The sequence below is a fragment of the Onthophagus taurus genome, chromosome 3, assembly GCF_036711975.1.
Source record: "Onthophagus taurus isolate NC chromosome 3, IU_Otau_3.0, whole genome shotgun sequence".
Taxonomy (NCBI): Eukaryota; Metazoa; Arthropoda; class Insecta; order Coleoptera; family Scarabaeidae; genus Onthophagus; species Onthophagus taurus.
This window is the reverse complement of record NC_091968.1, coordinates 17,109,869-17,181,957: the sequence shown is the minus strand read 5'-3', so window position 1 is coordinate 17,181,957 and position 72,089 is coordinate 17,109,869. Positions and strand designations below refer to the sequence as shown.

Below are 72,089 nucleotides of genomic sequence, written 5' to 3'. Positions count from 1 at the left end.
TTATCCATAAAAAATTTCTATAAATTTCGATTTAGTTTGAAACTTTGTATTTCAAAAACTAAAAGTGATTTTGTAAAACTGATTTCATCATTGAAAATTACATACTTTTATTGATAATTGTTGGTAATTTTATAAATAATTTCCAAGAAATCGATTTTTCACAAAGCTTTAAAGTTAATACTAAGTTTTAAAAGCTAATAGAAATTTCTATAAATTTCGATTTAGTTTGAAATTTTATTGACTCCTCCATTAAAAACAGAATGCGTTTATTGATAAGTGATGGAAGTTTCATAAAGATTTTCCAATCAATCAGTTTCCCAGAGTTAATTAAATTTAATCTAAAAAACAATAAAGATTTCTATAAATTTCGATTCAGTTTGAAACTTTGTATCTCAACAATTAAAAGTAATTTTTGCAAAACTGATTTCATCACTGAAAATTAGATGCTTTTATTGATACTTGGTGGCAATTTTTAAATATTTTCCAAGAAATCGATTTCTCATAAAGTTTTAAAGTTAATGCCAAGTTTTAAAATCTAATAGAAATTTCGGTTGAGTTTAAAACGTGATATCTTAAGAACAAAAAGGGATTTTTCAAATCAGTCTCCTCCATTGAAAACTGGATGCTTTTATTGATAATTGATGGAAATTTCATAAAGATTTTCCAATCAATTTGTTTCCCCGAGTTATTTAAATTTAATCTAAAAAACAACAAAAATTTCTGTAAATTTCGATTTAGTTTGAAACTTTGTATCTCAAAAACTAAAAGTGATTTTGCAAAACTAATTTTAGCATTGAAAAATAAATGCTTTTATTGATAATTGGAGGTAATTTTATAAACAATTTCCAAGAAATCAGTTTTCCTGAGTTAATTAAATTTAATCTAAAAATCAATACAAATTTCTATAAATTTCGATTTAGTTTGAAATTTAATATCTCAAAAACTAAAAGTGATTTTGCAAAACTGATTTCATCATTAAAAATTAGATGCTTTTATTAATAATTGGTAGCAATTTTATAAATAATTTCCAAGAAATCGATTTTTCACAAAACTTTAAAGTTAATACCAAGTTTTAAAAGCTAATAGAAATTTCGGTTAAGTTTAAAACATGATATCGTTAGAACTAGAAGGAATTTTTGAAATCAGACTCCTCCATTGAATACGGGATGCTTTTATTGATAATTGATGGAAATTTCATAAAGATTTTCCAATCTATCAGTTTCCCTGGCTTATTTAAATCTAATCTAAAAAACAATAAAAATTTCTATAAATTTCGATTTACTTTGAAACTTTGTATCTCAAAAACAAAAAGTGACTTCATTGTTGAAAATTAGATGCTTTTATTAATAATTAGTTGTAATTTTATAAATATTTTCCAAGAATTGAAATGGTCGTCATTAATTGATTAAACGTCCCATTAACAGGAGAAGAATCTACAGTGTTCGGAAAAGGATTGAGTTATGCAGTTTATTAGCAGAGATGCTATTAGCGGAAGCAGCTACTCGCAGAATACATGCAGTGAAAGCGGAAGAATTCCAATAGGCAGCGAGAATACTTAAATCAGCGAAGCCACCAAAATCAAACCTGACAATTTATGAAAGAATTATGGACGGGAAAGAATATGACAACAAGATGACCAGCCGCCTACAAGGATATGAAGGAGGATCTAACCAAGAAGATACTGAGAAAAATGAAAAACATTGTGACATTTGCAGAAATTCCAGCAGTACAGTAGTGAAGTATGTTTGTACAGGCCCCAGTACCTTTATGAATGACCTAAAATCCACAAACCAGACCTCCCGTTACACTCAATTGTCTGTGCCATAAACTTTCCAACACATCTAGAGAATATTCTGCGATCAGTGCGAAGGAATGGATCATGAATCATGAGATATCACTTTTGTCATCGGTAATCGCCAATTTTTACATTGTGATGTTTCAAGAAGAAGCGTTAAAGAAGAGTCTGTTGTAACCGAAGCTGCGTGTAAGCTACGTGTCTCTTCGTTACGTGAATAACACCTTTGTGATCCGGCAACATGAAAATAAGCCTCTCCAAGAGTTCTTAGCGCACCTAAATTGTCAACACATTTAATCATATTAAATTTATCATGGAAACGGGAGCTGTAAAACAGTTGCCTTTTCTTGATGTCTTGGAAGACAGATCAAACACTTCCCAGTTGTGTTTTTGAAGCCTGACCTTCGTCTGATTTGAGCTTGTTATGAAACAACTTGATTTCTTTCGTCCACTTCCTCTTCGTTTCTGTCGATTGACTTGGTGTAGTTGATTGTCGTTTGCGGTGGTAAATCTCTATGAGCAAAATTCCCTGCGTATGCCGGAACACAATCGCCATTGCCTTTTTTGCAGACTGCTAAATTTTGTATTTTTTCAGTTAACATTTTTAGTACCCATCTTACGGAAACTGATTGATGGCCTAATTCAGATACGATTTCATGAGCAGAGCTTTTAGGAATGCCGGTTAGTAGAACAATTTCCCGTATTAACTGATTCTTATCCGTTTTCGTTGTTGATGGTTTGGTTTGGGAATCATCGTTCAGAGCTGTACATCCAGTTTTGAACTGTTTACACCAAACGCTAAATTTAAGCACACGGTTGGAAAGCTTGGTCTTTTCTATATCTTAAACCGAGTTTTCGTCCGCCGATATGTTGATAATAAGAGCAAGAAAAAATACGAAACGTCGCACTGCATTCAATTTACCTTAGAATTACCAAACTTCACGGCCTTGTGCAGCCGTTACCAGATGGAAATTCAATAAATGGTTTACATATTCGGAAAGAGCTGACCTTGGACTATCTTATTCCGAGTTTTCGTCCGTCAATATCTGTCGGCGTCTGTAAAAAAAAACGCTCCTGAAAAAGAGCCTACAGTTGGTAACAAACTTTACCTTTGTATTTCCATCTATGTACTTTTCGGACGGATATCTTTGTTATTTATAACGCTAGCGGAAAACACACGGTTGGAAAGCTTGGTCGTTTCTATATCTTAAACCATGTTTTCGTCCGCCGATATATTAATAACAAAAGCAGAAAAAATAAGAAACGACACACTACATTTAAATCACCTCAAAATTGCCCCACTTTAAGGCTTTGTGCAGCCGTTATCAGAAGAAAATTCAACAAATGGTTTACTATTACATATTCGAAAAGAGCTAACCGTCTGTTTTCGTCCGGCAATATCTGACGGCGTCTGTAAAAGAAACACACCTGAAAGACAACCTACAGGTAGCAGAACGCAATCACTTCTTATCCTAACTTTCTTATTTGATGAAGGAAAAATTGGGGCAAAGTTTTACCCGAGAGAGAATCCTAACTTCATTTCATGTTGACAGATAATTTTTCATTCACTCTTAATTTATTTAAAACCGTTTAAAAACATATACATATCTAAGCACGAAGGCTTTCACGGCCGGTGTTAATAAAATGTTTGACATGTCGGATGCCATGTTGCAACCTTCTGCAGAAAACAAGTTCGAAACGAACCCGAAAGTTTCTAGTTCTAGGTCTAGTGTTAGTTCTAGTGATAGTGCTAGTGTTAGTTCTAGTTTTAGTTTTACGTTTAGAAACATGTTAAACTGTTCAAAACGGAAAGATTATTTCATGTACACATATTTTATCAGAATCTGAAATTGTGTTTTGATGGTTTTGAATCTGGTAACGTTATCAACCTTTTACCAACAGCATTTTAAGTTATTTAGTTTGCGTCGCACACCGTTGGAAAGAGCAGAACATTTCCCATAAGATGAATATAATTCTAGAGTTTTCTCCCTGTCAAATAGGAAAGTTATTAGTGCAAGAAATATTTGCGTGTTTTCATAGGTACGGGCTTTTTCAGGTGCGCTTTTCTTACAGACTCTGATAGATATTGGCGGACGAAAACTCGGAATAAGATAGTCCAAGGTCAGCTCCTTCCGAATATGTAAGCCATTTATTGAATTTCCATCTGGTAACGGCTGCACAAGGCCGTGAAGTTTGGTAATTTTGAGGTAAATTGAATGCAGCGCGACGTTTCTTATTTTTTCTTGCTCTTATTATCAACATATCGGCGGACGAAAACTCGGTTTAGGATAGAGAAAAGACCAAGCTTTCCAACCGTGTGCTTAGTTTTTCGCTATCTTTCTAGATAACAAAGATATGGGCCCTAGCAGTAGGTGGAAATATAAAGGAAAAAGTTTGTTGCTGAGCGGTTTGTTGCTATCGTCTCGCCGGTAAGTACCTTTGCAACCAGACATCACTCGTAGATACATTTTTTTGTTCGGGTTCTTTACGATTTACAAAATGTACTAAGAATGTTTGCACTACCATTTCATTTCTTAATTGATTTAGAACTAAATATTATAAAATAAAATCTTATTAGGATTTGATAATTAATTTGAAAATGATAATTAAGATTTAAATAATTTATTAAAATACTCATACTTATTGGAAATTCCAATCAATGAAGTAAGAAAAAAATAGTTGGAAATTCCCCCGCAGTAATACAACATTATTATCCACATTAATCGTAATAAAATGACGACATTACACCGAAAAAAAGGATAACAAGTAAGCGCTACTCTCATGTTATACAAAAATCGCTCAAACACTCAAGATTTAAAAGCAGTTTTCACTGTCAAACCAAGTGTTAGCTTAATACGTATAGTTGAAATGGTTAACGATTTTTATTACAGAAAATTAATGATTTTATTCGTTTTATTTTCATGTAAGAACATTTGATTAGAAATCTAAATTAAGTAAAAGAACCCACTTTTTTATTAAATAATTTATTTTTATTTTAGGCTTAGATTTATCAACAATTCATGGTTTAAAGATTAAATCGTCATTCTGTGACGATGGAAGGCAAATTTTTTATGACAAATCTTGTGATGGCTTAGTTGATTGTATTGATGGTTCAGATGAAACCGCAGAAAAATGCTCAAAAATTCAGTTAGTTTCACCACAAAAAAAATTATTTCGTCATAAACAATACTAACTATCTTTTTAGGTGTCCATATTACTCATTTCAATGCACTTATGGTCCTTGCATAAACAGAAATAAAATATGTGATGGTGTTAAAGATTGTGCCGATAATTCCGATGAAAATGGAGAATTTTGTGTGACCACTTCGTCTTGCGGGTAAATATTTTTTTATTTTATTAAATTAGTGACAACTTTTAAAATTTTAGTCCAATGAAATTTCGATGTTCAAGCAATGAATGCATTGATGTCTTCTTGATATGTGATGGTCGAAAAGATTGTAAAGATGGATCGGATGAGATTGAAGAAACGTGTAGAACCACTTATTGTTCGTCATCATTTTTTAAATGTAAATATGGAGCTTGTGTGGCTAAAACTGCTGATTGTAATGGAGTTGAAGAATGTGCTGATGGTTCCGATGAAATTAAGTGTTCTAAAGATTGAAATATATTAAATATAATATGACAGAAATATAAAGTATATTTAAGGAAGATTTTATATAATGATTTTTAATCTAAATGTTCCTTTATTGTCATGAAACTATTTGTATATTATCTCTCTGAATCCAGTGATAGGCATGATAAATCACTTGGAAATCATTACCATTCACTTTCAACACAGTTTTTTTTTGTTCTTACTTTATTGAAATTTGACCAGACCAATTACAAAAGTTATACATGGTGCTTCATAAAGTATTATTAAATGATTATTATGCTATTCCTACATTAAATGATTTAAAATTTAGACTATTATTCAGTCTTGGATTTGAAAGATGGTTTTTGGCAAATTCCTTTAGATAAAAATAGTAAAAAATATTGCACATTTAGTACAATGTATGGAAATTGCTGTTTGAAAAGATTGCTATTTTGTTTAAAAGTTTCAGCTGAAGTCTTCCAAAAATATAATGAAGAAATGTTTGATGGTATACCTAATGAATTTATATACATAGATGATATTTTACTTTTTGGTGAAACTGTGGAAGAACATGATAGTTTGTTGCTATATTCACATTTTTAAAATAACACAGAAGTAGCTTATCCCTCATAACATCCAGTGCAGTGCTTCAATATTCGCGGATTCAACATTCGCGACGTATTTTCACAACCTGACCCTCACGAATGTTGAGGCCTTACTGTATAATCTTAATAAGTGAATATACAGTGAATTTTATAGGAGATTGCGATGCATATACGTCCTTCTTAGATGAAGATTTGTTACATTAATCGCTAGTAATCCTTTTTATGTGTGCATATTTCGCAAGCGATTGTATAATCGATATCTGGCCAACGGTGGATCGATTACTTCTAAAACCAGCGTGGTACTCGACTATGATCGTTTCTGCCACTGAAGTTAGCCGCCTACACTAAGGGAAATTATTCTTGACTCTCAAGAAAAATTTATTCTTGAATGTATTTCTTAGAAATAAGTACAAGATACTCTAGAATAGAAATATTATCGAATGAAGTATGTCTTAGCGTCGAAGAATATCAACTTTTTGTATCAAAAAATCCATTCTTGCGTCAATAATTTATAATACTCAAATGAAGAATTATACAAGATTGTTGTTACACGAATAAGTTTTTCTAAATTATCTGGATTATCTGTATGAAGACTTTGTATATAACCACCAGCAAGGTTGTATCTCTATAGTACGAGCAAATCCATTCTGAAGGAAACTTTTCTGTCTTCCATATTTTAAAACCATTCATGTATGGCACAGGTCCTCTCCTCTGGCTTGTATTAATTTTGCCGAGATTTCGTTGATTCCCAGGCCTTTGATGTGTTTCGGTTTTTTAATCGCCCCCGAATTTCTTCTACGGAAGGTTCCTCAGTTCTCATGATGTCTTTTATATCCTCGCCAGCACTACCTCCATTGCTTCGATGTAATCCGTTTCATCAAAGAGCTTCTGAAAGTATTGTGCCCATACATTGACAATTTCCCTGGTAAAGACTCATTTAAAATTGAAATTATAAATGTTAGGGGACGTTGCAGTGTGAATACAAAAGCCTTCTTACCTGTTGTAAACATCTTCCATTAAATAAAATATAACGTTTGTCAACGATGAGAATTTTATCTTTATTTTAATCTTACTTAATCATATAGTAAAAGATTTATAAGGTTCATACTTATATCTACAAATACAAATACCTTTTAAGCATGTACCCCACTTGCCACGAATAAATTTACAGTAACGATTACAATATAAATTCATATCAAAGGGGATCTCTTTAGACTCTATTCGTATCCAATCGCAATCAGCAGCTGAAAGATCCTGTTCTATAACATCAGCAAACAAGATTACTTCAAGTAACATAATCACTTCGTATTAATAATGTATAATAATATTTACCTTCTTCTGCTCCTTCGGTCAAAGTTACTAAATAACACAACGACATTATTGTCGCAAACATTGCGATTCTTTTATTTTTGATAACCATTTTAAAAATGTAACGTAATGAAGTGCGTAGTGTTATGAATCAACGCGTTTAGTTTCGTAACAATTTATAATTGATCGTAATTTGTGAATGGTTTTAGCACACAATGGTCTTATCGATAAACCAAGTAAACTAAAAAATAAAAATTACTCACAGAAAGAGTTTTAAATTTGAATTGTTTCATTAATATTGCAACGTTATCGTTGATATGAATTTTTATATAAATTTTTGTGAATAGGCTACAAATATTTGTAATGGTGAAGTAAAATAAATAATTTCCTTATCAGTTTTATGTTCGTGTAGCTTCATCATGTGAAGTTATCCGAAACGGTTCGAATCACGAGAAATACAATGATAAAAAGAGAAAATGGGAGATGACATCATTATGATTTTGTAACGGGTGACTTATTGCCGGCGATGTTCAAGGTGACGACATGGAAATTTTAGAGAATCGGTTAGAAGAGATTAGAAGAACCGATTAAAGAAGAAACTCATGAAAAAACCTACACATACTTCATAAACATACAAAAAAACACAGCGAATGTCAACTTATTGAATGCCTATGTATATCTACAAACTATGATATAATACATATTTTTAATTTAGCAACCGAAGACAATCCGAGTTGTTACTTTAGATTTTTTTTAAAATTTGATGTCAATTTAGATGCCAATTTCGATTTATTCATCTATTTACCAATGAAAAACTGTTTTAGCAGTTGTAATTTTTTAACTCTGTTGCAAAACGTTAACGAGCACTGCTTTGATGAACTAATAGTCTTGAAAAACAATATTTCTAACTTGGAGGTCATTAATCTTAGTTATCATAACTCATAACTGACCTTTCGCAATATCCCGGGCATTATGCAACATTTATTACCCTGACAAGCAAAATAAAATAGAACAAAGAATTGTAATCGAAAACCATTTTACAAGTGTTTGTAATAAGGAGAAGAAACATGTAAAGTATTTGTGCTTTTAAACTGGTCTTTAAACTTAAATTCATCCTTTTTGCAGCCAGTTTTTTGTGGATTGAATCACGCCTGCAACATTTAGACAACTAACATGATATAAGTACGAACACTTTCACGGCCGATATTAATTAAACTAAAACTAGAACTAACACTAGCACTATCACAAGAACTAACACTAGACCTAGAACTAGAATCTTTCGGGTTATGTCGTGCGTTTTTTTGAAAAAATGTTTCGAACTTCGAACTTGTTTCTGAAGAAGGTTGCAACATGGCATCCGAAACGTCAAACATTTTTTCAAAAACCGCTTGGCTTAACCTGAAAGATTCTAGTTCTAGGTCTTGTGTAGTGCTAGTCTTAGTTCTAGTTTTAGTTTAACTAACATGATGTTTACGTCGTGTGTCACCAAGGTGGTGTCGCACAGTGGTCCGAGCGGCATGAAAACCCGATCGAAAATATTATTTTGCTGTCAGCAATTAGCTAGCTTTATGAAACTTGGCATATGATTATAAGACCAAAAGGACAATGTTGTGTCAAAATTTGAATTAAATTCGTCAACTGGAAGTAGTACTACGGAAGCAGTACTTTAATTAAATTCATACTCATTTTCTTGTCATATAAATTAGGACTTTAAAGAAGAATATTACTATAAAATTTTGTGCAAAACATTAGACATATATTACTTCACATTTTTTTGTGTAATTACATGACCGCAAATTCCTATCTAAATTGTTTTATAGAGGAGTTATACAGGTGTCTCACGTAACTGGTTGGTTAGAACTTTTTTAGGTACCACTATTCGTAGCGGTTTGAAATTCTGATAACATGGGTTGTTCATTCGAAGCCTTTGATCTAAAATACTTTCAAGATGGCCGCCACATCCGGTCTACCGGATGTAGAGATGTTCATTCAAAAAAGCTCTAAATAGGCACGATTACTCTTGAAATGTTGTCAAACAGATTGTTATTTGTTGTATTAAAGTATCGTATACAGGCTGGTCAAAAATTGAATTACCGTTTCTCCATATTCAATGGTAGAAAACGGTATTTTTTTTACCCTATCAAAAAGGGAATTTGATAAAAATGTGGCAGAATTAATTGGCAGAGTTAGGGCCGATCTTACAAAACAGTTTATACCGCTATAAGTAACGGTATACGGCGCAGGATAGCTATACCGTGCAATTCAACGCGTATAGCTTATACTAGGAATAAGTCAGAGACTGTTTGACATTGATTATAATCAATCAGACGTAATAATTATTGTATGAATAACGCGTAATGCTGATTATCAACTTAAAATTTGTGAGACATCCAAAAATAAGTTATATTTGCGAAAAAAACTAAGGGTGATGAAAATTGTTCATTATTTTTTCCAGATTCAGCACCCAAAAATCAATGAAGATCGCCTTTCAGTTTCAAAAAAGGTTTTTGATCGCAGGCCTGAGTAAAACTAGAACTAACACTACACTTAGAACTAGAAACATTCGGATTTAGCCATATGTCTCTTAAGACGTCTAAACTCTAATTCTAGTTCTAGTATTAGTTCTACATTTAGTTCCATAAATATACAACAACCTAGCACTGAATAACTATAAAACTAGAACTAACAGTAGACCTAGAACTAGAAACATTCGTACGTCTAAAGACGCACGGCTAAACCCAAAACTTTCTAGTTCTAGGTCTAGTGTTAGTTCTAGTTGTACACTAGTACTATCATCAGAACTAACACTATACCTAAAACTAGAATCATTCGGGTTTAGCCATCTTTAGAGACGTGCGGCTAAACCCAAATGATTCTAGTTCTAGGTATAGTGTTAGTTCTACATGGTAACAGTGCTAGTGTAAAACTAGAATTAACACTAGACGTAGAACTAGAAACATTTGGGTTTAGCCGTCTTAAGAGACGTACAGCTTACCCAAATGTTTCTAGTTCTAGTTTTACACTAGCACTGTTACTATGTAGAACTATTAGAACCACAACTTAAATTATTTTGTTCATATTCATATTCGTAATGAAAATAAAAACAGAATAATGGTAAACACCGCTGATCAATTTGACAGTCGATAAACGTAAACAACGTAAACAAACCACATGCGCGCTGCGCGTTATACCCACAGTATTACCAACCATTGGAATAACTATTCTGGCATAAGAAAGGCTTAATAGGACGCATTCGTTAAATTAATGCCGAGAATAAATTAGTCTGGGAATAACTATTCCACTGATTATACCAACACTTGTAAGATCGGCCCAGTTGTTTAGATAGCTTAATTTTACGTAGCTTTTACTAAAAATGTTCTAAGAACAATTCGAGAATAAACTCATCGCTCTTAATTTGAAATGATGTTGGAGACCATAATTCGTAATTTCATCAATCATGCATAATTCGTAAGTTTGAAGCCTACTTATAGTAGAATTTTCCCATGATACTGACATAGTCCACATACATTTCAAATTATTCGACATAATATAAAATATTTTGTTATGTTCACCAACATATCAAAATTTATCTCAATTTGTGTGAGTCTTCTTCATTTTCTAGATCTTGTTCCTCTATATTTACTTCTTCATCATTATTGTCTTCTTCTTCACTTTCTTCATCATCATCATCTTCTTCTTTATCTTCTAGAGATTCGTCCAATATAAGTAAATTTTTCATGTCTTCATTCATATTTTTATATCTTTCTGAACATTCTTTATAAAAGTAATAAATGGATCGGAGCTCAGTAATAGTCTTTTAAATAAATCTTCATTTGTTTGAAGAAAATGAGGTAGATTTTCTTGTGTGACACTCTCTAAATCTTCGTACTTGTTTGTTTTTCGCCTCTTGAGCCTTTTCGCTATTAAAGTAATATGCTTCAAACTCATTTTATTTTATGTTATACCCACTATTTATAACACGCAGAATAACTCCAAATCGCTGGATTAATTCTGCATCAATTCCTTCAATTAAATTCGATTAATTAATTTCTATACACTTACAATATAATCTAGCAACATACCTGCAATATCTGCCGATAATTTTTTTGGAGGACTTTTTCGATCCTCCACTTTATTTCTTTGTGCTTTGGGAATCTGAACATAAAATATCTTTAGGCATGTGTTACACATAAAGCTATGTATCATAAACTATTTACCTTCCAAGTTTTAATTTCTAGTCTGTAGGCTATGTGTAAGCGTGAATGTAAGCGTGCAGAACTGACAGACCAAATTTAAAGCATTCTGGGTGTAACGGTTCTTGCACGCAAATCATTAAGATTATTCATCTCTGAGGTTTTTTTAAATTTAATTTAAAAAATTGAATGGTAAAAAAATATAAGTATTTATTGACGTCAATAGAAATGGTTGTAATTTTTTTCAACAAACACCTTTTGAAATTTGGAAAGACGTGAAATGAAGACCTTTCTGTACTTTATAAGAAACCAACGACACAACATTTTCAAGTTGTGATATACCATCAGTGTCTACTTATTAATTTAAAAGCCAACCCTTAAAATCTGGGAGATGGCGATGATCGAAGACGGTAAAAGAATTGTCAACTTCTTTTTATATTGTAAATAAAATACAAGTAACTCTAAATTATGTTAATCTTCTATTTTATATCAAAAAATTAAGTCAAAATCTGCTAATTATGTGTAAAATAGCGAATAAATAACCGCAAAAACCGGAAAAAAATCATATAGCAAATCGAATACAACTTCATTAGGTATTTTTCATTTTTTTTCTATTATGACTGTGTATTTTACATTATGCATATTACATTACGTGTAATTTCGCTAAAAAAAGCCTCGAGGAACTCTATCGTTATTCATATTAAAATAGATGGACATCAATTAAAGATGACTTTTACCAGTTCTTCTTGTACTATGTTAATTCACTAACTGGTTTTTCCATAGTTAAAAACAACTACACTTTTTCGAAACTATAAATTAATATTTTTTAGTTGATATTTTAGTCTGCTGCTAGCTTTAGTGCGGTGTGTGTGATATTTTTTTGTTTTAAATCTCGTCGTGATACTATCGTCAATATGTATAATAAAATTGCATGTGTTGTTGGTGCGAAAAAATTGAAAAATTTGGTTATTTTCTTACTATGTAAGTTATTTTTAATTTACCAACGATTTACATATATACAAATTTAAATAATAATAATAAACTACTTTAAAAAATTAACCTTAAGATTACTGTGCGACTTTTTCATATGGGACAACTTCAATACATTTATATATTTTCTGTTAATGTAAATTTTGTTTCCATCTTCCACATTAAATTTATCCTTTCTGGAATCTGCTCCTATCTGGAAAGTTCTGCCTCGGTATACACGTGATGGAAGAGAATGAAATCCGTTCTCATGTACTTCTACTAATGGTTCGAGAATCGGGACAAAAACGTCATCCATTACGACGGATACAATAAAAGTCCAACCCACCCAAATCCATTTATCAGGAAACCGACGATTTTAAATATCTTGTACCCTACATGTGCTGTAGGAGCTTCTTGGCGTTGAAAAAGTTTTGTTGTACGTTGTTGCAAAGGAATGTCCTATAAAAGACCTGGAAAAGTTTTGTCGCAAAAATTTCTGTAGGTTTCATCATTTAGTATTCATGGCAGAAAATATGGATCGATGATCTAATTCTACCGACGTACTTTATGAGGATTGTCATAGCGAGTATCATGAAGTTTATAATGAATTTCGTGTAATGTCCATCTACAAAAATGTACTATCAATAGATGATCTCCGAGATATAGCATTTGAACACGCTGTAGGTCAAACAAAGTGGACTTGGATTAACCATAACATCCTGCAGAAGCTATTCTCTTTGTTGGTATGTAGGTTTTTTTTAATCTAGATGACGGCGGATCTGAAATCGATCCGAAAAACAAAAAGACAGAAAAAGTTGTGTTTAAGTTACGGTTGAAAAGTAAGTACTCAAAAAATGTCGCACTTGGAAAAACCAAACATCTCAAAATAGAGAGTAGACGAGGGGAGAGAAACTTGAACGCAGCGACAATATACCCGTGATCTCCTCCACTGCTGACTACAAGTTGTCTAAGAACTCCTGGAGACGCCCTTTTCTATGCTACCAAATCACAAAAGTGTCATCTGCTTAACGAATGTTTCCACGAAATCTTCCTTAACACTTCTTCTTCAAATATGTCCATGTAAAAATTGGCCATTTGCAAAGGCGATCCCATGGCTCCCCGTTTGCATTTCGCACAGAATTCTCCTTTCGTACTGATATATGTCGATGATAAACAGTCCTCTCTGGACTCGTACTTCGACTTACCTGCTCAGGAACATAGTTCGGTAAGCCTTCATGAATGAGTTTCTGATGAAGGCTGGGACTCTGGTAAATAGAGATTCCACATCAAAACTAACCAAGATATCTTGTGAATCTAAATTGATATTTTTGATTGATTCCACAAAATGTATGAAATCCCTAACATATGATTTTGTTTAACCTGTAAAAGGAGATGGCAAGGTGCTTCGTTAACTGGTACGTTGAAGAATTTATGGCACTATCAATCTTGATGGTGATAAGACGTGTACAACAAACTTCTCTATTGTTCTGCAGGAATTTCTGTAGATTTCACCAATTCTTTCATTTGCTTCTTATCTTCTCGGTTGGGATCTTCTTCATTTTCTTGTAGTTAGCTAGGTCCAAAAGGCTTGTCATCTTGTCGTTGTATTCGTTCCTGTCCACAACGTTCCCAACCCAACCGATTTATCGGTAGATCTTACGTACGACTTAATCTACCGATTTTCAAAACGTCGATTATTATTTACGCATCTGAGAGCAAAAATGAAAGAGAGCAATATTGTTAAGATGAAACAATATTGTTCTTCTTAACTTACAACTTTTGTTCGAAAAGTTTTTTTATGACACCCTCCGAGTTCCAAGTGAGCCAACCATTAATAACTTGAAACAGCAACAAATTCAAAATTATATTGTTAAGAATGGAATTTGCTACAACTTTTGTCATACTTTTTTTTTGACATGCTCCGATTTATGAGTATTATCATTAATAACTTGAAACAGCAACAAATTTTCATATTTTCGTATTCTTCTGGATATTGACGCATCTAAGAACAGAAGTGCAAGAGAGCAATATTGTTAAGAATGAAACGTGTTACAACTTCCGTTCTAAAAGATTTTTTTTGTAGTATGCTTAGATTCCCCAGTGTTAACAACAACAACTATTCATAAAATTTTCATATTTTTCTCGATATTAATGGATCTTTGGGCAAAAGTACAAGAGAACAATATTGTTAAGAATAAAATTTGTTATAACTTTTGTTAATCTATCGGAGATGAGATTCAATATCAATGCTCGTAATTGTGTGGCTCTACCTCTGTGCGGTCTAATTCAATTTAACCACTGCGTTGATGTATTTCAGAATACTTCCAGATTCCAGGAACCCGTTGGTTCCTGAAGATGTTGCTCATACTTGAGTTCTCCTACAATTACCGGAAAGGTAACTTTGATTCTGTTACTATTATTAATTAATTCGGAAGCGGTGTTGTGTGTTGACTGAGTCTTTGGCTTGATTATTTATTTTATGTTCCTATTCGTATGAACGTCTTCCAAAACTCTCCCTTATTGAAAATGGCACGCACGTGCGACCATTTTCATCACATCGCAATCATCAAGCATTATGATTATTTCGTCTTGCTTTGAAGTATTGTGGACAATGTTTTATAGTTCTTAATAAAAGGTATCTCTTTGTCCGTGGTACTTAAAAGCTATCTCTTTGTTTTTTCTGTTTGGAGATCATAAGTGTGTTATGGTCTGAGTTGTTGAGATATCTCAAAGCTTCGATATTGTCTGCAGAATTCTGACACTTATTTTGTTATTTCTTTCATGTACCATTAGGTCACAGTTCTCTGTATTTTTCAATTTAAAAATCCTTTATTCCTTACTCTGGCCGCATCGTCATCATGATCAGTTCTAATGTCCGAGGCAATATTATTAGTTCTAGGAGCGATTTAGGTTTTACATTTTGCATGACCATTTCAACTCAAAAACCATAATTACTTGGTGAAAGTAATGAGACACATATTAGTATTCTCAGGACAAAGTCGTAAATTAAAAAGAACAGAAAAAGAATTTAAAAGTCTAATCTCGGCTAATATTTGCAGACTTTAAAAATGAGAATAAAATTGAGTGTTTCTGGTAAGTTTCTGAAGTTTCATTATTCTACACAAGAACAAGAAACTGTAAAGGAGAGCACATAAAATGGCAGCTAAAGTATTTTGCAAAGTCTTCGAAAAACACCCATTCAACAACTACCCCTATCAAAAATATAACTATGTATTTCTCTGTGCATGGCTATACTTTCCTGCCTTCACACTTTGTGGGTTTTTTTCAAAAAGGTCAGATATAATATCGTACTAAATAATACATTACTGCGAAATAGGTGCATTTCATTCTTTTGCATGGCCACAATAGGAGATGTGTTGAACTGAATTCTTGTATTTTTTATGACCTTTTTATGGGAGCAACGTAACATAACATTTCAAATATGTTACAAAGCAGAAATATTCTTTATCTTTGTCAGAATTGAAGTTGTCATGGCAAGTTGCTTCGCAGATTGCTCTTATTGTTATATTTGTTATTTTCGTTTTGGTACTCATAAAACTTTTATTGCAAAAGGTATGATGATCTAAACCAAGGTTCATCTGTATGTCTCCTAGACTTCAATAATGTTTTGGTTTTCTCTGCGGAAATCCTCATTATGCATTTTTTTTGTTTCGTAAAATTTTATTTATTCTAAATTATTAATTTTTATTACATCGTTTTATTTTGATAGTTGTTTCGTTTTTGGAGGCCCATAATTTTCGGAGATTTCCAAGTTATAACTCAACTTTGGAAAGAGCAAAAAGGGAAGAGTGTGGGTATGTATCTTCAACTTTTATATACTCCGTTTAAAACGTTTAAAACAAATTCACAAATCTCAAATGAACACCTGCTCGCTATAAATTAATGTAATTTCCTTTTTTAATATTAAAGATTCTCCTGCGGTGATGGAACCTGTATTCTTGTGGAAAATATCTGCGATGGCATATCTGATTGCACGGACGGTTCAGATGAAACCGAAAATCGTTGTTCTTCGTTTTTGTTAGTTAATCAATTTAAAGAAAAATGTATATTTTTAACAAAGAATTTTTCTTAGGTGTCCTCCATATTTATTTAAATGCGGTTACGGAGCTTGTATAACAAGAGAAAAAATATGTGATGGGATTAAAGATTGTGCTGATAATTCTGATGAAAATGGAGACCTTTGTTCAACTAATATTTCACCTTTCAGGTAAAAACAACTTTTAAAATTACTATAATGGTTTATTTTTTATAGCTTTTTGTTTGTCTGATGCTTCAATTCTTTTTCTTTTCAGTTTTAAATATACATTCCATTGCCAAAATAATGATTACATAAACGCTTATCTTGCATGCGATGGTCGAAAAGACTGTAAAGATGGTTCGGATGAAACAAATAAACTATGCAAAGATATCCCTTGCCCATCTTTCTTACTAAAATGCAATTACGGTGCTTGCATAGATAAAAATGCACGTTGCAATGGTACCAAAGAATGTGCCGATGGTTCCGATGAATTTGAATGTGATGGAACTACTCCATCTACAGACCCTTCTGTACCAAGGCATGAATATGTTTCTAATCTTACACAGTTATTTTTATTTAATCTTTCTTTATTTTGAACAGCGATTGTATTCCAAAATATCCACGGAATGGTCAACATTCCTTTACCAATATCAGTGGAAAGTTTCTTGGGTTTTACTTAAACACCCTTTTATTTGTATTAAATAAACAATAAAAAGAAACAAATAGACAGTGAAAAGTTATTATACTGTTACAAAACTCAGGTATCACTTCTACAAAATAAACCTTAACTTAATAAAAGCATAAAGTTAATGTATGTTTAATTTAATAAAACTTAATTTCAATCTAAATCAGTTCAATGTTTGAATCCAATTCCTTAATTGAAACTCCTTAATATTCGAGACAATGTCGTAGTTCAATATACCTGCTCATTTGATAGTAATGATACATTTACACTCAGGAAGGTTCCCTGTAAAGTAAGAATTCAAGGAGACGGATAGTCAGAGATGCAGGACTCCGAACATATGGAACAATATTCAACAACGCATTCTCGAACGACATAGATATTATAAGAAGAACAGATAACGAGGTGAAGCAGACATTTACAAGGTTGAAAACGGAGATGGAGAAGATAAACCAGGAATGAACGTTAATAGTACCAGTACCTATGGGTAGGAAACATGGATCTTAGTACAGAACGACCAAGAGGCACTAAGGAGATTTGAAGGAAAAATGCTTAGAAGAGTATATGGTGATATTAATGACAACAGTGTTTGGCGTCGCAGTTACAACCTCAAGTTGTATCTTCTATGTTACGAACCAGAGATAGCTAAATTTATTAAAGCGATGATTAATTATCTCTATTACTTTTATTAAGGTCATCTGTTACAAAAATAACAATAAACAATAATTATAACAAAGACAAAGTAACACAGTGATGGCCACCCAGCATACTGTGATATACATGACGTATTAATGTTAATTCTTCTGTCATATTTCGGGCCAGTAGGTGTAGGTGTGAGATGATCCGTAACCAAGTAAGGTATGGTATATCCAAGTCATCATGGTTCACTTATGGTTAACTATTTGTCGTAGCACTTTCGACTGAAAACGTTGTATTTTTTTGTATATGGCTCTTGCTGGTAGTCCCCCAGACGTGCACACCATACGTCCATATAGGTTTTGGGATGGAGTGGTACAGAAGCAATTTAATTCCTACATTAAGGTATGACTGCCTTGTCATATACCAATATATTTTTCGATATATGTGTCCCAATAGAAGCCTCTTGGACCAAATGTGTTTTCCCCAGGTTAAATTATGGTTGTCGAAATGGATTCATAAGAATTTAGTTTCAGTTTGAATTAGGAGAGGAATATTTTTTAGTCTTACTTGTGGACACGTCTCTCGGTTTAATGTGACCTGAGTAACTTTTTGTAGTTTTCCATTGTTTAATCCATTCTGCAAGTTTAAATGAATGCTATTGAAGATGGAAAGAAGTACTTTAGGGATCCCCATGTGACACCAAGATAGTTTGCAGTATATGAAGTATAATGTCAGACCCAAAACGCTGCTCTGTGGGACTCCTGCTTGGATAGGTGCAGACATTATCGAAATCCTGCGAGATATCCAAGAATACCGCCGTACAGTAACTTTTTTCTTTCGAATGCATCTCTCGCTGTTTTGACGAGTCTATATACCTGTTCATTAGTTCTCTAGTTTGGACAATTTCTCATAATTCCTCAGCAATTATCCATTGTAAAGCAATGGATGGCATTAAAACTGTAGGTAATGAACTTGATTACCATATCAGGTATTTGCTTCAATATTTTCCCTGTGATGAAATGATAACCAGGGACTTTTCTAGGTTTCAAACTTGTAATCACACCGAGAACATCTATCTGCGGGTGTTTTGCTATATTTTTCACCACCAAGTCACAACTCCGTCTCTTACATTGAATTGTAGATAAAGCTTTCAGGTCAAGAGACCAAACAAAATAGTTTAATGAACAATATAATGTATTTAGAAAAAATGTTAAATGTTTTTCGAATATGCCAATTTTAATTATAGATCTATGTTATTTTAATGAACACTAAAGAATTAAGTACAGTTTTTTTCTTTAAGATTTTTAAAATTTACTTAATTGTACCAGTTGTTATTAACGTCTTCTTCTTGTTCATATGGCACTACAGCATAAACTGAGCCTTGACCTCTTTTATTTTCTGCCTCTACACTTATTTATCTTCTACTGTACTTCCCCACTCTCGAATACCTCGAAGATCGTTCTATATTAAATCCTCGCATAGTTTCCAGGATCCCACTCCATTATCAGATTCTTACTGGTTTTGTCCTCTGCATTCAGCTATCCAAGATCCTCTTTGTCAACCTATTTTTCGCCCACTGTAATCATCGCATTTTTATAAATTCTGAGTGGGTTTCCAGCAGAGCTGTTACAAGTACAAAGGAAAAGTACTCCCAGTAACCAGTACAAGTAGCGCTTTAAATTATTTTTACTCCAAGTAATAAGTAACAAGTATTTTTAAAAAGTACTTGAAGTAATAAGTAATTTTACTTGAAACTAAAATTTCAAATACCCAGTACAAAGTAATTACTCGTTTAAGAACTCCAATTATTTTAGTTATTTAGAGTAAATAAATGTACTCTAAACAGCTTAAAACTACTTCCAGTACATAAATTACTTGCAGTAAATAAATGTAGTGGTACTGTAAAACCAAAAAAGTATAATTAATATACCAACCAAACTTTATGCTTCGTTGCACTGTATTAGCACGGTACTATCGAAGCATTTGAAATTGTGTCAAGTAAGGTAAGTAAACCACATAATTGTTCTATGCATTACTAACTGAAACTTCCAAAAATTTTAATTTTCAAAGAGTAAAGTGTTCTTTATAGAGTTGTTCTAGTGAAAATATTAGCTGTTCCAGATTGCGTTTGCTATAATAAGTATATATTTGTAATATGGAATTGATAATAGAAAAGCTATGGTCACAGCAATCAACTAGACATTTCGGCGGCCAAACCTATTTTTAGTTATAACTTCGTAATGCTGTATCCCATAATTTTAATTTTCTAGAACAATAACTAGAACAACCCAGAACAACAAAGAAAATTAGATTTTTCCAAAAATGGGGGGCTAGTCAAAAAACCCGTTTTTTCGGTTTTCTCGCGGAGTTTTTATTTTTTCGATTCGCCGCTTTGGAACAATGTACAACAACACTAGAACAATCTAGAACAACAATAAAACATTTAAAAATCAAAAAATGGGGGGCTAACTTCCCGCACTCATGAGCTTCACTAATTTGAAATAACCGACTCGCGTCGTCGCTGCGCCGGCCAGTCGTCAATACCTTACAAGATTAAACATGTTTATCTGACCGCAACTATCAAAACGCATTGAAACGTCAAAAATACAAACTGCGAATTATTTTACATAATTTAAATTTTGAAATAGTAAAGAGATGGGATGGGAATTAGGAATGAATCGAATGGTGAATATTGAATGGTTAATGATAAAGTATAAACTATCACTGTTAAGTATATAACTAATATACGTATGATGATAAATGTTAGGTATAAAAAAACCTTAAAAAATTGTTATTTTACTTACTATTGAAAGTACGGGAAGTAGATATACTATTTGGAGTAAACAAATAGTTCCTCAAGTACTTCTTATGCCAAGCAAGTAACAGGTATCCAGTACATTTTAAGCTAAATACTGAAAGTACAAGTATTAAGTACCTACAATTTGAAAGTACTGTCAGTAAACTACTTACAGTAAAAAAGTACTCAATACTTTACTTGCAGTACATTTTCACTGCAAGTAGCTCTAGTCTGGTCTCCAGACATTATTGAATATTAACAGTGAGAGAATACAGCCTTGCCTAACTCTACGTAATATCTTTCCTTTCTTCGTTTGATCTCCACCAAGTTTCATACACGCATTCTGGTTCCAGTAGAAGTTTGAAATTATTCTTCAATCTTAGTCATCCAAGATGGCATCTCTAGGAATACACTAGTCTACAAAAAAAATTCATAAAATGTACATTTGACGCCACTGTATTTTTCTTATGTAGTTTGGTTTGATATTTGAATTGATTAACAGTTTTGTTTAATCAAAAATTACAATCCAAAATTCACTCGCAAAAAGAGAACCGTAAAAATTCCGTTTTATTTTTTACATACAGTTTGTACTTTTACAATAGGAAGACAGTATTTACGACCAAAGCCAACATCCAGCTTTTTCTATTTCTGTAATTTTCCCAAAAAACAACAGTGATTCATTCAGTTTATTTTGATTGTAACATTTAGGTACTAATAAAATAGTATGCACAATTCTCAGAAATAACTTTGCCCTGAAATAACTTCTGTTTCTTTGAGAATCCGTCTCTCTTATGAGGAACCAGATATAGTCTCCCATCGTTCTTTCATCCCAAATTCCCTGATAACGCCGCTCAATGTTCTTCATTTGTTGGTGGAACCTTTCGCCATGTTCGTCACTTACGTCACCAAGATTCTCCGGGAAGAAATTTAAGTGTGACTGTAAAAAATGAATTTAATAATAACGTGTATTTGTAAGCTGCCTGCATCCCCGTAGCTTTTGAAATGTACATCGAAATTAAATTTAGAATAAAAAACGTGTCATTCCTTCATTGTTTTTTTATTCTGAATCTAAATGTCTATTAACTCGGAACCTGCTGGCATGCCGGTACTTTACCGGATATCCAGAATAATAATACTAATGATCCATACCCATTTTTGCATAATTCTGAAGCAAATTTTCAATAATTGTCTGGTAATTCGGGCTTTTATTGTTTCCAACAAAATCAGAAACAATTAATTGAAACGAATTCCAGGCTGCAGCTTCAACGGATGATAAATAGCTTTGAAATTTGTCATCTTTTAAAAGTTTTTTTATTTGTGGACCGTTGAAAACACCTTTCTTGATTTTTGCGAATGAAAGATTTTCAAATAAGGTTCTTAAATAAGCAAACGCTTGGCCTTCTATATCCAGCGCTTTCACAAAATTCTTAAAGAGTCCAAGTTTAATATGTAATGGTGATAGAAGGATATTTTCTTTTTTAATAAGAGGCAAGTATTTAATGTTGCCCTCGCCCAGGGTGTGGCTTTTTTTTTCAGGCCATTGCTTCCTCTTATAATGGTGTTCTCTTGCGCGACTGTCCCAAAGACAAAGGAAACAACAATATTTCGTATAGCCGCTTTGTAAACCATACAACATGCCTGTGACTTTTAAATCGGCACAAACTGTCCATTCATGGTCTTCGTAATTAAGAGATTTTAATAGTTTAACCATTGTTTCGTACGATTCTTTGTTATTTACAGCATGCGCGATCGGAATTGATGGTTTCTCATTTTCATTATGCAAGAGAACTGCTTTCAAACTACTTTTATTGCTATAAATAAATAATAACACTCGTATCCAAAACGTGATATTGCTTCATACGAGATGCATGTTATTCTGCTTTCTCCTTTGAAAGCTCCTAGTCTCTCAGAAAATCATTCAGTTCTTCCTGTGTTAGAAGATGCTGTCCTTAACGTTCAGTTAAATCACTTTAGAAATCTGACGTATCAGTACCTGAGGACTGAGATATAATGGAAGTTTGGGACTGAGATAAATCAGAGCAGTTGGGGATGGAAAGTGTATCTGAATGCGGAACTGGAAATGTGACAGACATTTGCATGAACCCATCGCATATTTTTTCCAATTCCGGTTTGTTTACTTAGGCAAAAGTGGCAGTCGGTTGTATGATAAAGTGGTTCTTTCCAAATCATTGGTACGCCAAATTTGATGTACCGAATAACGTTAAAAAAAGTTATAAACTATAAAGTATTTTTAACATGAAATACATACCCTAGCGCGCCGGAAGCCCACCCACTAAGATTTATATGGCAATTAAGACAAAAAACTTGGTGTCCATTGTTCTTGAAGATTCTCAGCTGCTATTCCAAAGTATTGGAGATAATTTTCTTGTACCGAATTAGTAAATTTACGCATGTTTTTCTTGACAACATATTCACCACACAGATAACAGAAATTAAGGGGGTCGTTTTCACACTCAAAATTTCGTTGTCTTTTACTCATTTTATAATCAAGTATACAATTAAACTACAGTATGTCCTCGGATCGAGTTACAAAGATGAAAAAAAATTTTTATTACTGATTTTTCAAACTCATCTCAACATAAATAATGCGTCGGATATGTTCAAGCCACTAAATCGCACGAACTTTATATTCTAACTATAGAAGTTAACTAATTATTCCCATTTTTATGTAAAAATTAGACTTTTCCTAAATTAAAAATTTTTCAAGTTCAATTTACGATATGTAACCACAGAAACCATAAAAGTTACAACATATGTTAGTGAAAAATATACGGACAAATCAAATTAAAATATGGCTAATTGAATAATATATTTTATCTACGACTGCTTGGATGTCATCATTACCGCACTCATTTGAGGTGATTTGAGTTACGTAATGAAGTACATTGCCCCACAGGTTTCATTACGTAACGCATTTTTAGCCTAATCAGAACAGACTTAATTTATTGAAACGAGCAACAATACAAAAGAAAACGTGCTATCTACTTACAGAGAAACAATACTATTTATTATAAACATTAATTGTTATGTTTTTACATTTCGAAACACTTATTCCAGATGAGTAAACATGTTGTTGAAACTGACAATTCAAAATTGTCAACAATCATTTCAAAATATTTTTATAAATGTCAAATAGACTTTTTTAAAGAAATTGATTTTTTAATAATTTTTAGCAGTCGTAGATAAAATGCTGTATATCACACGGGGGCTAGAGCATAATTACAGTACTCGTGTGATTACACGACTCGGTCTACGACCACGTCGTGCAATTCTTCACACTCGTACAGTAATTATGTTTCTAGCCCACTTGTAATATAAATAACTATTATCTACAACTATTGAATTATCTATTCGTTATACACTTGATTTTTGACGGGTAATGACACGCATTACTCATGACTAACAAAGTGTTGAATAATGAAGCCATTATTCCACAGTTCTGACAGGGCCTACTAATCAAAAAATAAAATATTAATAGAAATGACTTTCTTATATTGAGGTATGTCTGAAATGTTTATCAAGTTTTTTTTTCTTTTTTTAATTTTTTTTCTTCAAAATTAAATAGTTGTAGATAAAGTATAGTATGTATTCAACTTGCGTATAATGGATGTTACCCACTCATTACCTTTCATCTTCGTGGGTAATAGCCGCCATTATACGCTTGTTGATTAATATACTATTAAATGTAAGTTTAGGTAATAACACACTATGTAAGTAATAAATATTATTTGTTTGTAAGTGCACAAATCCTCATTCAAACAAATCACCTCCTAATTCGGCACACATTTAACATCTTCTATAATCATCTTCTACATCATCTTATAATGGTTCACTGTAAACAATTTGTTTCAATCGTCCCCAAAAATAAAAATCCATAATTGTAAGATCGGGACTACGTGCTGGCCATCAAATAGGACCATTTCGTCCAATCCATTTTTGACGAAATTGTAAATTTAACCATTTGGCACAATGTGTGAATGGTAAACTGGGCAACTGTCTTGCTGAAAGTAGACTGACCGTATAAAATTTAAGATTAATTGGATTTACATCACTCCAATAACGACAATGCTGGGAAGAAACAATGTCATTTCTTGAAAAGCTATTAGAGAAGCAGCGTCTTCATCATTTAGTCTCTTTGTCTGCTTCTTTATGGATAACACAGAACCCATTTCCAAAAATTTTTTTATAAGTTTGCGAGCCCCAACATGAGATTTTCTTGTGTCCGAATATTTTTGCTGGAATTTTTGTATAACTACACGAAAACATGATTCACCAGTACTATAGCACTGTACTAAATAAATTCTCTCTTTCACGGTTAATATCGCATGAAAAGACTTAATCTCACTAACATAAGCTGTAACTTTTATGGTTTCTATGGTTACATATCATAAATTGAACTTGAAAAATTTTCAATTTAGAAAAAAGTCCAATTTTTACATAAAAATGTGAATAATTAGTTAACTTTTATAGTTATATTTATGTTCAGATAAGTTTGAAAAATTACTAATAAACATTCTTTTCCTCTTTGTAACTCAATCCGGGAACATACTGTATATTACAAGATATAATTTGTGAACAACTGTTTAACGCTGAATATGGAACTCGAATAAATAACTTTAGCAATCTTACTCTCCACGAAACCTTCCCTTACAGTACAGTGCGGGTTTTGATGATGCTCACTTTTTTCTTAACATTCCGGGAAAAAACCTTTTCATTTGTCCACAAGAAATGTATTTATTTTAATATTGTTCAAGTAGGTAAAAAAAGGAAGGGACAAACCTTTATGCGAAGATCCTTTGTTCTAAAACCGATAGTTTTCCAAGAATAATAAAATGCGCTGGTACCTCAAATATCCTTTTTCAGGTAAACTTAATTCACTGAGTAAAACGACAATATACGTTTGGAATACCGAAAAATATAGAAACAGGAAAAACTTGGGCATCTTTCTATTGTAAAAGTACAAACACTATATAAAAAATAAGACGGAATTTTTGCGGCTCTCCAAGGCGTTTGAGTGAATTTTGTAATGTGATTTTTGATTAAAAAAAAACCTGTTTTTCAATTCAAATATTCAATAAAAATTGCAGCATTCCGTTTAAAATAACGAAGTTGTAGGCTACTTCCGGTACACTAGAGGTCTAAAATTATCGAAATTTGCGATATATGATCAGTTTACTATCGATAATTATAGATAGTTGTCGATAGTCAAAGAAAAATAATAAATATATTAAAAACATATTGATTTAAAAAATAAAAGTAAAGTGGTTATTTTATTATTATACATTTTTATTTGAAAATACAATCTTATTAATTTTATCCGTTTTCAACCTAGAGCGCCGTTCGGATATTAATAGCCCCGTAGAACTAGAAATTCGTTCGCTGTCCACTAAAGAAGCAGGAACGCCAAAAAACTTGGCGTTCCTGGCGTTCACGGCAAAGGGTGTAACTCGTTCCGTATTATCTATAACACAACAAATAAATGAATAGGTTATTTAATGATTATTATTTCATCATTACCTTCCAAAATTCAAGGGAATCGGTATTATCTGGGGCATTATGCCGTTCTAAATACTGTCGTTTAGTGATCATTAAATCTGTTGTTACCGACTTAATTTTTTCGTCCAACCTTTGATGTAAAAATCCAAACAGGTATGGACTGGATTGGAAATGCTGATACTCACACTGTTGGATTGGATATCGTTTATAAGTTGAGATGTAGAGTTATTTCCATCCCTTAAAGAAAGATTGCACATTTCACTCTCAAGAAGTGCAGCCGCTGCTGAAGCTTCTTTTTTAAAACGTGGGTTTAAAATTGTTGCGAATCTGCATACCGATCGCAGTTCATAAAGAGCCAATCTTTTACCAACAGATTCAGATAGGTTTCTACAAAATGTTTTCCCATCTTCCATTGCTAATACTGGCAAAGATTGTTTTAAACAATTTTGTATACCAAATGTTATTGGAATTATTGATGACACAATTACATAGCTATTTCCTGTAACAATTAATAAATTATGTAAATTTTGTTTATTTGAAACAATACCTGAAATTTTTCTCGTCAAAACAACTTAACATTTTTTTTATGTCACCCAAAATTATCAGATCATCAATTGTTAGGGGCGGAGGAGCCTTCCGTGATGTTGGTAGTACCTTTGCACCTTTAAATACTAGCTGTTCCAACGTGTCCGAACCTCTTGAATAAGTTTCAAAGGTTCTTTTTTGAAGATATCCATTGCTAATGGGCTACTTTTAAAAAATGCTACTAGCTATGTCTTTCACTTTTTTTAAAATGTCCTGGACTAATTTCAAGTTAATTTAAATAAAACAAAATTTTCCTCTTTCTTGCGATTTATTTTATTATGCTTCTAAATCGGTTTCGATTTCGTTTACAATGAAAAAACAATAGATTTCTTGATTAAAAATAATTATATTGAACTAAAAAACAATCCTTTAGAAAAGATCATTAAAAATACTAGAAATATAATTAAAGAATGTAAAGATACTTTAATTCAATATACTCCTTTTCTTAATAATTCGGAAAAAAACTTTTACAGTTTCTATTTTATGGAAATTAAACCTGAAATACCTATCTGTCCAGAAATACCTTATAGACTCTATTCTCTGCCTAAGCTTCACAAAGAAAATATGCCAATAAGACCTATTACAGCATACGGTAATGCTCCTACAAAAAAGTTATCAAGATTCATGTCAAAAATTTTCAAACACATAAATTTCGAACCTAAGTATACAGTTAAAAATTCCAGGGATTTTATTGAAAAAACTAAAAATCTAAATATTGACGACACTTTATTTGTTTCCTTTGACGTTACAAACTTGTATTCGAATGTTCCTATTGAATTTACTACTTGAGGTTGTCTCGCAACTTTTTGAGAACCACTTTACAGATCAAAATACGTCGAACAATTTAAATAAAATTCTTAAACATGTAGTTACTCAGAATTATTGTTCTTTTGAAGATAAATATTATCACATACCTGATGGTTTACCGATGGGCATGCCCTTATCAGGATTAATCTCAGATATATATCTAGATTTTATTGAGAAAAATATGATTCTTAATTATAACAGTATATTTGAAGAAAACATTAAATTTTGGTGTAGATATGTAGATGACGTGTTTTGCATTTGGAAGGGAGACATTTCTCAGTTGAAACAATTTTTAAAATATCTAAACAACATACATGAAAAATTAAAATTTACCATGGAAATAGAAAAAGATAATTCACTGGATTTTTTGGACCTTACTTTAACTAAGACAATAGAAAACAAAATTAAATACAGTATTTTCAGGAAACCTACAAACTCTTTAACTACTATCCCCTACAATTCATACCACCCACACAATCAGAAATTTGCAAATTTTAGATTCTTAATCAACAGAATACTAGATTATCCACTTGACAAAGAAACTTTAAAAAACGAAAAAGATTTCATATATAAATTAGCTAACAATAATGGTTTTCCAAGAAGTTCTATAGACAGACTTTTTTATAGAATTATAAAACAAAAAGATCCGTTAAATACTAAAATAAAGAACTCAAATTTGACATATAAACCTATAATCTACAATCGATATACTTCAACTATGCAACACCTATTCTCCAGATATGATATCTCTCTGGCATATTCTAATAATAACACAATTTTAAAATTATTATCAAATTATAACAATAAAAAAGAAATAGATATAGGAAAAGAATGTGGCGTATATTCGATTGAATGTAATAATTGCAATAGTATTTACATAGGACAGACAGGCAGGAGATTAGAAACACGTATCAGAGAACATGAAATTAAAAATAATTCTAATGTTTATAAACATAAAATGGAAACGGGACATAAAATTAAATACAAAGAAACTAAATTAATACACAAATGTAATAAAGGTCAAAGATTGGATTTGCTTGAAATTTTGGAAATTTTAAAGTATAAACACAATCAAAATTATAATTTATTAAACGATCAAATACAAATTAATACTGCACCTATTTTCACTTTATTAAAAGATTTTAAATTTAAATATAAACAGTGTTATTCAGGATGAATACCAGTTTCCTTCTTGCTTGTTCCTTTTGACCTTCAGTCATTTTTCGTATCTTTTGTCAAATGTAAACGCGTGTTTTGTTTTATATTATTTTGGATTTTGTTTTAAGTGTATTTTAACTTTTGGTTTTGAATTTGATATTCTATTATATTTGTTCAATTATTAAAGTAAGAAATTTTCAAGTTTGGATAAAAAAGATGAAGTTAAATTTGGAGGATGTGTTAAATTTGATGATTAATATATTTTTTCAACTAAACTGACAGTAAGTAAATGTATAGAAACTTTGGATTTATTTCATATTGTTTTTAAAAAATTTTTTATATAAGATTCTACTGAAGATGAGGATTGTTTCCTCGAAATCGATTTAGAAGCATAATAAAGTAAATAGCAAGAAAGAGGAAAATTTTGTTTTATTTAAATTGACTTAAACAAAGCTTGCTAATGGATAATTTAATCAATAATTTCAAGTTCTCCTGTGCTACTAAATTATGGGTGTCTGCGTAACAAGGTAAATGTTTTATTTTTAGTAGTGCACACATTTTTAACATGTTGGCTGCAGTTATTTGTAACTATGTAGGTTACTTTATGGCTTATTTGCCATTCTCCAAATACATTTCTTAACCACTTAAGGCATGCGCCCGTGTCTGACATGGGCGGTCTTGTATTTAATTATACCTAAAAAAGTCGATGATTTTTGCTCAGAAAATCGAAAAATAAGGCATGCCTTAAGTGGTTAATGTCTTTGCAAGATTTTCCGATGTGTGGTCTAAACCGTTTGTTAATGGGTTTTGTTGACAAAACTCTTGTTTTCAACTTAAAATTTTCATCCATATAGTGGCATATAACGGTTAAACTTGATTCTGTTGCTATGGATGTCCATGAATCACTGGTAATTCCAATGAAATCAACTTTACTTAATTCTGTTTTTAACTTTGTGTATTCAGATAAGTATTCTTCTTCAAGAATATTATTTAGCATGTATGGAGTTGGCAGTTTATATCTAGGATCTAATCGGGTGACTAGCTTTTTAAAACCCACATCCCTAACAATAGTGAAGGGTTGAAAATCTGAAGTAATCATCTTCAGAACAGCTCGGTCTAAATGTTTCTTCCTTTGGGAAGATTCGTCATAATATACATACTCTTCGTTTAAAAAAGTGGCTGATAGAACTCACACTTGAACGAGCAGAAGAAGACGAAGAAGTAGTAGCACTATCTGTAGCTGTACTGGTACTGGCATCGCCAGAAGTCATAAACTGTGAATTTTCATTACTACCCAGCATTGGATGAAATCTTTTCAAATGGTCATTTAAATTACTTGTATTTCCACTAGTTTTGTCCTGTAGTTTTTGTAATGGAATATTTTCTTCGCTTATTTTTTGGTTTACTATCATTATCAGTACTACCTGTAGTACCATCATTGTTGTATATACGAGGACGACACTCATCAGAGTCACGGTCATCCTCAGATAACGACATCTGAGAAGTTTGTGTCTGTGAACTTGACTCTGAAAAATACCACGTTGTAAATACAGTGGGTAACATTAATATTCGGTTTTTCATTATATTGCCACGAAAAGTTTTAATACCAAGATAAGTTAATTATATCGAGGGAATTATTGTAAGGCAATCGCTGGGAATTAGATATATTGCGACATCAGCGTCGCAAGGGAACGACGACCTGCCCGATGGCGGGGAGCGCCCGGAAGAATACATGATTGCCTGATAAGAGTAGTTGTGAATTATAAGCGGGAGTGTAAGGTAGGAACAATAAAGATCATAAAAAGTTATCGGTGGTGCGGTCTTTGATTGTCAACCCGAATATCTTCCCACCCGGAATATAAAAAAGGCGGTAAGTACATTTGATTATTATATTTAAATTAGAAGGAGCTAGGGTTGGTACCTTCGTAATAAAGGCAAAAGCGAGTAGCTAGGAGGATGTATTATGTAATAGATACAGGGGCGCACACTATCGATAGTTATTAAAAATTATCGCTATTATTCAAGAAAAAGCTGTGCTCTCACATATAGAAGATCATAATTTTTGATAATTTCTCCACCGATTCTCATCCTGCGTACCTTGTTGTCTTGTAAAAAGAGCAAACGAGTTTTCTGCGACTCTCCACGGATATTGAATGAATTTTTGGTTCACATTTTGTCTAAAAAATCCCTTTTTCACATATTATGGGCCATTGTTTTAAAACTACTGAACCGATTGGAATAAGTTTTAATACCATTTATTTACATCAGTTAGATTCTAACTGATGTTGATGTGCATGGATAAATTATAACTTATAACCGATATGAAAGAGTTTTTATATCTTCAATCGTTTAATATGTAATCGATTTGGTTTCTGATGATATTTCCTGGTTTATCCACTGGCGATTTCCGTGTGTATACTCTCCTTGGTGGTAATTTATAGAATGTGTTCAAGACTATTAAATGTTGTTCTTTTGCTTTTTGTTAAAAATCATTGTTTTGTAATTAACGACTTTGATGAGATATTGTTTATCAAAATTGGATAGTAGAATATTGGGAAATGAGGAATCTTTGAAAGTGATATTTATTCATTGATTTTTACAAATTCATCAAACGCAAACAATCGCCATCTTTTAAAGAATAGCTTAATCAAACCGCGTATAAGTTGACAACTAGAATCACATTCTAGAGTTTTCTCAAAAAGAGGTAAACATTCGTTATAACCGAAACTATTTCAACAAAAATTGGTAGAAAATATAGCGATTTTATTTTTGCAAATACGCTAAATATAGCCAATTTTATATAATAGATAACGTCTTAGATAGTAAACAGTACTTAAATCAGCCAGAAAGAAGAAGTATTTAAAAGATATACAACTAAAGGCCTAGAAACTGACTACGATAATTATCAAAAGAGTACTAAAATCTTTTTGGTGTCAATGTCATTTAATTGATTTTAAGTTTTACCCAAAAAAAGTACTAATTAATATTTCAACCAAATAATCTTTTTAACATAAGCTTTTTCTACTTAAGATAATTAATTTTATCTCAAAAACATTTTTTTAACCAAATGACGTATAAGTATTAAGTTTAAAACAATAAAATTTCAAAACTCTGGGGATTTTATCAGTATCAGCGACCTTTTACTGACCCAACTCGAATTCCGAGAACGAAGTCGTCCGGTAATCTCCTCCGATTATACCGTTTTCGTTCGTTTCTACTGGTTGAAGACCTTGAGCAACCTTCGTCGTAGCGGCGGACTGGCATCGCTGATCGAGTTTTATTGTTGTTTATCTTTTAGTAGTTGCTTTGCTTCGTCGGTTTTTACACTAAAACACCAACCGATTGAAGAAGACGATAACCAGTTCTTGTTATGTTTTGTGTCAAGTCAGCAACTGGTTTTCGCTACGAAGCGAACGTGCCAAATACAAAAGTTTTCGCGAAATATTAAAATTTTTGTGATTACTTTGATTTTGTGAAGTGTTACTTATTTTAGTGTGGTGATATTTTTTTGTAGTTTTTCATTCGTGATATTATTGTTATTAATATGGATAATAAGTTTGAGAGCGTTTTTGGTGATAACAAGTTAAAAATTTTGGTTATTTTCTTATTATGTAAGTTATTTTTTATTTTATTAATGATTTATTAATGAATGGGAATACCCACTTTCCTTCTTTTTACGCTTATAGGAATTCCCAATTCCCAAGCTACGTCTGTAGTTTTATCTTTTTCTATATAAGAGATAACTTTTTTCTTTTAATTTAATCGTCTTAAAGGATTTTTAATGAAGGTTAAGAATATTGAAAAATTAAAGTTGGCATTTAAACCGAAAGTAGCTCACATCTCGTTTATTTTTAAAGATAAATGTATCGAGTATGATATAAATAATGTATTGATGTTAAAAGATTGGGTGTCCCAGAAAATCAGTTTTGCTAACATAGTATTATCTGGCAATAAATTCGATCAAATCGTCCTTATCCAAAGGGCTTTCTCGTACCATTTCATCGCTGTCAAACATTTGTTAGAGTTATAATTTAAGAACACATAGCTGATTTTTGTACTACAAAACTTCCACATTTGATGCTACAAAAACAACATCTATAACAGCGGTTTTTTTTTTACAAAAGGTTCACGACCCCCTTATATTAGGTTCATATTAGAATTATTAGATAAAAAAAAAATAGTAAAGTATAGAAATAAAATAAAGTAAAAAAGTACATAGGTAGTATATTTTACGGTTGTGAAGTTAGCCATAGATTCTAGCCATAGATTTTAAAATCGAAAAATGACCGATTTCTGCAACTCGAAACGCAAATTAAAGTTCATATTTGAGATTAGCACTCTTAGAATAACCCGTATACAAAAATTTACGGGGGGGTTTTTTCATTTAAGGGAGTAAAAAAATCCCAAAGTTGTGAACATCGCGTGCGCGTGTATACGTTTCGACCAAAATCGAAAAATCACCAATTTCTGCAACTCGAAACGCAAATTAAAATTAATATTTGAGTTTAGCGGTTTTAGAGTAACCCGTATACAAATATTTACGGGGGTGTGTTTTCATTTAAGGGAGTAAAAAAAATCCCAAAGTTGTGTACATCGCGTGCGCGCGTATACTGTTCGACCAAAATCGAAAAATCACCAATTTCTGCAACTCGAAACGCAAATTAAAATTAATATTTGAGTTTAGCGGTTTTAGAGTAACCCGTATACAAATATTTACGGGGGGGTGTTTTCATTTAAGGAAGTAAAAAAATCACAAGGTTCTGAACATCGCGTGCGCGCTTGGAAATTTAGAGTTTTTGATTATTAGGTTGAAAATATGTAAGAACGGATGTGAGAGTGTAGGGGCGCAATCGTTGACTAAAAATGTAGGAATCTCATCTGGGCCAATTGTAGCCTTTGTCTTGAATTTTTTGAAAGATTCAACCATTTCGTCGTAACTGACTTCGGAGATACCAAAGGTGACAGAATTAGTATCATAAACAGCGTGATCGTTACCAGTAGGTTACCAAATGATGCAGGACAGTACATAGCCTCAAAATGATCGACAAATAAGTTAACTACTGTTGGCAAATCGGACACACTTAAGAGAGCCTGGAGATCTTATATTGTTTCTGCTTATATTAACAAAACGCCAAACGTTTTTTGGTTCTTTTCTTATGTCCCTCAGAGATTTGACATAAACTTGTGCGATGATATCTGCAATGAGTTTTTCTATACAATTTATGGTGGTGTTTTTTTAATCTAAGCATTCTTATTAGGTTAATTGAATGCCATACAGGATATTTCGAGCTTGCATGCTTGCCCTCAGATTTAAGTACGTGAGCGTCCAGGTCGTTGTACAATGCTTCATAAAAAACATTACAGTATTGTTCAACCGATGATAACGTAAATAGATGAGTCCAGTCGATGTTAAGCAGTACCTCGTACATGTCAGGCAGATAAGATAACATCTCGAGCTATCAAATGTGTAGGCACCGTTACCGAAATAGTAAGTAGTAATGCCGATTGGTAATTATCTTCTCGTACCAATGTAAAGTCTCACTGTTTAATTTGAAACTCAAGTTTGAGGAAGCAAGTATCAAATCAAGAGTTCTATCAATGATATTCATTACATTATTTAATTGCAGAAAGTCATTATTACTTCAATATTAAAATCACCCATGACTATGGTATCCAAAGACATATCCAACATTGATTCAATGTAATCGAAGGTGTAACTATACATACATTCCTCCAGGTGTAACAGGTGGGAAATAGCAGACAACAATGTTAAAGGCCGATTTCGTCTTTTTAAAGTCAATCCGTACAGCTTTCAAGTCAATTGATTCAATAGGACAGGAGACAATCATGATATTCGAAGTAGCAACTCCGGAATTAACAGCCAGTAACATCTCTCCACCCTTATGGAAAGATCGATCACATCTAAAAACGTCATACCTGTCTGGAAAGATCTCGTAGTCTAGGACGCTCTTCTTGACTCAAGTTTCACTGAGAGCAATAATATCAAAGTCTGATGCATCGACCGAAGTAAAAAATTTGTTTTGATAGTATATGTTGTACTCTTTCCGTTGGGAAGTTACTAGTTTTTCTTAACAATTCTCGGACATCCATTAATGAACTGTATTCTTAAATCATTTTCACCGTATTCAAAATCCGCATCTAACAAGGGAAATGAACAATCAAAGAAAATTTTGCGTAAACTTGTGGATGGGGCTCATTGGAAATAATTTAATTGGTCCTTATTTTTTACCGGATGATTTAACTAGCGCAGCATACAATGAATTTTTACATAACAATTTAATAGGCCTGCTTGACCATGTACCTTTAGAAAACAGATGTAATGTGGCTTTCCAGATGAATGCCTTGCACACTATTCCCAAAATGTTGAAAATTCATTAAATGAAATGTTTCCTAATGGTTGGATTGGGAGAGGAGATCTAATTCCATAGCCTGCAAGGAGTCTTGATTTGACGCCCCTTGATTTTTATGTGTGGGGCCACATGAAAGAACATACACCTAACATACACCCTATGTTTACACAAGTCAACTCTAAGGATGAATTAATAGAAAAAATCAAAAACGAAGCATATGTTTTAAAAACGTTAATTACAATTACCCCCCATAAATTTTTGTATAGGGGTTGTTCTAAGATCGCTAAACTCAAATATGAATTTTAATTTGGGTTTCGAGTTGCAGAAATTAGTCATTTTTCGATTTTGGTCGAACAGTATACGCGCGCACGCAATGTTCACAACTTTGGGATTTTTTTACTCCCTTAAATGAAAACACCCCCCCGTAAATTTTTGTATACGGGTTATTCTAAGACCGCTAAACTCAAATATGAATTTTAATTTGCGTTTCGAGTTGCAGAAATTAGTCATTTTTCGATTTTGGTCGAACAGTATACGCGCGCACGCAATGTTCACAACTTTGGGATTTTTTTACTCCCTTAAATGAAAACACCCCCCCGTAAATTTTTGTATACGGGTTATTCTAAAACCGTTAAACTCAAATATGAATTTTAATTTGCGTTTCGAGTTGCAGAAATTAGTCATTTTTCGATTTTGGTCGAACAGTATACGCGCGCACGCAATGTTCACAACTTTGGGATTTTTTTACTCCCTTAAATGAAAACACCCCCCGTAAATTTTTGTATATGGGTTATTCTAAGAGTAAAATCAAATATGAATTTTAATTTGCGTTTCGAGTTGCAAAAATCGGTCATTTTTCGATTTTTAAATCTATGGCTAGAATCTATGGCTAACTTCACAACCGTGTATATTTTCTATCTATTATTTAACAAAACAGAATTTTAGAGATACAGGTAGATATTAACTAAAACCTAAGGTAAATCAGTGCGATGATTGCGCCTGCATTTGTCCAACAAGTTTTAAAATCCTTGGTTTTGTTGTTGTTAAGGCCAATCTCATATCATCCTCAATTTCAAGTTTATTTCTGGATTTTGATTTTATTTGTAACAGGGACAAAAATCCACTTTCACACAGGTATGTGGACCCAAATGAAATTAATATTATAAGCATTTTATTGTTTTTTAATATTTACAATTTTCCCTTCTACTATACATTCTACTATACAGGGTGATTCATAAGTAATGGGCCAAATTGTAAATGTACGTTCAGGAGGCCAAAATAATAATATTTTCATTAACAATAATGGGTCTTAGTCTGCTCCTTACTGAGATACAGGATGTTAAAGCGAAAAAAATAAAATAGATTTTTGTTAATAGATCAGCTACTTTTCTACATAATGACTCATAGTTGACTTATAGTTTTTGTAAGGGTAAACAATAATGTGTTAGAGGATTTGAGTTAACTCGTAGATGTCGCCACATGCGCCATATGAATTATGAAACGTCAATGAGCTTTTACGTTTAATGAATAGTTTAAAACATTTTATTGTTAAGTAAACTGATTCATTCTTGTCCTAACATAAATCAAAATGCCGAGACATAATCACTTTTCAAACGAAGAAATGAGAGACATGTTATGCGTTTATGCACAAGAACGTTTTTCTGGGCAAGCAGCATCCAGAAAATATCGTGAAATGTACCCTTACAGAAGGCAGCCAAACCGGAAGATATTTCAAAATATTTATAATCGATTGGGTGAAACAGGTTCATTTCGTCCAAAATATCATACAGGACGTCCTAAGATTATCACTCCGCAGCAAGAAGATGAAATTTTGGTAAGAATTGCGCAAAATTCTGAAATAAGCACTCGTCGATTGTCTGCAGCAACTGGAATAAGCCAACCATCCGTGACTAGAATTTTACACAAGGAAAATTTATATCCCTATCATTATATACCTGTGCAAAATTTACTTCCAATAGATTATCGAATCAGAGTTCAATTTTGTCAGTGGCTAAAAGGAAAATTGAATAATAATCCAACATTCCTAAATAACATTCTTTTCACGGATGAAGCAACCTTTACCAGACGCGGAGTTTTTAATTGGCGAAATAGTCATGCCTGGGAAACCGAAAACCCTCGTTTAAAAAAAGATAGACATTTCCAGCACGAGTTTAAAATAAATGTGTGGTGCGGTGTAATAGGCAATACATTACTGGGCCCAGTTGAATTACCTCCTAATTTAAATGGAGAGTCATATTTAATTTTTTTAAATAATGACTTAGTCGACTTCTTGGGAGATCTTCCATTACAACTAAGAAGAAATATGTGGTTCATGCAAGACGGTGCTCCTCCACATTTTTCACGTGCTGTGCGCGAACATCTGAATGAAACATTCCCTCACCGTTGGATTGGACGTGGTAGTGAATTTCAGTGGCCACCTCGCAGTCCCGATTTTAATCCACTTGATTTTTATGTGTGGGGTTACATGAAATCAATGGTCTATGCTGAACCTACTATAAATACACGAGACGAGTTATGGAATAGAATTCAAGATGCAGCCAATTCAATACGAAATAATCCTGCTACATTTTTTAAAGTCAGACAATCCTTAACCAAACGGTTAAATGCGTGTATAAATGCTGGTGGTGGTCATGTTGAAAACCTTTTGCAGTAGCTCATAATTAAGCTTAAATTTAATTTAAATTCGCACAACATTAACATGTAGGTTTTGATAACAGTTGTCGTAAGTGGTCTTAGTTCAAGTCTGTTCTAATGTTGTATTTCGTTTTATTAACTGGCGTACAATAAATTGTTTTATTACGTAATTTTTTTATGGTTTCAGTTTAATATTGTTATCAATTATCAATTACGGTTAGGTAAATGTCAACATTCCATGCCATGCTTGTGTCTTAACAGATTAATGCTACGTCGACCACCGTGAAATGTAGTGTAGTGAATTAGTAAAATTCAAATATCTCGAAAATCGTTAATATTTTCAAGATCAAAGAAGTATAGCTTTTTTCTACAGAAATGATGGGGCTATCCAAATTAAACAAGTATGTTGTAAAATAATGAGCGATAAAAAATTTGTAGCTGATTTCATCTAATTCATATGGCGCATGTGGCGACATCTACGAGTTAACTCGAATCCTCTCACACATTATTGTTTACCCTTACAAAAACTATAAGTCAACTATGAGTCATTATGTAGAAAAGTAGCTGATCTATTAACAAAAATCTATTTTATTTTTTTCGCTTTAACATCCTGTATCTCAGTAAGGAGCAGACTAAGACCCATTAGTGTTAATGAAAATATTATTATTTTGGCCTCCTGAACGTACATTTACAATTTGGCCCATTACTTATGAATCACCCTGTATATACAGGATGATTCAAAAAACCGCTGACATACTTCTAGAGTAGATGATACATCAAAAATTAAGATGAATACTCTTAATTTACTATTTGAGGTCGCAAATGCCTTCTTAACGAGATATAGCTGGTCAAAGTTTCTTTAAAATTATACATTATATGCAATAAAAAGTCCTTTTTTAAAAATATTGACTACTCCATTGCTAATTTTGTCAAACGAGCAGTATTTTCGTTTAAAGTGATCAATTATCTATCAATTGGCCTCTTATAAAATTTTGATCAACGCAATCCCCATGTAATTAACCCAACCCATGTATATTAATTGATTAACTGTGTATATTAAGACTTTTCATCTTAATTTTTGATGTACATATTACCTGCCCTAGAAATTTGTCAGCGGTTTTTTGAATCATCCTGTATATACACCTCCAGATGTTCCTTTTGCCATCGCCCTCACGTGCGCCCCGATCTTATTACATTCCGGGAAACCATATCCCAGGTACGTGTACTCTTTCACTTGCCCTATCTCTCTTCCCTGCCACCTCCATTCCTCCTTCTTTCTTCTTCTCCCTTTGCAGAACTTCATTATCTTTGTTTTCTCGACGTTTACCTCCAACACCTTCGCTTTAAAATATCTTTCCAGGCACCTCATCATCTCCTTCATCTCCACCGCCTCTCTAGCCACGACCACCAAATCGTCCGCGTACGCCAAGGCGTGCACCTTTGTTCCTCTTATCACCACCCCACCAATTTGCCCCTTCGCAAGTCTCTTTTCCAAGTCCGCCGTATATATTGCAAATAGTGTGGGACTAAGCGGGCACCCCTGTCTCAATCGCTTTGTCGTCCAGAATACCTCACTTAACTCTTCCCCCACTTTAACCTTGGCCATCGCCTCCCTGTACATCTCCTTCACCCTCCCTATCAGTTGTTCTGTTATACCACTCTTCCTCATTTCCTCCCACAACTTCTCTCTATCCACGTTATCGAATGCAGCCTTCAGGTCAATAAACAATGTATACAGCTTTCCCCCCTTCTTGTTCAACTCCCTATCTACCAGGTGTTTCAGAATGTATATATTGTCAACATCCGGCAATAATTCTCCCCTCGCCATTTCCTCTTCCAACCTCCCCAGCAGTATCTTTGCATAAATTTTGAAAGTTGTGTCCAACAGGGTGATCCCTCTATAATTACTCACCACCCCTTTATTTCCCTTTTTATACAGTGGGCATATTATTCCCATCCTCCACGTTTATTACCTTCCATAGCTTCTTCATCACCGTTTCCGTCGCCTCCAACCATGCCTCAGTTTGGATCTCATCCTCTCTTGGAGCCCTTCTCCTTTTCAGTCCCCTCAACACTGCCTCCATTTCTTCCAGTGTTATCTCTTTTCCTGCTTGCACCCCTCGCTCTCCATCCCCCAGTCTTCTCTCTTCCACCCCTCCCAACAATCCCATGAAGTAGGTTCTCCATTCAGTTATTTGTATATCTCTGCCGACTTCCTCTCTTCCCTTCCTCATCCTCTTTAAGTATCTCCATACCTCATTTTCCTCTTTCAACTCCATCTTCGAATCTTCTCAGCCTCCCTTTCCTTCAGCTCCCTCTTTGCATTTTCTCCTGGCCTTTATATATCTATCTATCTCTACCTCCCCTCTCTGCTACTGTCTCAATTTCGGTTATATCGATGAAAGCATGAAAAGGCTTTCGCACAAATGCAGCTTCTTGCTCAGAGAATTCTGGAAAATAACGCTGGATTTCACACTCAAGTGCTTGAAGGTTGTTTAGCTGATCTAAAATATCGGATAAATACGCTACCCTTGGATTCAATTCTTGTTATTAAAATGAATCACAAGGTCATGTTTGTCTTTTAATTCTAAAAACTTTCTTTTTCCAATGCATATACGCGGCCAACAACATTTCCTTTTGACAACCAACGCACAGCAGTATAAAAGAGAAGAACTTCATGATCTGTGTTCATATTTTTGCAAAATTCCTTGAACAAACGCGTATTTAGAGCACTACTTTTTATGTAATTGACAATTGTTACCAAAGAGTTGAGGACTTCTTGCAGATGCTTGAGGAGTGTCTTACTGGCAAGGGTATATCGGTGAATCATATAATGTATTCCCTTTGCTTGCGGTGCAATTAATTTTTGATTGAAAGCCAGACTACATCCAAGCATTGCTGGTGCTCCGTCAGTGCATATTCCACGTAATTTTTTCCACTGTAAATCATTACTTTCAAAAAGCGAACTTATCATATCCATGACATTTTGACCTTTCGTAGTTGTTTTTAGGGGTTTGCAAAACAGAAACTCTTCTTTGATACGGTCCGAGTGAATATATCTTACGAAAACTAATAATTGGGAACATGAACTAACGTCAGTGGACTCGTCAAGTTGAATTGAAAACACAGGAGACGCCTTTATTTCAGATAAAATTTGTTCCAACACGTCTTTGGACATGTCTGAAATGCGCCTTTGAATTGTGTTGTTGAATAAGAATATATTACGCATTTTAGTCTCACTCGTATCATCAAGAATTAGCTTAACGGACTTTAATAAGGGTTTCTGCAATTGTATGGGTTTTTTTTATTTTTTGCAACTTCCAATGCAATTTCATATGATGCTTGAACTACAGCTTGGTTTTGTTGTTGAAACGACCTAGTAAAATCCAATTTTTGTTGTTTTAAGGCACTCTCATGCCGTTTAAAAAAGTCCAAGTCTTTAGTAATATATTCGGAATGTTTTGTTTCTAAGTGGCGTTTAAGTTTTGAAGGTTTCATAGACTCAGAACTCAAAACAGCATTGCATAAAACACACTGTGGCGCTTCTGTCCCGTTATTAATAACGACCGTAAATCCAAACTTTAAATAATTCTCAGAATATTTTCTTTTTCTCCATGATTTTAATTTTAAAATAAAATCTTCACTGAAAATTTAAAAGAATAGTAGTGTTTAAATATTTGGAATTAATAATATTTTATATTGTTACTTACCAAAACAGTAAATAATAGAACAGACGGTTTTAGACGTAATCTAAGAACACTATAAACAAACACTTATACTTGTGCGATATATTATAAAACTAGATTCGAAGCTAGGTTCGTTTGCTCATTTGTTGCAAAGAAGAAAAATAATAAGCAACAGTTTCGTTGAGTCAAACTTATTTAAGTAAAATATGACACCCTTGTGGGTCGCGACCCACCGGTTGGGAATCGCTGATCTATAATAATACAGATAATTACGAAACTGAAAACAAACGAGACGGCGAGAAGAAAGATTTGAGAATAACTAACCGAGAAAAACCTAGGAAACGCATAGATTGTGATTGCCCAAAAGTGCAGATACTGTTGAAAATTTCCTCTGCTACTCTATCTGTATCAACAGTGTGTAAATTATAAATTCCTGCAGTGTTTTATTAATAATTGTAGTTAATTATTATGATTACTACGTTGTTCATATCAAGCATCTATTGCATTTAATATCCAGGACTTCCTGGTAAATTATGTTGGGTTAGGTTATGTGTATTGCACAATATCCATTTGAGATATTGTGCAAAGTCATCTTTGTTCAATAGGGTAAATAACTTTAAGTATGGCCATATGGAATGTTCTATCAGATCAAGATTCTTTGCTAGATCAGGGATTCCAGATATAGTGTGTTGGGTAACGTTATTCCAGGTACAATATATTGAGTATTTATATATTGAGTCTATTCTTGAAATCGTGGTAGTTTTATATTTTGTAATGGAGAGTTTCACAGCCAGATTTTTTGTAAAGATTAATACATTCAATATTGGCAGACCTAAGAGGTGAATGAAAGCCTTTTTATATTATTTTTCCTCTTTTTCAAGGTACAACCAACATAGGATGATCTGGTTATAATCCAACGCAAGTTGACGTTTTTTTGTTTCTTTGCAGTTCTCTACATTCACTATTGATGCACTGTAAATGATATAGCTAACAGATCTTTCTTATCATTCCACAAACTTTTCCTTTTCGAAAAGCAATTGTTTCTCCAATTTTTAATTCTTTAGATTTAGGGCAGATCTAGGTCTTTGTTTTGAACCTTAGTATTATTCCAAAGTCTTGTTCCTTTATGTCAGTAGGTATCAAGCAAACATTTCCGAAAGTTTTGTATCACAAGGAATATGTTCAGTAGTCTCTGACTTGTCGTTGCAAAGTCGATAAATTTGATCCTCAGCTCAGGTCAGGAAATCTGAGAGCGACCTTAAGTCCTCTTTGTTGAGGTAAAAAACCTCTTTGGTTTTCTTTTGCGACAGAGTTATCATACTCTTCGCCTGCATGTGCCCTGGAAATTCTTTCCAGCGCAAGGCTTCTTTTAAGTTCTCCCATGTGTTAATCACCTGCTTTAAGTGGCTTTTTTGTAGTTTACAGCCGGGTTGGAGTCCAATAAAGAGCATATTCGCTGCCTCTTTGATCTGAAACCTACCATAGAGTAACTTAATTATCCCTAGCGAGTTTTCTTAGGTTATCGGTACATTCCTTGACTATTGCGGATTCTCACGTGTAGACCTGAATTGCCTTTAGGGCAACCCAACTCTCCGCAAAGACGATTATCGGTGCCCCTTCCTAACTCTTTTCTTGGTTCAAAACGGTGTAGAAGTTTCTGACAAAAACTTCAGCATGAAAAATGATTGTATCCCAGCTTTAGGGCATTTAATCTCTTTTGAGTTGAGGTTCACCCTTCGTCCATCAAACATGAGGATGACTAAATGGTCTCAAACATAAATTTTAGTCTATATGGTTGATAGAAATTATATTTCTTGGGTATAAGATCTGTTTTAATTTGAATCAAGTGGTTTAGGTATGGGTTCGCGTGAAGAGCATGGCTTTAGTGACAAAGCTAGCTGCTTCTTTTTGTATATACAAGTGAAGTGATGTAAGACCGAGTAGATCTTCAAGGGTAGCCATCGGGCAAGATCTCATTGCACCCGTTATATTAAGACATGCAAGCCGCTCGATTTGTGTCAACTATTGTTGTGCTGCCTTGTGATTTATTTTTGACCACCAAACTAATGAAGCAGAGGCGACCATGGATCTGATTATTGCCACATAGGCCCAGTGAGCCAGTCGTGGTTTAAGACCCCACTTCCTTTTAAGGAGCCTATGGCAGATCTGTATAATCACTCAATTAAGTTCTTCAATGGAACTTTTAATTAAAGCTTCGTTCTCCAACTGAATGGACTATTTCTACTTTGTTCGGATTAATAGTGAGCTCATTATTCCTACACCATATCGTAACCCATATTTTCATGTATATGGGCTTGGTCTCGATAACAACATTATTAAGTTTTTCCATTATAGCTGGGTTTCTGCACTAACTTGGTAGGTGATGGATTTGCAAGTTTCTTAAATGGTCTTTCAGACATTTGAATTAGTCTTCGGACCATCGTTAGTCATATGAACTTGCTTAGTTAGATGTAAATGGAGGAAATCGATCGTTTTCTTTGTGCTTAGGACGATTATTAGTGATTTTTCATCACTGGCGATCGAAATAGCAATCCTCGTAGCTTCCAGGTGAACTAAGTCAGATTGACTTGGTGATTGACTAAAATCTTGATCATTTTGATACTTCAATCTGCAATAAAGCAATCTTGATGCTTAAAAAATTTCCAAAACTTTACTTTTGAATACATTAAATTTTTTAATATTTATATTACGCATTGTTTTTTAAATTTCTAGGTATTTCATTTTCGGAAGCCCACAATTTTTGGAAATTTCCTAGTTATAATTCCACATTAAGCAGAGTAAAAAGACAAAACTGTGGGTAAAGTATCATTAACCTTTATAAGTATTATAAAAATGGTTGACATAAATTTACAACTCCAAATCAACGCCGAAATGATATCAAAAAAATAATTGTAATTTTCTTAATTTGAAGATTTAATTGTGAGAATGGAGACTGCATCTCTACGGATAATGTTTGCGATGGCACTGTTGAGTGTAAGGATGGTTCCGATGAAACTGAGAAAATGTGCTCTGCTCTTCCGTTAGTTAACTAATGAGTCAAGCAAAAAATAATTTTTTTAATTAACCGAATTATTTTATTTACTTAGATGTCCTTCATTTTTATTTAAATGCAATTATGGAGCTTGTATAAACAAAGAAAAACTCTGTAATGGTATTAAAGATTGTGCTGATAATTCGGATGAAACTGGGCAAGGTTGTACAACCGGTTCTTCAGCTTGCAGGTAATAAAACAAAATCAACATAATATATTTGTTTTAAATCATACATATTCATTTCAGCCCAACTGAATTTCGTTGCCAAAATGATGAGTGTATAAACGCATTTTTAGTATGCGATGGTCGAAAAGACTGTAGTGATGGTTCGGATGAAACAGTGGATTCGTGCAGAGGAAACGTATGCGCTTCTTTCTTGATCAAATGTAATTATGGCGCTTGCGTGGATAAAAACTCACGATGCAATGGTATCAAAGAATGTGCAGACGGTTCCGATGAATTTGGATGTGACTCAACACCTCCGGTTACATCAGTTGTAGTGCCGGTTACAACGGTTGTAGTGCCAGTTACACCATCTACAGGCGGTGATGTACCTGAGTATGAAAATGTTTTTAATCTTACACAGATGTTTTTTTATTTATCGTTTTTTTCTTTTTAATTTTTTAGTGGCGGTTGTCGTCTGTTAAATCATCCACCAAATGGTCAACGTTACTTTCCCACCGGCCGCAAATATGTTCCTAATGATCCAGTAGATAAAGGGACAAGTATTACGGTTAAATGTAACCCTGGATATAGACCTACCAATTTAATAGGAGGCGGCGTTGCTTATTGTATAAATGGAAAATGGCTTGGAGACACTTCTGACAATGTTTGCTATAGTAATAACATTTCTTTTCATTCACCTTTCTTTAATACAGAGTGGAACAAAACTCTTTGAAACGCCTAATTTACTATCTTACTAAATAAGTAGCCAGAGTCGTACAAAATTTGGGATACAAAGATTCCAGATTATACATTCGTAGCGTTGCCAGATTTACTGTTTTTCTGGTATCATAAGTCACTTTGCGATTTTTAAACCTTTTCAATACGAGGTCAATCATCTGTATTATTAAGGGTTTGACTAAATATCGTTATAATCGACAACAAAAGTTTAGATGCCATGCAAAGCTTTATTGTAGATCTACAAGCATCCTAATAGCACCATCTTCGAAAGTAGAACATATCCGGGGAAATCCAGATGGGTGCAACCCTATCTTTTGATATGAAACTGCACGCGATTTAGTGATTTAGACTAACCATGACCAAAGGAAGAGATTTAAGGAAAGCAATCTAAGAGGGGAGCTGTAACTACACTCACTTCATAGAAGATAAAGAGAACTTTGACATGAATCACTTAAGTGAAAGAATGCTAAAAAGGGCAACCACAGCTATTCTTACTAACAAAACTACTAAACAAAAGCTTCTAGTCTTAGAATGGATGAACAACTAGAAAAGGCAGCTGAAATATTTAACAAGACCAAGAAACTTAGAAAAGAAATTCTGAAGACTCAGGAAAGTTTGAACAAGAATCCATGAGATCAAGAAACCTATTCTTCCTATTGGAAACAATAATGAACTATGGGCCAGACACAAAGTAACGCTGTTTGCTGAAAATTGGATTAAGAAATGACCAATATTGAAAACCAAAGATCGGATCATATCACATCAGTTAGTTAGAAAGAAGTAGCAGATAAGACAAGAACTAACCTGAATCCAAAGAAAACTCCAAAATTCGATCTTATTACTGGGAAATCCCTAAGCACCTACCTAAAAAAAGCTATAGTCATGCTGACCTACCTATTCAATGCAGCCTTTATATTAAAACATATACAGGGGTGTTAAAAAGTTGCAGAGGTTATCATGAAACAACTTAACGACGTCAAATCATACAAATTGATTTAACTATTACCCATAGTCTCAAAGTTCTTCAAGATGCTACTGCGCAAAAACTGAGGCCAATTAATAACCAAATCCCTGATTATTAATTTGAGCAAAAGCCATCAACAATAGACTACTATCCCTGCAAAAAGTCAAGGCATCTCACTTTAGAGATCAATATCTTCATAACCGCTCGATGGAAATCTTAATTTGGGAATTTTCGGGTCCGTGGTTTTTCTTTTATCGCCAGTTAAATGAAAAAAGTACCCGATTTTTGAGAGTGCCAGCAACTTTGTCTACTTTGCGATCTTTTTTCTCCAAAACTATTTGACGAAAAAATTTCAAATTTGAACTGGTGGTAAACCGATGTGTTCTTAATGGATAAAATATGGATGGTGCTTATTTTATTTTTTCGATATTCCATATAGTTTCGCGGAAAATCGCGGTTTAGTAAGATGCGGTTATTTCGAAAACGACCTGGCGGATTTCAACGCGGTTTTTACCAAAATATGTCAAATAATGTCGGTTGTCGGATTCCGTTATCATATCAAATTTAAGGCTCCCTAATTTTTTAAGAGCGATTTAATGGAATTACAAATTAAAGAGAAACAGAAATAAGCTATGCGGGGAAAGGAGGGTTTCGTTCAATCGGAACAGATGGTGCGTCCCAGACAGTACGTCGCGCCTTTATCTTACCTACATAAAGAAATAAGACGCGACGTCCTGTCTGGCACGCACCATCTGTTCCGATTGGACGGAACCCCCGTCACCCCGCAGACCTTATTTCTATTTCTCTTTAATTTAAATTTATTCCATTAAATCGCACTTAAAAAATTATGGAGATCTAATTTTGAAAAACTGGTAACGGACTCTGACAACCGACATTATTTGACATGGTTTGGTCAAATCCGCGAGGAAATCCACCCAGCCGTTTTCGACATAACGGCGTCTTACTAAACCGCGATTTTCTTAGATGTTGTTAAGAAGGCTTGATACCTAAACTAAGCAAAGCGTTCCCAAAACATTACATAGAGATATTAGCATCGTACGACTCGGACGGACTCTTCAGACTTAGAAGGATAAACTCCGTGGTTTTCTATTTATCGCGACAAAAAAAGTACCCCATTTTTTAGTATACCGGCAAATTTGTCCACCTTTTCTTTCTTCGATTCTCTCTTCTCTCGATGTCTGTTCCAAAAGACAACGTAGACAAGGATATTACGGCGATCTTCGTACATAGCGGTATCGATAAGATTATGTTTTTCTATGTATTTATCCTCAACTGAAGCAATTGCATCTCGACACAAGTTGAGAAAGTTATTGTAAAGGTGTTGTTGTTCCTTGCCATTTTACTTTTAACATAGGCCCATATTACTTCAATTACGTTAAATTTGCAGTGAGCTACTGGTAACCAAAGCAATTCTACCTTGCCGAACCTAATTTGTTGTACCAAAGAATCCAACAGATAACATATCTGACAATGATGAGGGAGTGAAAGTTGTAAAAGCTGTGGTCTGGTGATTGATCAAATAATTTTCGGGTACCGGCACATTCCTTTACTGAAGCCATGCAGTAATATACCCTTTTTTCCACACGGTAGTTGGATTTCTAGAATTAGGATCCAACATAATATGGGGCTTGGTCTATCAGAATAACAGATTTCGCAGGAATTATGGCCAACACATGCCTGAACCACTCTTCGTAATGTCATCATTTCTTGATGATGGTAGCCTTGTTTTTCTCACCAATAAAACATTTTTCTAGAAATCAGAAGAAGACTATCAGGCGCCATTAGGTCTGATGGGTGCTGGCACCTTCAAAAAAAACCGCGTAGCCGAAAATTTTCAAATTCACGCAAATGTTCATTGATGACAAACTTTACTGCTATTTCTATCATAAAACTGTTGCGAAGATATCGATCTCTAAATTGAGGGGCCTTGACTTTTGGCGCGGCTACTAGAGGTGGAGGGGACTACGGTGGGCAGATATGCAGATGACACCGCACTACTTGCAGTGTAAAAAGATCAGGAATTATTCACTGGAAAACTACAAACCGCCAAAAATGCAATACTCGAGAAACCAAAAAGTGAAGAATAAAGTTAACCGAACCGATATGTATCCATACCAATTTTATAAACACACTTCAAAAACATCCACCGCCTCTGGATATAAATAGCACCATTATCCCATATGAGAATTAAGCATGACACTGGACACCAAAAAAATTAATTATAACTGTTCTGTTACCAGTGATTGCACCTGTTGAAAACTGACACGAGGTTGATCTGTAGAGTTATCAAAAGATCGAGCACTTGAAATAGTAGTAAAACGTGGATGATATTCTATAACACCCATTTGCAGCAATGGGGAATATTTTGAAAGTCATCTGACAATGATAAAAAGAAACATCTGATCGGAGTTTGAACCATTTTGTACACATATTTTTTCTCTCTTTCTCTTTGATCTAATTTGCGGGGTTGCAGATAGTTCTGAATTGCCATTATTATTTGTCTCAGTCTCAGGCGAATCTAGTATACTGGATTCTGCGTTGTTGCTTCCCAATGTAGGTGTCAGAAATTTTTATTTCTTCATCTGATGCTACGAAGCTGAGGGTGCTTGTGTCCGAGGCGTTGCCTCCATCGCGCATTATCCTTAACAGTATAGATTGTAGCGCCGTGGCCTCTATCTTTCAGAGCCTTTTGCCTTAACGTATGTATAATACTTATTTGTATGATAAGGTCACGAAGAATTGATGTCACTAGTTGAAAGAAAGAAGCCGGGGTCGCTACATTACATCAATCGCGTTTTATCGTTAATCCTTTAAGGACCAAGACCGTATATATACGCAAAATAAAAACTGCTTTGTATACCAAAGCAGTATCTACACGCAGTATTGGAGGCACGTGTAGGGATAAATTCGCACGATAAAATTGCCGTATACAATTTGTCTAATTGTAGGCTGCGAAACTTACTACATTTTAGACTTCATAATTTGTAGCGGAGTATTAACAGAAGTAAAAGATTTTGATAAAGCTGACGCTATAAATTCTGTAAGAAAATCTGTCAAGTTATTCTCAATTTATAAGCCTTATACAAAATGAAATGTACGAATAATATCAATTTGCTAGATTTTCAAGTCAAATCACTTATACGCAAATATATAGAGGTGGTGCTGAGAAATGTATGTATAAAAAGCTGGAGATCTGATGAATCGCACTCTCCCTTTTAACTGCCAGGCACTTTCTATCGGTAAATCGCAAAAATTAAACAACAAATAAAACTGTAGTCAAGTGATGTGTTGTTTATACAAAAAATAAAATACGTAAAGAAACCTCGTATAATTGTCAATCTTATATCTATTATTATATATGGCTCGGCCCTGAAAGAGAAAAGGTCTAGAATGTAGCTCCTCAGCTACAAGGTGCCTCGACATCTATTTTTCAGATCCTGTAAAGATGTATCTTCGCTGCCGTAATATACAATAATACTTACTTATACGAAAAGGTGGTATTGTGGTGAAAAGTTGAAAGAATGTCTAGAGCCGTTGCTCTCTTTGAAAAGAGTCCCTAATATTTTTCAATTTTTTTGAAGACTTAAATATCCTAAATATAATAATAATAATTATTATTTTCGAATTATTTCTCTCTAAATCAAACGCAATTAGAGTTACATAATCGACGAAGGGCGAGGTTCAGCCAGAAGACTGATCTTCCACCTAACGCTTCAAACGTAAAAAAAAACATAAAAACTATATATGTATACAAAAAGGGACTAAATTTAAGAAATAAAAATAAAATATCCAATTGGTAAATTAAGTTATTAAATTATTAAATTCGGTCGAGGCCCAAAAAATAGAAAAATAAAAAAATAATGTATAATTATGTAAATTTTCTCAGAAAAAGCAAAGCGACTTTCTATTTTATTTTATTCTCCCCCGCAGAGGTAGACAGTCATATAAAATGGGATTCCTGGTGCTCACATTGCTGAGTCAGCAAATAGCGATGTACCTAATTTGTTTTTAAAATTTTTGTTATTTAATTGGCGGAATTCTGTTGGCAATTTATTTCAAATTAATGACACATTGTACGTGAGAGAGTGTTTGAAAAATTCTGTTCTATGTTGGTACATCTAGTAGTCCCCGATATCTGACATTGATGCAGTGAATATCTGATCTAAATCGAATCTTACGGCAAAGGTAGGGCGGAGTTTTCTGCACGAGGATTTTGTTGTACAACACAGCACCATGTAACTGACGTCGATTTGCCATATTGAGCCATCCAACTATTTTAAGTTTGGGAGAAATACTGTGTACCGTGCGCGGTACACCGAAAATCAACCTTAAACATGCATTTTGTACCCGTTGGACTCGCTGCATATCTCGAGTCCTAAGGTGTGGCCCATAAAGGACGTCACAGTAGTTTAAATGGGAAAGGACTATGCTTTGACAGTGTTCCGTTTTTGGTGACAATTCAATGTATCACGATTTTGAAAAATTAACCTTAAATTGTAGAAACATGCTCGTAAACATTTGTTGATATGAGATGTTAAATTTACTTTTCTATCAATAATCACACCTAGACTTTTTATTTCTTGAGAAATGTTTAATTGTATTTCATTAATTTCAATGTATGTTGGTTGCTATTGCCTCATAGATCAGAATTAAAATGGGCACACGCTAAATCTACCGATTCTGGACGAAAAGATAAATATAGTTGCGTGTCATCGGCATAAAAGTGACTTTGTACATAATCAAGACACTCACCAATTCGCGACGTATATAATACAAACAAAATAGGGCTAATGCCTGATCCCTGAGGAACACCGCAATTCATGGGAAGGAGATTAGATTTCGAGTTATTATAACTCTCTGCCTTCTGTCACACAAGAACGATTGAAACATTTTAGGCAGATAGGGATAGTCCACTGGATTTAAAAATAGCTGGCAAAAGTTCGTGATTTACAGTATCAAACGCCCTAGAGAAATCCAGCAATACAAGCGCCGTTCCCAATTTATCATTTATAGCTTCATGAACATCATCAATGACCTTTAGCAGCGCTGTTGCTAAAGCTATACCCCTCCCGAAAACCCCGGTGATGTTCAGGTAATAAATTAGTATTATTTATAAAATTCCGTAGTTGACCCTCTATCACTTTCTCCAACACCTTTCATAACACAAGTAGGAGCGATATCGGTCGTAGGTCGGCTAAATCAGTAGGGTTAGATTTCTTTTTTAAAGGGATTACGTGAGCAATTTTCCACGAGGAGGGAAAAACAGAATGATTTAAACTATAATTAAAAATATGTGTGACATAGGGTAGCAAAAAGGGAAGACATAATGAAATCATGTGCTTATTTTGCCCTTCGTGACCAGCCGAGCTGCTCTTTACTGATTCAAAAATCGTGAAGATCTCATACTCAGTAACTTGATGAAAAACTAACTCGTTTGTGGTTGCCTTAGGGTTATTTAAATAATAATTAATTAAATTGCCATTATCATGGTCAAATTGTGGTACATTCTGGTATTAAAATGCTCTGGAAGCAGATAAACCTTTTTATTTTGGGCAGATATGTTTATGAAAGTAATTTCTTAAGTCATGATTTCCAAATTACGGAACAACAACTACAAGAGAAATAGTGTCGGGCCAACCCAATCGCTATTCCCCTTTTGACTAGGGATAAGTGGTATAAAATAGCGGACAATTTCCAAATTACACCTAGAGCTCTAGATTGCTAGAAATTAAAATTGAATCAGGAGCATATTCGGTTCGCTTTATTTCAGCTACAAGCACTTTTTCTCAATTGTATTACTGGCAATATGCAATGCAAATTAAAGTAAGTTTATTTATATAGATATTGTATGGTACATATGGCATATGCGGTGATTCTTCTATTTTCAAGGATTTTGTCTTTTGTTATAAACTTTTAAGTAATAACCTTGGACATACCGATTAATAAGTCAAAGGAAACGGCCAACCAATGCCATTCGTTTTGGTGGGTGAAGAGGCTTATTCTCCGTCAGAATATATAATGCAGGAAGAATCTTGCTTGATACCGAGAGAACATTTAATTACCGACTCTCACGAGCTCGCTACTGCATCGAATATAGTTTTGAAGTCTAGCTGAGATTACAAGCCGAAGTCGCTCGCGGTCGAGGCAGCACAATTAATATCATACCAACCCAAAACTTATCAGCACATTGTTGCCCCTCGGCCTTAGTTAAAATAGGAAATGTATAATTTTATTTGATTAAGCTAAGGTCCCTTGCTGGCGAGACAATACAATTAATATCATAGCAACCCAAATACGAACAACACATTGCTGGGCCTTGGCAGTAAGCGCTATGAGATGGATATGGAATCCAGGACACATTGATTATTCCTGAGAGTTTGTTCGAAATACCTTCACTCTAGACCAAATACAACATGATACCGACATTATTACTCCAATATTATAAAGGGACATGTTCGCGGTTACTTTTGTGTATGTTAATTACCGAGTATGTGTCCGAGAAACAGTAAATGTGGAAATATTGCAATCATTTTATAAATCTAGCTACTTATTTACGATAAAATTAAGCGTTTCCAGCTTCTTGCTCCACTCTTTATGTAATTCTCTTATTTTAAATATTTCTGTATCTTTTAGAAGGGTGTCCACCGTTAATTGATTCAACATTTGTTGCGCATTGCACAAGAGGTTCCCAATCAGTAAATTGTTCAGCAGCAATCGAAGGCACAGTGGCGAATGTCGAATGTAAGAATTTTTATACATACGGAGTACGTAAAACGAAGACCACGCAGTGCAGTGCAGGACAATGGTATCCTAATGTAGGATCTTGCGATGCAGGTCAGAACTCGTCCCAAAGTGATATTTACGTTTTTAATTTTTATTTGATTTTTAATCAACCCGTGAAATATGTTAAAGTAATTAGAGAAAAACCGAATTTAATTTATAATACTATTTACGATGTGAGATGACCTTTAATACAAGAATAAGAAATAGTTTAATAGAATATTTATAAGGCTTTTTGGATGATTTATTTTTATGTTTACTTGGAACTAGTTTCGGCTGTTAATACACAATTGTAAATGAAATAAAATAAAGTTTCGAAAATTAAATGAAGTTTACATTTTTCGTAATTTTTGACTGATTATGGCTTTTAACAACCGAAATTAGCATCAAAGTAGAAATAAAAATAAGGAAAAATGTTATTTAATTTTTTATTGATTTAAGAAGTCTTGGTTTTATGTTAGTTTTTTCTTTCAAATACATAACAAAGCCATCATCAGGAAAAAGTATCAGGGTGATCCTATAATTATCTTTAGAGTTTCTTTTCTACAAGATATTTTATATATTTTATATTTTACATGCTTCCAAAGAAAGAAATCGTAGGGGGTTAAGTTAGGTTACCTAGACGGCCAAGAAAATAAAGGTAGGTCACACGCATTGGGGTTAGTCTGCAAATTTCCATCTGGCGGACTTCATAAATATCTTAAAAGAAGGAACGCGCTAACATAATAAAGATAATACATGAGTTGATGGATAAAATCATAGAGAAAGTAATATCTTTAAATATGAGGTACGTGATGAGTACTAATAGAGCTGGCATATAGAAAATGCAGCAATAATCGCAGGAACACAAGACGACACACAACGACAACTGCATCACTTCATTCAAGTATGGCTTCATTTCAACTCATGGTTATTTCCACTGATGCGACTAATTATACCCTTCGCATCGACAATTGGAGAAGGATGTCTTCTAACCGGTTGAAATGACGATAGATGCTGGAGCAAGCCAAGACCCACAGAGGGTTGTCCACAGAATTCATTTATCCAAATCTCACAGACACACTAAGAAGTCAAAATATTTCTACAAAATACAGTAAATATGTACTGGCGAAACAACATATTGGCCGATAGTTATTGACTTCTGCATTATTAAGGAATTGCTAAGTTAATCATTAAAATTTGATCTGCGCATGGAAACTGGGGTGGTTAACTTGACAAAGCATATAGAATGAAATACCACTAGGGAAAGAAGTAATTTCTTCATCAGTTAAAGAAAAAATTGCTGAAAAAAGACAATTGCGAAAGATTCATAAACTAGGAAAATGCCAGAAAGATTACCTAGTTATTCTCTAAGATATTCGAAAAGCTGTATGTCAAAAGATTCAATACGATTTATAAAAGAGGAAAATAACTAATCAACCAAATCAATAAGGATCTAAATGCTAAAAGATATTAGTTCTACAATTTTCATCAGCATTTCTCCAAGATTTGATAAGATGTGGCACAGAGGCTTATAAGTCAAATAAAAGAGACTCTTTCTCCATCCGTACTATCAACTATTGAAATCATCTCTGATAAGCGGACACTTTCCTGTTAAATACGATAGTGCACTTCAATTCATATCCCCTGTTATCAGGAGTGTCAAGGTAGCGTTCTCTGCCTTGTATGTGTCTTTTGTATACGTCAGATCGAAAAGTACCAGTTTTGCGACATGTGCTATGACATCACAATATGTAACACTGACGCAATGTCTGCCTCTAGACATTTAAAGCATATTAAAGCAGCATAATTTAAACATCATTCAGGAGTGGAAGAAAATGTGGCGAATCAGAGTGAATGGACTTAAATCCAAACATATCATTTTTAATATGCGTAGAGAAACTCCCCTTCTTTTACGACCAGAAACGTCAACTACCATAAGTGGAAGACGCCAAAACGATTTTCTCCAAACGCTACGTATAGCTAGATAAAATGTACTGGATAAACAGTATTTGTGATACTGGAGCCATGGTTCCAGGCTACAATTGAATAAGAAAATACGACACATACATTTAAAAAAAAGATTTTTTAAAAATGTATTATTTTTTATTTATAAATTTCGCAATTTAGTTTAATTATCCTGTTAATTTCAATAATATTATCTTATAATTTTTATATCATTTCATAAACTAGAATCTTCAAGCTACAATTTAACAGACATATCATATCATGACTGTTAAAAATAGGGTGGACATAATTTTTTGAAAATTTCCTTGTTGAGTTAGATTTATAAATTTGACAAATTTTTTAAATGATTTTTTTCTGAAAATTTCAATAATATTGTCTTATAACTTTTAGCTTCAATTTAACATAGATATCATTGACAATTTTTTCTTTAATAATTGTTTTCAGTTAATTTCAATAACATTATCTCATAACTTTTATATCATAAATTAAAATCTTTGAATTTAACAAATGTATATCATATCATGATTCTTCAAAATACAGTCGATATAATTTTTTGAAAATTTCGCGTTATTTTTGATTTATAAATTTAACAATTTCTTCTTTAATCATTTTTTTCTGTTAATTTCAATAATATTATCTTATAATTTTTATATCATCTCATTAACTAGAATCTTCAAGCTACAATTTAACAGACATACCATATCATGAGTCTTAAAAATACGATGGACATGATTTTTTAAAAATTTCCTTGTTAAGTTAGATTTATAACTGACAATTTTTTCTCTAATCATTTTTTTCTGGAAATTTCAACAATATCGTCTTATAATTTTTATATCATATCATAAACTAGAATCTTTGGGATTTAATTTAACATATGTATCATATCATGAGACTTCAAAATACAGTCCATGTGATTTTTTGAAAATTTCGCTTTAATTTTGATTTATAAATTTAACAATTTCTTCTTTAATCATTTTTTTCTGTTAATTTCAATAATATTATCTTATAATTCTTATATCATCTCATAAACTAGAATGTTGAAGCTACAATTTAACAGACATATCATATCATGACTCTTAAAAATACGATGGACATGATTTTTTGAAAATTTCCTTGTTAAGTTAGATTTATAATTTTGACAAATTTTATTAATGATTTTTTTCTGAAAATTTCAATAATATTGTCTTATAACTTTTGGGCACTTTTAGCTTCAATTTAACATAGATATCATATCAAGATTCTTAAAAATGCAGTCGATATGATTTATTCAAATTTTATATTATTCATAAATTTAACAAATTTATTTAACAATTTCTTCCTTAATATATTTTCCCTTAAATTTTAATAATGTTATCGTTTAGTTTTTATATCATATCATAAACCAGAATCATTAAGCTTCAATTTAACATACATACCATATCGTAATTCTTAAAAACACAGTTGGTATGGTTTTTCAAAATTTCGTACTATTTTCGATTTTCGAAATTTGGCAGTTTATTCTTTAACAATCCTTTCCTGGAAGCTTCAATAAAATTTTCTACAAGTTGTTATATTACATCATAAACTAGAATCGTGGTGGTTCAATTTAACATACATATCATATTAGGATTCTTAACAATTCAGTTGATATGACCTTTTGAAGATTTTATGCTAAATTACGTCTCAAAAGACACCATGCAACGCAACATCCCACTACATACCATGAAGAAGTGATGACATAAGGAAGTGATCCACCAGTGCAACACTAATTCGTTTTCGATATATATGATATTTATCCAATTTTACCGTTCCCAGTCAAAAGACAAACATGAGTACATTTATCAGACAATCCTATTTAGTATATTTTAAATTGAAAATCGGTAACCAAAATAAATCATGGGCTCCTCACAAGTGCGTAGGCAGTATGTGAAAAATTTATGGAGGGAACGCTTGGTAAATTTCAATTTGGTATTTCCATCATTCAACTGATTGGTGGAAACGTCAGGATATTACAAGAAAAATAAACGTAAAATGGAGGATCCTAGTTTACCACCCAGCTGAATATATGCTGCCTCATTCAGCTGTAATCCCAGTGTGAATTTTCAATGATTTTTCATTTTCAAATTTGGAAATACTAGTCTGGTGAAAATAGACATGAGTTGAATGATTTGGGACCATCCAAAAAATCTGCAGATATCTTAGCATCAAGACTGCACAAGAAAAAGTTTCATGAAAAGGGAGCTAAGGTTTCCTATTTCCGATCAAGAAAAAGTTTGTTTCTGTAACACTTTCGATTGCTATAACCTATAACGTACATGGTTTAATGGAAGAATAGTGACTTACAGCTTATAACACAACTGAATGGCGACTATTTATCGATGAATCAAAGCGGAGCTTGAAATGTGTTCTCCTCCACAATGAAAATTTATTTGGTTCAGTCCCGATAGGTTATTCAGTTCATTTAAGTGAAGAATATGAAGATATAAAGAGAGTTATTGATTTGGTGCAATATCATATACACCAATGGATTGTTTGTGTTGACTTTAAAATGGGTTGCTTCCTTCTTGGGCAGCAACGCTGATATACCCAGTATCGTTATTCGTGTGTGTGTCATTCGGACCGAATGGGAAATTGTCTTCGAAAATTGAAAGCAAACCTGTAAAGCAACCTGTACAATCTGGCGTAAAAAACAAAACAAAACAAAGGTATTACTGCCCCCGCCAATTTTAATTTATAATGTCACATAATATGATGACATTTATAAATTACTTAAAAGCGTAATTAAAGATGGATTTTTCACACATGCGCTAAATAACGGCACAGTAAAACTGAATCTTAATTCGGAAGAAAAGTACAGAGAAGCATCAAAGATGCTTACTGAAAACAATTTGTCCTGGTCAACTTATGAAAATAAGCAAACCATAAATCGGAAAGTGGTCGCCAAAAAGATGCATAAAAGATGTGATGTTAATGATATCAAAGATGATCTATTGGAGCGCAAGTATAACATTTGTAGAGTAACCCAAATGTTAAAATACAAAACAAAAGACCCTCTTCCTTTATACATCTTGGATTTTGCACCGTCAGATGATGTAAAAAGAATCCATGAAATAACAAACATATTAGGAATGCGTGACAAAATCGAAGAGTATAGAAAGCCAAAACAAATGCCCCAGTGCAAAAGGTGTCAAGGTTGGAGCCACACCAAAGCTTACTGCCACAAAAATCCGAGATGTGTTAAATGTGCTGGTGAACACTGGACCAGCGAATGCACTAAAGCCAAAGAAATCCCGGCTAAATGGTTCAACTGTGAAGAAAATCATCCAGCGAACTACCGAGGATGCATTGTGATTAAGGAACTACAAGCCATCAGGAATAAGAAAACAGTAAATTCAAATAAAATAAAGCCAGGCGTCTCTGTAAGTACATTAATCGATATGAAAGCTGACAGTAAATTAGGTCTAATACTAGAAAAAATACTTCAAGAAACAATAAAACCATTATATGCACGTCTAGATTTCATTGAAAGTAATTTAAACCAAGGAGCCATTCAAAAAAGAAAACAAAATGTCTAAAAAGCAGCAACTAAAAATAATGCTGTGGAATTCCAATGGTTTTCGACAGCATCAAAACACACTACCAATAATACTTAAAGAAAACAATATTGATATATGTCTTATCTCCGAAACTCCTTTTACACGAGAATCGTATATAAACATCTACCATTACAATATTTATCACACAATTCACACGAGTAGTGCTGCTCGAGGTGGAAGTGCAGTTATTATTAAAAGGAATGTTGTCCAATATTTGAACAATACAATTAGTACTGAACAACACCAAACTACAGTGGTAAAAGATCAAACTGCTAATGGTTTAATATCTGTAGGAGCAACGTACAAACCACCGAGACATAATCTCAAAAGAGAAGTTGTCAGGAAATTCTACTACATTTTAACAACAAATTTATGCTTGGAGGAGACTTTAATGCAAAACATATGTCTTGGGGTTCTCGCTTGACAAATACAAAAGGAAGATAACTGAACCATGCAATAGAAGCCCTAAATTTTGAGGGGCGCTCCACTGCGAAGCCAACTTACTGGCCATCAGATAGAAGTAAAATTCCGGACCTGCTTGATTTTTTTATTTCGAAAAATATATCGCTAAACTTCGTAAACATAGAAGAAGAGTTATGGCTGGACTTAGATCACTCAGCAATAATTATTACTCTAAATAACAAAGTATGTAACAAAGAACCCTTTTTTATCACTAACTAATAAACTCACTAATTGGAACCTATTTCAACAAACATTAGATAATAATATTCATCTTAATGCTCTTATGAAAACAATCGAAGACATTGACAATGAAGTAGAAAAGTTCTTAAAAGACATACAAAACGCAGCCTGAGCCTCAACACCAATTTTAGCACCAAAACCTAAATCTAATATTTATCCTAAATTCATTAGAGACAAAATTGCAGAAAAACGGACAGCAAGAAGGAAATGGCAAACCAATAGCATTCATAGTGATAAAACTAAATTAAATAAAATAACAGCCGAATTAAGAGCATTAACAGATAGCCACAAAGATAATAATATTCAAAATTACTTAAAAGACCTTACTGACGATGCCAGTACTGATTATTCTCTGTGGAAGGTAACAAGAAAGCTTAAAGTTCCAAAAACACATACACATCCAATTCGAAATAATAATGGAAATTGGGCTAAGAGCAATCAAGAAAAGTTAATTTGCTTGCTGAACATCTGCCAGAAACTTTTACATCAGACAGTCCAACAACTATGCTAAATAGTGTCCCTAGCGTAATTCAAAGTGATCAGCAGAGTAATATACCATGTGTAAGAATGAAGCAACTGTATTATGAAATACAAAAAGTAAATATAAAGAAATCAGTAGGCTATGATCTAATTAATGGAGAAACATTGAAACATTGAAACATCTACCAAAACGGGCGATTACAAAACTATTACACATGATTAATGCTGCTTTTAAACAGAAATACTTCCCAAGCATATGGAAAGTTGCTGAGATAATAATGATAACCAAACCTGGTAAATCCCCCACAGATGTTACATCATATAGGCCAATCTCATTATTACCCTTACTATCAACTGCTTGAAAAATTACTATTAATAAGACTAAAACCTGTGATAGAAGAAAAAGCCCTAATACCAACACATCAATTTGGGTTTCGGAATAAACATGCAACAATAGACCAAGTGCATAGAATAACGAATACTATCGAAATAGCAATAGAAGAAAATAAAGTCTGCTTCGCCGTATTTCTGGATGTCGCACAAGCTTTCGACAAAGTCTGGTTAGATGGTTTAAATTACAAACTATACCAAATACCATCAACGTACAGGGTGGGCAAATTTGGGTGTTATTATAGGCTATCTCAGAAACTATAAGAGATACGAAAAAAGTAGATGCCATGTCCCGGTCTCTTTTTTCGAGACTACGCCAATCTCGCAAACACCAAACCTCTATCTTCTTTTGTTTTTAAGTTATAGCCAAAAAGTCAAATTTTCGTGATTTCAAAAAATGCTCATATTTCGTTTATTTTTAAAATTAGAGAAATGGGGTTGATACGTTCTTATGGCACTTTTCTAAGTAGAATATACTGACGCTGAAAATTTTAAAAATTATCAAAAATCATTAAAAATATTTAATGATTTTTGAGATACAACACAAAGTTGTATTTTTTTAAATACAAACTATTCTTAATTATGATGTTAATGAAAACAGCATATTTTTAGCTTTCCAATGATGTATCGCATGTATGGTGTGTTTGCGGAAAATAAGCGTTAATTTTCAATTCCAAAATAGTAAGCGCTAAAATTCAAAACTTTGATTATAGTAGGCGGGTTCGGACAGTAATTACTAGCTAATTGCTATATGGTTTTGCACGAATATGACAGAAAGTTGGTCTTGTACCATTGTGCAGGATAAAGTTGGTTTTGTACCAACGAATAAAAACTTTGAATAGTTGATTTAAATTTTGCAGTGTCTTATCCCTGACTTTGTTCACCAATAAAATATTATTTGTAGATAAAGTTTGTTTATTAAAAATGCAAGAAACGTATTAATTAATGAATAATTAAATATGAACAATAACTTCAGGAACTAAACAATCACATACTGTCATTTTCTTCTACTAAACTACTAAACTTACTGGTTGTAAGGTTAGAACAGTTGGGTATCAATGAATGAAATCTTCGGTAGTATCTTCCCAGTTTTCTCCAACCATGAGATTTAGAAATGTTTTCATATTTCAACCTTTTCTTTTGAAATTGGGTGAGATAGAGGAAGATTAGGGATCATAAACTGGGCAGCGGACTTTCCATTAAAACAATGTTTATATGGGACATGGAGCCTTATCTATCATTTTCAAAGAGTCATTTTTTAATTTTATCGCTTTATGTATTTAAGGATAATGAGTAATGAGGAAGTTTTAAGCGGGAAACTCGTGTCGAAAAATTCATGAATGAAATAATCAGTAAACTCACGTTACTATAGTAACTAATAAGTGGCATTTAACGTTTTCCTCGCCTACTACAATTAAAATTTTGAATATTAATCTTTAATATTTTAGAATTAAAAAATAACGCTTATTTTCCCCAAATACACCATGCGTGCAATACATCATTGGAAAGCTAAAAATATGCTCCTTTCAGTAACACCATAATCTACTATAAGTAGTTTGTATTTAAAAAAATAAAACTTTGTGTTGTATCTCTAAAATCATCAAAGATAAAAGTGTCTTAACAACGTATCAACCCCATTTCTCTAATTTCAAAAATAAACGAAATATGAGCATTTTTTAAAATCACGAAAATTTGACTTTTTGGCTATAACTTAAAAACAAAAGAAGATAGAGGTTTGGTGTTTGCGGGATTGGGTTAGTCTCGAAAAAAGAGATCGGGACATGGCACCTACTTTTTTCGTATCTCTTATAGTTTCTGAGATAGCCTAAAATAACACCCAAATTTGCCCACCCTGTACAGGCTGACCCAATTTCGATGTCCGCATAAGCTATCTCCGAAACTAAAAGAGATAGAAAAAAAGTAGCTTATATGTCATGATCTCGTTTTTCGAGAAAATGCTAATGCCGAAAACTCCGAACAGCTATCGTTTTTTGTTTTCGCCCTATCGGCAAAAACTGAAAATTTTGCGAAAACGACAATCGCGAATATATCACTTATTATCAAAGATGCAGTATTATAAAGAAAACATTATATGGGCAACTTTTTACGAAGAATTCAGTGGCGTAGGTAGAATTTTTTTCCCATCTTTTGTTTTGGGATTTTAGACGTAACTTTATTTCTTTAAATGGAAACCATAGTTGGCTATGACCTAAAATAACTTGTCATTTTCTTCTGATAACAAATACTTGCCCTGTACTTGGCTGTTGCAGAAAATGAAGTAGTTGCAGCAAATAAGTTACAATTGGCCTTAAATTCAATAGAAAATTGGACCAAACGATGGCTAATAAAACTAAATACAAATAAATCGACATACATAAACTTTACTTATAAGAAAGTAAACTATGTCCCAGTACACATAAATGGCAATGCTGTCCCTTACGCCGACACCGCAAAATATCTTAATATGACGCTGGATGCCAAACTCAAATTGAAAGCTCACTTCAAAAAAAAAAAACGTGAAGAACTTGATATCAAATTTAGACAACTACATTGGCTTATTGGCAGAAAATCAACGCTATCACTAAGTAACAAGTTGCTAATATACAAGTAGGTATTAAAACCAAAATGGACATACGGAATCCAACTGTGGGGTTGTACTTGCAAGACAAATGCAAGTCTGATTCAAAGATTCCAGAACAATGTACCAAGGTGCATAGTGAATTCACCCTGGTATATAAGAAACACCGACCTCTATCGCGACTTGAAAGTATCATCGGTGTCATCAGAAATTGCATCATTCGCATCTAAACATGAGAAGAGAATGCATGATCATCGCAACATCGAGGCCATCCAGCTTCTCGACAACGAGGATGTCCTGCGTCGCCTTCAGAGGATGAAGCCGTTCGATTTAGTGACCTAGTGCCCTAGTCGATTCAAACACGAGCAATAGTGCGGAATTATAACAAAAACAATAATACCCTAAACGTGTGTTCCTAAAAGTGTGCGCGTTTTTGTGTTTTGGTCTTAAAACGGTAAAAATATGAGAATATTTATCAATTATGGGTAAAGTAGACTGGACCACTGGGAAAAGCTGCAAAACATTGTCTAGTTTAATTTGGTGTTAAAATAAGTAACTAATTAGTATGTATTTACTAGGTGTTATACAATTATGCAACACATAATATAAAAAAAGATGTCATTCGGGGTTGATTTTTCGACAATATCTGTAACCGACATAAAGAATTGTAATTACAATGTTTCTTACCCTCTCTTGAAAGAATTAATTTCCATAAAGATAACACCTAAAATATTTAATTCCGTGTTTTTGTAATAATACGATAATATCGGCTATGTTTGTTTTAATTTTACTTTGATTCTTTAACTGATTTTTTTAGAATGCGGCCTTAAAAGAGTAAACGCACAGACGTTAATTATCGGTGGATCACAAGCACAACCTGGTGAATATCCATGGATAGTTGCTATTTACGATAATACTAATACTCACATTTGCGGAGGATCGATTATTTCAACAAGATTCGTGGTCTCTGGTAAAGCAATTCCTATTCGAATTTCGTGTTTAATGCGCTTAATCATGTTTGTACAATTTTAGCCGCTCATTGTTTCAGTAATTTAGACAACGGAGACGTTTTCGATAAGGAAGGTTATACATTGATAGCCGGTAAATTTCATAGAGACATCAATGATGACCGCGATAAGGGTACTCAACAAGTGAGGAAAGTAGGTATTAATTTTTTAGTACATCTCGATAAACAAAACATTTATTTAAATAATTTTTTCGTTGTAGATTGAAAAATTAATTGTTCACGAAGATTATAGAGGAAGAATTAGAAATTACCAGTACGATATCTCACTTATTAAATTAAACGAAGACTTGGTGTTGGGGTTACAAGTTCAACCGGTTTGTTTGGATTATGATCACAGATACGAAGATATCAGTTTGACAGATGGGAATAAGGGTGTTGTAAGTGTTTTTTAAATATTTGTATAGGGTGATTCATAAAATTGTTTTTTAAGGTGGCCGGATGGGGATACACTTCGGAAGGTTCCGACCCAGCAGCCGAACTTAAAAAAGTCATTCTACCCGTTCAAAATCAAGCAAAATGTAAAGAACACCTACCAAAAGACTTTTATGACATATTTTACACCCCCGATAAAATATGCGCTGGTTACGTTGATCAAGGTAAAATATTCTTGTAACAAATTAATAATTTTGTTAATTGTTTATGTCTTTTAGCTACAACAGTTTGCAGTGGAGATAGTGGTGGCGGATTCTATTTTCAATCCGATGTAAAATTTTATATAAGAGGAATCGTTAGCTTATCTCCAAGCTCGAAAGTGGGATGCAGCAAAAATCTTTATGCTTTGTATACAAAGGTTTCGTCGTACGATAAGTGGTTAGAACGAACAATGTATAGCGGAAATATTTAAAAAATATAAAGAATTTTGAATAAACAAAAAGTATTTTTCAATAAAAGGCATTTTAAACTGTAAATGTGTTTTATTTTAAATTAATTTTTAATTAGAAGTAAATATTTGTTCGACTCATTCACAGTTTGATCTTGACTGGCTTGACTTATTTCCTATCGTCCCTGGTGGAGCATAGGGCAGCAGTAAAAGCTTTCCATTTGCACCGGTTAGCAGCAAGGCGTTTCAATTCTCTCCAAGTTTTTCCTGCTTCAATTCCTTCTTCCTCAACAGTTCTCTTCCACGTCCTTCTTAGGCGCCTCCGTGAGCATCCACCCAAACGCTTACATTTTAACTGCTTCCTTAGTTTGGGAAATGTCCGCAGTCTTTAAAGACATACTAGCAAATCCTACATCCATGTCAATGCCGTAGATAGATGTAGGTTACGTATATACAGGAAAAGGGCGAAAGGACTGTGTAGATGGAACAGATGTACCACAAGAATAGAATGAAGAATCATATACAAAAAGGGAGATCGTACGAAGTGCGGAATAAGATTAAAAATGAGTATCAAGAAATAGAGGCCGAGAAACAAACAGAGTTCAGATCATCATCCAAGTATTACTTTTACTATTACTTTGGAGAGCTCTTGAAAAAAAAACAATATAAACATGGAGCTAATAAAAGCAGTAAAATATTTATATAAATAAACAAAACAAGAATTAAAATCGGCAAAAAGTTTACAACAGGATTCAATGAAACCAATGCAATGTTCTGAAACAAGGGCATTGTGTTTAATGTTGTTAAATCCCCGGGTATTTATTTTCAAGGGTAAATTTCTTGGATATATACCTGGGGGTATTTACCCAAGATGTGGCTGAAGTTAGATTCACTCGCCAGACACAGATTCGAATATTTACAGTCGATCAAACAAGTAGTGGTCCTGAAATTTTATTTCAAATATGAACTTCTTTTCTCACTACTTGGGAGCGTTTCACTCTAAAATCACGCTAAGTACTTAAGTTGAACCCTCTAGAACCCCCGTATCTAGAGATGGGTATGCTGGAGGAGGGTTTAATTTTTAATAATTTTGTAGAGTAAGTTTAGGATTTTTTTTCTCATCCCCCGGGGAGTGTTTCACTTTGCAACCACGTTAAATAATTAAGTCGAACCCTCTAGAATCCCCGTGCAGGATCAGAACCCTCGAATTTAGAGATGGGGATGCAGGGTGAGGGTTTAATTTTTGTTAATTTTGTAGAGTAACTTTAGGATTCTTTTTCTCATCCCCCGTGGAGTGCTTCACTTTGCAACCACGTTAAATAATTAAGTCGAACCCTCTAGAACCCCCGTGCAGGATCAGAACCCCCGAATTTATAGATGGAGATGCAGGGTGAGGGTTTAATTTTTGTTAATTTTGTAGAGTAACTTTAGGTTTTTTTTTCTCATCCCCCGTGGAGTGCTTCACTTTGCAACCACGTTAAATAATTAAGTCGAATCTTCTAGAACCCCCGTGCAGGATCAGATCCCCCGAATTTATAGATGGAGATGCAGGATGAGGGTTTAATTTTTGTTAATTTTGTAGAGTAACTTTATGATTTTTTTTTCTCATCCCCCGTGGAGTGCTTCACTTGGCAACCACGGTAAACAATTAAGTCGAACCCTCTAGAACCCCCGTGCACGATCAGAACCCCCGAATCTAGAGATGGGGGTGCAGGATGAGGGTTTAATTTTTGTTAATTTTGTAGAGTAACTTTAGGATTTCTTTTCTCATCCCCGTGGAGTGCTTCACTTTGCAACCACGCTAAATGGTTATGATCAGAACCCCCGAATCTAGAGATAGGGATGCAGGAAGAGGGTTTAATTTCTATTAATTTTGTAGAGTAAACTTTTTTTTAATAATAAAAACTAAACCTTTAAATAAAAAATGTAATATGTATTCTAAGTTAACGCAAATAAAGTAAATAAAAAGTAAAAACATAACGTGAGTATATTTTTTATACGTCGGTGTGACCTCAACTTCGTGATGGCGACGTCTTTGTGGTGCCCAAATCGTATCGTCTACGATCACAGTCTGTTTATTAGTCGTATTTAGTTTGTTCTTTGTCGTTGTGGAACAAGGTGTTTGACGTGAACGTGTTCGTCTTCTGTCTTTTGAGAATTTTTCCACTTTGTGTGCTTTATATCTTGTAGTTATTAATCAAATTAACAAGTTATTAAATTAACAAAAATTAAACCCTCACCCTGCATCCCTATCTCTAAATTCGGGGGTTCTGACCTTGCACAGGGGTTCTAGAGGGTTCGGCTTAATTATTTAGCGTAGTTGCCAAGTGAAGCACTTCGCGGGGGATGAGAAAAAAAATTCTAAAGGTACCCTACAAAATTAACAAAAATTAAACCCTCACCCTGCATCCCCATCTCTAAATTCGAGGGTTCTGATCTTGCACGGGGGTTCTAGAGGGTTCGACTTAATTATTTAGCGTGGTCGCAAAGTGAAGCACACCACGAGGGATGAGAAAAAAGATCCTAAAGTTACTCTACAAAATTAACAAAAATTAAAACCTCACCCTGCATCCCCATCTCTAAATTCGAGGGTTCTGATCCTGCACGGGGGTTCTAGAGGGTTCGACTTAATTATTTAACGTGGTTGTAAAGTGAAGCACTCCGCGGAGGATGAGAAAAAAAATTCTAAAGGAACCCTACAAAATTAACAAAAATTAAACCTTCACCCTGCATCCCCATCTCTAAATTCGGGGGTTCTGATCGTGCACGGGGGTTCTAGAGGGTTCGACTTAATTATTTAGCGTGGTTGCAAAGTGAAGCACACCACGAGGGATGAGAAAAAAAAATCATAAAGTTATTCTACAAAATTAACAAAAATTAAACCCTCACCCTGCATCCCCATCTCTAAATTCGGGGGTTCTAATCGTGCACGGGGGTTCTAGAGAGTTCAACTTAAGTACTTAGCGTGATTTTAGAGTGAAACGCTCCCAAGTGGTGAGAAAAGAAGTTCGTATTTGAAAGAAAATTTTAGGACCACTACTTGTTTGATCGACTATAAGTATTCGAATTTGTGTCTGGCGAGTGAATCTAACTTCAACCACATTTACCCAAGATGGGTATTCAGAGATATTTATAAAATTTAATTTAAATTGAGTTGATGGCAGTTTTGCAAGCATTTCAAGAATGCAGAGTCGATTATCGATATACCAAACTTATTTATAACATCTACAAGAATGCTACAATGACGGTAAAAGTAGTAAAGTACTGATTGTGAGTAAAACAAGGCGATACACTGTTGAACCCAAATTATTCATCACAGTCCTCAGAGTCCATTTAAACAACTGTATTGGACCCAAAAAGGCATAAACATTGATTGCAACTGCTTAAGTAATTTTCGCTACGCGGACGATATAGTTCTTATATCGGATAGCCTTGAAGAGATTAAACTAATGCTGAACGACTTAAAAGAGGCGTGTGCAAGAGTCGGGCTAAATATCAAGGAGGAGAAATCAAAATTTATAACAAATCTTGTTTCAAGCTCTAACATCAACATTGGGGATAATGAGATTGAGAGGGTTGACAGATATGTATATCTTGGCTACGAGGTTCGTGTACCGAGAGATAATCAAACAAGCGAACTAAACAGAAGGATCACACTCGTATGAGCAGTCTACGGGAAATTTACAGACATCTTCAAGAGAAAAGGCCAAGAAAGGCTTTCAATCAATGCGTGTTTCCAGTTATGACATAAGGCTCCGAAACTTTAACATTAACGGCAGCCACTGTCAGGAGAGTTCAAGTAACGCATAGATAGATGGAGAGGTCGATCCTGGGTCTAACTCTGAGGGATATGGTCAACATTGTGGCAAAGCTTAAGTGGAACTGGGCGGGTCATGTCGCGCGAATGAAGAATGAGCACTGGACAAAATGGTTGCTTGAGTGGAGACCGCAGGCGAACAGACGAAGTAGACGTCAAAAGAATGACCAACAATTGGATTCAGACAGCACAGAATAGAATCGAATGAAACAGAATAGAGGAGGTCTATGTCCAACAATGGACCCAGTGGGCTGCTTGATGATTATAATCATAATAACTTGATCCAATCTAAATTACGACAGATTCGTCTAATCATCTTCCTCTTCATTTTTTTTTGAATCTGATATATATTTACTGGTATCACTTTTATACCCACTGTTTGGGTATTTACCCTGGGCCGGGGTAAATACTCGGATAAATACCCATTTTAGAAATACCTACACACCGGGTTTTAACCAGCGGCGCCCATCACTGATTATGTCTCACCAACGTTGTCCAAGATATATTTGGAACAAATTCGTAAAGAGTGTTCAAACTCCGGGCAGGCCAGATATTTGAAAATGTTTGGGAAAAAATAAACTCCGGGCAAGCCAGATATTTATTTTGGAACGGATTAAACTCCGGGCAGGCCAGACGTTTAATCCAGGAAGGAAATGAGCATTACGAAGATATCAATAATACTGTTTATTAATTCAAAATTTGGGGTTTATATACAAATCTTAATGCTAACTTAAAAATTAATAAGCGATTAAAAAACTAATTAATTTAGGTCGCATAATTGCGCGCGGTGTGCGTTACGCAATTATGCGGTGCGAGCGATGCGTTTGGTCAGCGACGTTTGGTAATTTGTCTGCTGACCTTATTAAAGAAAGTAAACAATTAAAAGAAAAAATTGAATAAAACATTGTTCAATCGAGATTAAACATTCTGCCCGCCTAAAAAAAGAGAAAATTTATTACTTAGTGAGGTTATTGTCTTTTGTTATGTTAATTCACTACACTACACTTCCCTACACCGTATTACTGTTCGGAGTTCATTCTTTGGTGAATTTCCGCGTAGATTGGTTGTAGTTGAATTCCTCCGACTGCAGATGATTCCGAGTTGATCTGTTGCAGAGGAATCCCTTCTTCAATATTGGATGTCTCTTTTGGTTTTGGTTTTCTTTGACATTTCACCTTACACCATTGATACAATCCCCATGATATGACAACTACAATGACGATTGATAGAGTTGTAAGAGTGCTGATCAATGCTGAATGGTGTTTCACATGACGCCAATTCACGTTTCGTATCTCCTCATTTACTAATTCTTCTGTGGCCATAAGCTGAGAAACTTCATCTCCAGCTTTGATGACCTTTTCTTCAGATAGTTTTGGAATGACCCATGGTTTTTTCACGGTGATATTCCTTGGAAGTACGATGGGGTGATTGAAACTGGCTGTTATGGTAATACTGTTGTCTCTCTTGGGTGCTAATATAATTTGTTTAGTTTTTATAACGCAGTCCTGAGAGATCTGGAGTACACCAGTTGAATTTAATAGTACATCTTCTCGTGTGCCAGAACATGTTATAGCGATCTTCTCTTTTTTCGGTGTTATGAAAATCCAGGTATTCTTTATATATAATTCTTTCCAGATGATCGAATTTATTGGGAATTCCTGAATTCCGCATGGTGGCTCATCTGGACGTTTATAAATCTCATTGATGACACAACTGGGATTATTTTCGATGCTTTTTACTAATGTGGGAGCGCATAAGTATTTCGTAACTTCTACCACTATGCACTCATGAATTTCTTCGTGGCTGAGTTGAAAATATAATTGATTGTTGTAATCAATTGCGAAGATTTCGTTTGGAACTTCTAGTATCCAGTATGTTGCATTTGTAATCTTGAGCGGTATAGTATTGACTTTAATAATTTCGAAGTCAATTACTTCTGCCATGGAAAAATACGTAAATATCGTAATAAACTCTTCATCTTGTTCCATTTTTAGTTTTATGATTGGAGCTTGAAGGATTTGAATATTCGACGGAAGTTTTGAATTTGCTGAAGTAATTATTCTGTGTATGTGAGCTGGTGGCATAATGTCATACAGATCTCCTCTTCCCAGGTGTAGATGCATCACCTTGGTATAAAATTGACTTATATCCGAAATGATGTTTACAGCTATGTGATATGAGTTCAATACATAGATGTTCAATTGATTCACATCGACTTTGGCGAACCAACGATTCATTTCGTTTAACGCAGAAAGTCCTTGGTTTAGTTTTATGCGAAACTTCTCTAGTTGGGCATAAACTCTTGCTTCGGTAGCGTTGAAAGTGGAAAGTGCAGACATCATGGATTTAGTTTGATGGTTTGATGCTTTTATTAGAGTTTGTTGATTCTTCTCTAACGCCTCGATATCTTGGTATACTTCTTCGTTGACGCCGAAAACGCTTGTTAATAATCGTCCCAACAGTCCTCTCTTCTGTCTTCTTTGCATGACATTATATAATCCATCATGAACCCATTTTAGTTGCTTGTTTTCTTCTTCCAGATGATGTAAAAGAGTTTCACAATGAGTAGAATGTCCCATTGCAGTAATATTATCACATAAGTATTTGAAATCTTTAACCGCGCCTGCGACTGTTTCCATATCTTCGTCTATTTTTGTTTTGTTGATCTTGGACTCGATTCTGAATTGTCCTCTTTCTATTTTCGCATGTCCCATGTGTTCGATGTACAATCCAGAATGTGGATATTCCAGATTGTATGTTGCTGTGACCGAACTGAATATGGTGGTGCATAGGATCAAGAGGGAAATTATAGTTGATATCTTCTTCTTACGACTTCCACTGTTTACGCAGTAGTGATTGCAATTGATATTAACTGCTTGGGTCGGTTCTTCCTGTTTCTCTTTGGTCATTGGTAATGGTACTAAGCTGTGTATCGCTCTTTTCAGGATACTTCCACCAGACTTTTTTAACGTGACCACTCTAACATTGCCATCATCTGATGGATGGACGTCTGTTATTTGTGCTAATGGCCAACGATTGGGATCAACGATATTTTCTTTGATAATAACAACATCACCAGGCTTGAAATTATCTTGTGGAACTTTCCATTTGTATCTCTGTTGTAAACGACTGAGGTACTCAGTGGACCGCGCTTGTCAGAAGTCTTTATTCATTTTTCGAATTAACTTCCATCTCGAAGATAAATCGTGCTCATCTTTGATATAAGGATGATTGTAGGATAACACGGGTCTACCGATAAGAAAATGGCCAGGAGTCAAAACTGTGGTATCATTCATGTGGTTACTGAAAGGTGTTAATGGACGGGAATTTAAGGATGCTTCTATTTGATAAAGAAGCGTGGAAAGTTCTTCTAATGTTAATGTTGTCTCCCCAATGACTCGTCTCAAGTGATGTTTGACAGATTTCACTCCGGCTTCCCAAATTCCTCCGAAGTGAGGAGCTGCGGGCGGATTAAAGTGCCATTGCGCCCCTTGAGTTGCAAGGCTGTCTTGAAATGACCGATCCTGGATGACTGTTGCAATCTCTGGTTGTAATAGCTTACTGGCTCCAACAAAATTTGTTCCGTTATCACTGTACATGTGCTCATAGTGACCACGTCGAGCGGTAAATCTTT

The 72,089-nt window shown here is 33.8% G+C and overlaps 4 protein-coding genes and 1 long non-coding RNA gene across 5 annotated transcripts in view; 4 read left to right on the top strand and 1 right to left on the bottom strand.

Annotated features, from left to right (window-relative positions):
• The window catches only part of LOC111416507 (tetraspanin-9-like), a 1,487-nt gene extending 1,391 nt beyond the window's left edge, over window positions 1-96 (top strand). The window contains exon 4 of the mRNA XM_023048547.2: window positions 1-96. This exon is cut by the window's left edge and continues 186 nt beyond it. The gene's annotated coding sequence lies outside the window, so the exon portion shown is untranslated.
• Window positions 97-4,663: 4,567 nt separating this feature from the next.
• Window positions 4,664-5,426, top strand: LOC111416502 (very low-density lipoprotein receptor-like). Its single transcript, XM_071194957.1, has 4 exons — window positions 4,664-4,718; window positions 4,795-4,942; window positions 5,001-5,132; window positions 5,183-5,426. The coding sequence occupies exons 1-4, from the start codon at window positions 4,664-4,666 to the stop codon at window positions 5,415-5,417; spliced, it is 570 nt and encodes a 189-aa protein (XP_071051058.1). The 3' UTR covers window positions 5,418-5,426.
• A 6,886-nt stretch (window positions 5,427-12,312) lies between these two features.
• Window positions 12,313-17,343, top strand: LOC111416509 (modular serine protease-like). The gene is made up of 6 exons (XM_023048550.2): window positions 12,313-12,474; window positions 16,193-16,277; window positions 16,393-16,500; window positions 16,556-16,690; window positions 16,776-17,039; window positions 17,102-17,343. The coding sequence occupies exons 1-6, from the start codon at window positions 12,408-12,410 to the stop codon at window positions 17,211-17,213; spliced, it is 771 nt and encodes a 256-aa protein (XP_022904318.2). The 5' UTR covers window positions 12,313-12,407; the 3' UTR covers window positions 17,214-17,343.
• Window positions 17,344-25,956: 8,613 nt separating this feature from the next.
• LOC139429287 (uncharacterized) lies at window positions 25,957-26,946 on the bottom strand. The gene is made up of 3 exons (XR_011639967.1): window positions 26,684-26,946; window positions 26,158-26,635; window positions 25,957-26,101 (listed from the first exon to the last, which is right to left on the bottom strand). It is a non-coding gene; the product is annotated as an uncharacterized lncRNA (long non-coding RNA).
• A 4,935-nt stretch (window positions 26,947-31,881) lies between these two features.
• Window positions 31,882-64,726, top strand: LOC111416508 (modular serine protease-like). Its single transcript, XM_023048549.2, has 12 exons — window positions 31,882-32,297; window positions 44,132-44,216; window positions 44,331-44,438; window positions 44,506-44,640; window positions 44,698-45,009; window positions 45,079-45,290; window positions 52,973-53,173; window positions 63,609-63,761; window positions 63,824-63,951; window positions 64,019-64,195; window positions 64,249-64,414; window positions 64,469-64,726. The coding sequence occupies exons 1-12, from the start codon at window positions 32,231-32,233 to the stop codon at window positions 64,660-64,662; spliced, it is 1,938 nt and encodes a 645-aa protein (XP_022904317.2). The 5' UTR covers window positions 31,882-32,230; the 3' UTR covers window positions 64,663-64,726.
• The last annotated feature ends 7,363 nt before the right edge of the window (window positions 64,727-72,089 follow it).

Excerpts from the sequence above, each read along its gene's own strand:
- LOC111416508 (XM_023048549.2), top strand. The coding sequence starts at position 32,231 with ATGGATAATAAGTTTGAGAGCGTTTTTGGTGATAACAAGTTAAAAATT. Across the intron at positions 44,641-44,697 it reads ACCGGTTCTTCAGCTTGCAG|CCCAACTGAATTTCGTTGCC; the intron begins GTAATAAAACAA and ends TATTCATTTCAG. Across the intron at positions 45,010-45,078 it reads ACAGGCGGTGATGTACCTGA|TGGCGGTTGTCGTCTGTTAA; the intron begins GTATGAAAATGT and ends TTAATTTTTTAG.
- LOC111416509 (XM_023048550.2), top strand. The coding sequence starts at position 12,408 with ATGTATAATAAAATTGCATGTGTTGTTGGTGCGAAAAAATTGAAAAAT. Across the intron at positions 16,501-16,555 it reads AATCGTTGTTCTTCGTTTTT|GTGTCCTCCATATTTATTTA; the intron begins GTTAGTTAATCA and ends AATTTTTCTTAG. Across the intron at positions 16,691-16,775 it reads ACTAATATTTCACCTTTCAG|TTTTAAATATACATTCCATT; the intron begins GTAAAAACAACT and ends TTTTCTTTTCAG.
- LOC111416502 (XM_071194957.1), top strand. The coding sequence starts at position 4,664 with ATGGTTAACGATTTTTATTACAGAAAATTAATGATTTTATTCGTTTTA. Across the intron at positions 4,719-4,794 it reads TTTATTCGTTTTATTTTCAT|GCTTAGATTTATCAACAATT; the intron begins GTAAGAACATTT and ends TTTTTATTTTAG. Across the intron at positions 4,943-5,000 it reads GAAAAATGCTCAAAAATTCA|GTGTCCATATTACTCATTTC; the intron begins GTTAGTTTCACC and ends CTATCTTTTTAG.